The following is a 70757-nucleotide window of genomic DNA, read 5'->3' as shown; positions in this document are numbered from 1 at the left end:
CAAAGTGTTTTCACACAAATTTAGTAAACTAGTGATTCATAAACTAGTGATTCACACAAATTTCAAAGAATTCAAATTTTAACTATTCTAATTTGAAAACTAGTGGCACTAGCAAAGTTAATCACAAACTTGAGATTCACACAAATTTCAAAGAATTCAAATATTAACTATTCTAATTTGAAAACTAATGGCACTAGTAAAGTTAATCACAAACTTGTACATAGTAAATATAATACACAAAGTGTTTTCACACAAATAGTAAAGTTATTCATAAACTAGTGATTCACACAAATCTTAAAAAACTCAAATTTAAACTATTCAAATTTTAACTATTCAAAAACAAATTTTGTGACCTAAAAAAAAAAATAAAGCAAAAAAAAAGAAAATGAATAATGCAGAAAACAAAATAAAAAATCTGGAAAAAAAACTTATATTAACAATAAGTATTTTGTTATAAGTAGAAAAAAATAAAATAAATAAAGCAACAAAGAATAAATTATCTAAGTATTTTCTGTTTAGAACATTATAAGCAAAAAGAAACTTTAATAGCAAAAAGAATTATCATAAATATTTTGCTGTTAGTAAAAAACCAAAAAACTAGTAAGTATTTTGCTGTTAGTAAAAAACAAAAAACTGGATTTTTTTTTAAAAATGCCGCCTACTGGGCCACCACAGCCTGCATACGACTAGAAACCCGCTAGTTGGGCCAGGATGCAGGCCCACAGTAGGCCCAGTAGGCCCACAGGCACAGAGAGTGGATTTAGGCCCGTAAGCCTGCAGTAGAGAGGAGCTCGAAGTGGTCGGCTCCGCAGGGCTTATAAACCACTCCGAGCCCCTCTCGGCTAGCGAGGTGGGACTAAACATCCCAACGCACCGCGGCAGTTCCAGTACACGCCCTTTGGTCCCGGTTGGTGGCACCAACCGGGATGAAAGGGGTCCTTTCGTCCCGGTTCGTGGCACCAACCGGGACTAAAGGGTTCCTTTCGTCCCGGTTCGTGGCACCAACCGGGACTAAAGGACGCCGCTTCCCGCCCTTTGGGCTGCCGAAAAGTGGCCTTTGGTCCCGGTTCGTGGCACAAACCGGGACGAAAGGGGACATTAGTCCCGGTTTGTGCCACCAACCGGGACCAATGGCTTTGCTATATAAGCAAAGACTTGGGAAATTTTCACATTTCCCTCGCAGTTGCCCCCAACGATGCCGAGCACATCGACGCTGCCAGGCTGCCCCAACGCCGTCCGCCGCCCCTGCCGTCTCCCCGACCGCGTCGTCGCCGTCGCCGCCCCGTGCCCCCCTGCCTCCTCGCCGCCGACGCCGTGCCCCTCACCGTCGCCGTCCGCCGCCCCTGCCGTCGCCCCCGACCGTGCCGTCGCTGTCGCCGCCCCGTGCCCCCCTGCCTCCTCGTCGCCGTCGCCGCCCCGTGCCCCCCTGCCTCCTCGCCCCCGACCGTGCCGTCGCCGTGCCCCTCACCGTCGCCGTCGCCGCCCCCTGCCTCCTCATCGCCCCGTCGCCGCGCCCCTCACCGTCGCCGTCTCCGCGCCTCTCACCGTCGCCGTCGCCGCGCCCCTCACCGTCGCCCCCGTGTCCTGCCTCCTCGTCGATCGCCGCCCCGTCGCCGTCGCCGCGCCCCTCACCGTTGCGTAATTTCTTAATTTAGATGTGTAGTTAATTTAGATGCGTAATTTAGGATGTATAGTTAATTGAGTTGTTGTAGTTAATTTAGATGTGTAGTTTAGATGTATAGTTAATTGAGTTGTTGTAGTTAATTTAGGTGTATATATAGTTTAGATGCAAAAGTTAGAATTTTTTTCTGTTCATACATTGTTTTCTGTTCATATTATTGTTGCATATGCAAAAGTTTGTGTGTTCATATATATGCAAAGAATATGTCCATTTTTTCATAGAATTTTTATGAATTTTTTCTGTTGTAATTTTGTTCATAGAATTTTTATTTTGTTCATAGATTTTTTATGATTTTTTCTGTTGTTCATATATATGTATGATCAAAGTCATTTATGTATATGTTCATATTTTGAAGAAAAAGAAGGAGAGAAAAAAGGAAAATAAGAAGAGGAAGAAGGAGAAGAAGAAGAGGAGAGAAATAACAGGAGAAATAAATAAGAAGATGAAAAAGAAGAAGAAAAAAAGAAGAGAAGAAGAAGGAATAGAGGAGAAGAAGAAGAATTCTTCTTGTTCTCCTATATTATTCCTTCTTCTTCTCCTTTTTTTTCTTTTTTTTCTTCTCCTTTTCCTTTCTTCTTCTCCTCTTTTTTTCTTCTTCTTCCTCTACTTATTTTTTGTTATCGGGTATGTCGTTGTCGACATACCCCCCTCCCCGATAATTAACTTTTAGTAATTAGTACTACTTAGAAAGTGTTTAATGGAATTAGTTAGAACTAATAATGGAATTAGTTAGAACTAGGTAAACTTGTTTATTTTTAGTAAGTACTACATTATTCTATTTATAGTAAGTGCTTAGTAGTTGAACTAGTTGATTTAATAAAACTGGTTTATTTTACTATAGAAGTAGTTTATTTTTAGCAAGAAAATTAATAGAACTAGTTTATTTTGCGGTTTATTTTACTATAGAAGTAGTTTATTTTACTACTTTATTTTGTGATTTGATTTTTCTTATTGAATGCTCAAATTGGAGAGCACTATGCAAGGCATATGCATATGATTAGTTGAATAATAATGATCTAATTTAGTCTTTGAATTATGAACGTATAGGAAATGTCATCATCGGACGACGAAAGTCTTCCGGGGGAGTGCGACTGGTGCCACGACGATCGAGGTGAGTGCGACCGACCTCACCTGGACGATGGTCGGCGCTTCAGCATTAAGCTCGAGGAGACTTTCGAAGTTGAAACGGTACGCAACGACGACAAGTGTTTTTTTTCATAATTAAGCATGACTTCAACTATTTCAACGTGTAATTTTCATCTTTTACAATTCGAGTATAGTTTATCCCATGCCATGCAAGGCGCTATGTCTTGGAGAGGATGGATTTTGAAGACCATGAAAATTTTGAAACGAAGAAAATTCACCTAAGGACCCATCATGATGTGGATTTTGAAGTAAAGTTGTATAATGCTGAGAGCGTAACTCATTTTGGTTGCAAAAATTGGGAAGCATTTTGCAAATTGTATGGTTTTGATGAGGGTATGCTTGTCACCATGGATCTTGGTGATCCTGAAATAGAGCAAGACAATATGGACATTTGGGTCCTTGTTGATACTCCTCCAGTTCTACCGCTATGTGAGTTTTTCAAACATAGTTAATTATTAACTAATTTATATTGTTCATTTCAAAATAGTTGACAGCTTATTTCCATTGACAGCTTATTTTGAAGTATCAAAGAATGTGCAGAAGATGGTAGATAGAATTTACTACACCGATGGCTCTGAGTTAACTTACAAGGAGAAAACTCATCTGGTTGGATTTTGTAACGATCTTGAGAATTACAATATCTACAATCGAACTCCTCAACATTATGGTCAATACGTGCCACTAGTGCACGTGTTGAACTACGGTAACTACCATGGAGATACCCTGGTAAGTTTTTTTACTATTACGACATCCGTGCATCTTTTTGCATACTTCTAAAACTAGTACATCATTGCTAACTACGAAGTTATTACTATGTTTTTCAACAGCTTATCCCAGAGGATTGTGTGCCTCATTTGATGTATCAGAATGGCGGCAGCCTTCGTGTTTTGAACATATATCCAGGTCGTCCTACGAATCTCAACTGTCCATACCGGATTTCTAAAAGAAGTGGAGACATGACAATCAAAGGATGGGAAAAATGTATGGACAGTCGTAAGGAGCTTCTTGGAAGCAAAAGGAAGCGAGGCGCAAGAATTGGAGACAGGATGATCTCCATTCTTCATAATGGAGAGTCAGGGTCTATATTGTTTTATGCTATTTTACCTTAAGTGTGTTTAGGTCCTACCTGATACTGATGATCATGTGCTAAGAACAATTATGTAGGGTTGGGTTCGATGACTATGAGGATGATGATCGTATGACTTATTATTAATAACGAGTAGAAGTTGTATGATGATGCTTGATTAATTAGTAGGACTTGTTATTATATATGATGATGTATGATGCGAGCATGCATGAGTTATTATATATATATCTACGGGTGAAATGAACATAGCAGTAGCATAGGTAAACCAAGGATGAAGATATAAGAGAGGACACTTCTCTCTATTAGCTAGCTAATAACAACCTAAAAATAACCCCCTAAACCCCTAAAACAGCCACTTTTTTAAAAAAAAAAGAAAAACCTCAGCTCCAGCCAGATGCTAACGTGTGGAAGCCTATTGGTCCCGGTTTATGTCATCAACCGGGACCAAAGGCCCCCCTGCCTGGGCTGCCGGCACAGGCCACGTGGAGGCCCATCAGTCCCGGTTCAGGAACCGGGACTAAAGGCCCTTACGAACCGGGACTATAGGCCCTTTTTCTACCAGTGTAATTACAGAATTATTTTTAACACTCCCCCTAATCTATGCTTGATCATGTAGATCATCTTCACGATTGTCCGGAAAGCTCTATCATCTCACAAAAAATCTCCTTCAAAAGTTCTTCATAAAATCTTTGATGAGACCCTGAAACATATACTCACAAAGAAAGATAGCATAATGTGATGTCAATAAAATGAGGATATCTCAAGAAGAGACTCCCCCTTACACCCGCAAGTCCCTAAGTCTTCGCATACCAATTCCATGAACACATTTCTGGAATGTAGAATTTGGTAGAGACTTGGTAAATAAATCAGCAAGGTTGTCGCATGATTTAACTTGCAGAATACTTATTTCCCTGCTTTTCTGAAGATTATGGGAGAAAACCATTTAGGAGAAATATGCTTGGTGATATTACTATTGATGTATTATGTTTGCATCTGCGCAACACAGGCCGCATTATCTTCATAGATAATGGTAGGTGATTTTATCGAATCCATTCCACATGACTGTTGTATGTGGTTAATCATTCTGCGAAGCCATACACATTCACATGTTGCTTCCAATAATGAAATTATTTCAGAATGATTGGTAGATGTTGCCACCAGAGTCTGTTTCGAAGACTTCCATGATATAGAAGTGCCACCATGTAGGAACACGAAGCCGGTCTAAGATCTGGCATTATGGGGATAAGACAAATAGCCGGCATCTGCATATCCAATCACATCAGAGTCCTGATTTTTCAGGAACTGGAAAAATAGGCCAAGATCCTTTGTGCCTTGGAGATATCGAAAGATATTCTTCACTCCAGACCAATGACGTTTTGTGGGAGCTGCGCTATGTCTAGCAAGTAGATTCACTGCAAATGCAATATCAGGTCTTGTGCAATTTGCAAGATACATAAGCGCTCCAACAGCACTAAGGTATGGAATTTCAGGTCCCAACACCTCTTCTCCATCATCCTTTGGTCTGAACGGATCTTTCTCTACGTCTAGAGATCGAACCACCATGGGAGTTTTAGATGGATAGGATTTGTCCATATTGAATTTCTCCAATATTTTCTGGATATAGGCAAATTGGTGTACCATGATTCCTGAGGGAAGATGCTCAATTTGAATACCTAAGCAAAATTTAGTTTTACCCAAATCCTTCATCTCAAATTCCATCTTTAGATGATTGCGTGCTTCATCAATGTCTGGTGTGCTGCCGATGATGTTGAGATCATCAACATACACAGAAATGATGCAAAATCCTGTAGAGGACTTCTTGATGAAAACACATGGGAAATCAGCACTATTGGAGTAACCTTTCCGAAGAAGGAACTCACTGAGTCGGTTGTACCACATCCGTCCCGACTGCCTTAAGCCATATAGTGACTTATTCAGCTTTACACAATACATGTTGCGTTTTGCATTTTTATTCGGGACAGAGATTCCATCAGGAACCTTCATATATATGTCCGAATCTAGTGACCCATAAAGATATGCGGTCACGACGTCCCTCAACTGCATAGATAGACGATTTTGCACTGCCAAAGATATAAGATATCAGAAAGTGGTTGCACTCATTACTGGAGAATATGTTTCAGTGAAATCAACGCCAGGTTTCTGCGTGAAACCTTGTGCTACGAGCCTTGCTTTATATCTCACCACCTCATTGTTCTCATTCCGTTTCCGGAGAAAAACCCATTTGAATCCCACAGGGAAAACACCGGGAGGTGTTGGTATTGCTTCAGTGAATACCTTTTTTTTGTTAAGCGAGGCAATTTCTGCTTGGATTGCATCCTTCCATTTAGGCCAATCGGAGCGCTTTTGGCACTCAACGATAGACCTTGGATCATGATCAGTGAGAAGGGTATCTGCAATCTTTTCAGCAAAAAATATGTCGACAGTCGTAGTCTTACGGTCAAATGATTCTCCAAAATCAACATAGTTGATGGAAATTTCCTGCACCCCTAGTGACTCTTCATGATTTCCCAATACGATCGAGTCTGGGTGTTCCGATGTCCCAGTCAGTTTGTGCACACTGGAACTGGGTTGTGGAGGTTGCCCTTCCACTGGGTGTATACTACCCATCAGGTGTTTGTCAACGTTGAGTTGACCTGCATTTACTGACTCCGAGGTTTTTCTCCTCGATTTCCTTTGCTGCTTGCTAGAAGCATGCTCCGGGTCAGAGGCTGTACTACTCCCCCTCTTTTTAGGAATAGGGAGTTGAGTGGTTTTTATTGGTACCTCCACTCTTTCTGGCATGTTTCTGGCCGGGTTTAAGGATTTTGTAACAACTTTCAAATCAGTAAATGAATCTAGCTAATTATTTGCAAGATGTTGCAAATTAATGATCTTCCGAACTTGAAGTTCGGTCTCATGGGTACGTGGATCAGAGGATGAAATGGAATGAGCATTCCAATCAATTTCCGGGCATTCTTTCTGGTACTTGAAATCTCCCCCTAATGCCGGAAAATGTTCCTCATTAAATATGCAATCAGCGTGACGGGCTGTGAACAGATCCCCAGTCAGGGGTTCCAGGTACTTAATAATCGACGGCGATTTGTACCCCACATAGATCCCCAACTTCCTGTGTGGGCCCATAGATGTCCGCTGTGGTGGTGAGATCGGGATGTATGCAGCACACCCGAACTTACATAGACGGGAAATGCTTGGAGGATTTCCACGTACCAATTCCAGATGGGAAGAACTGTGATATGCAGTTGGCCTCAATTATATCAAGTCAGCAGCGTGTAAAACAACGTGACCCCAACAAGAGGTTGGCAAGTTGCAATTCGTCAACAAAGGTCTTGCAATGAGTTTGATCCTCTTAATCAATGCTTCAGCCAAACCATTTTGTGTATGGACATATGGAACAGAGTGCTGAACTTAAATCCCCAAAGCCATGCAATAATTATTGAAAGCACATGAGGAGAATTCTGCAGCATTGTCCATTCGAATTGATTTAATTCGACTTTCAGGATAATGAGCTTGCAACTTAATGACTTGCCTCATTATCTTGGCAAATGCATGGTTTCGTGTGGATAGAAGACACACATGTGACCATCGTGTAGATGCGTCAATCAGAACCATGAAATACCGGAAAGGTCCAGATAATGGTTGAATGAGACCACAAATGTCTCCTTCAATATGTTCAAGAAACTGAAGTGGTTCAACTTGTATTTTGAGGTGTGAGGGCCTCAAAATTAGCTTTCCCGTGGCACAAGATGTGCACACAAAATCAGAAGATTGAGGAAATTTTGACTCAAGCAAATTATGACCAATAGAATTGCTAGTAATTTTTCTCACCATCCCTATTCCAGGATGGCCTAGGCGGTCATGCCAGGTTTGGAATGCGTTAACATTCTGAAAAATTACTTTGTATGCAACATGTTCCACGGGTTTGATGTACGTATAGTACAAACCAGATGACAGAGAAGGAATTTTCTCATGTACCTTTTTGCCATATCCGTCATCTTTAGTAAAGAGTAGATACTCCTCTTTGTTGTCTTCATGGGTTTCAATATGAAAACCATTTTTACGGATATCTTGATAACTGATCAGGGTACGTGCAGAATCGGAATACAGTAAAGCATCCTCAATTGTCACATATGTACCACTTGGGAGGGTGAATATGGCACGTCCAGTACCAACAATCACAGTATCGCGTCCAACGGTAGTTAGAATATCTCCATTCGTCTTTTTCGGAGTTTGGAAATATTTCATCTCCCTCAGTATGGAGTTTGTGGCACCACTGTTCACAAGGCATAATTCCTCTTCCATCGGATTGTCCCCGTAGAAAACTATATAAAACAAAGAATTTTCAATAAGAAAACCTCATAGTAATATATAGAATACAATCTTTATTATATAAAATGTGCTGATACAATACAATATAAAGACAACAACAAACTTATGTTCTTATTACAATCATCACAAATGGACATAATTAAGTAGATCACTAGGAGATTGAGGGACTAGTCGAAGTCGCCAAACACGTTGTTTGCGGTGTACTCAATCAACGTGTTCTCCATTTCAGCAGTAGCCTCAGGCAGATAAGGATTCACGGCGTTGCTCGGTCCAGGAGGAACATCATGCGAACCACCAGCTCCTTTTGCGCTATCCGGATGAAGGTTGAAGTTGGCTTCAAACCTTTTCCCTTGAGGTGCTTTGCGTCCCTGAGATTGCTGGTACAGCATAACCAGATGCTTGGGCATTGTGCACTTTTCAGTAGAATGCGTGGAGCATCCACACTTGTTGCAAAGCTTGGATTTATCAAACCTGGGCTTTGAAGTGCCTTTTCCCTTGCCTGGGTATCTAGATCTCCTGTTCCCATTGCGCTTTCGCTTATGCTCGAAATTGGATTGTTTACCCCGAGGGGTACCATTAAACTTCTGTCTATTCGCAACATTCAGATGGACTTCAGGTAAAGGTTGTGCCCTAACTGGGCGCTGGGAGCCATTCTTAGCGAGTAGCTCATCATGCTTTTCAGCCTGAAGTAACATGTGAATAAGCTCGGAATAGACAGTGTAGTTACGAGCACGGTATTGCTGTTAGAGGATCCTATCTGAAGGGAGCATAGTAGACAAAGTTTTCTCTATCTTCTCCCCCTCAGTAGGTTCCTTCTCACAAAAGCGCAGTTTGGAACATATCTTATGAACATCATGATTGTACTCACCGATGGACTTGAAATCCTGAAGACGAAGATGAGTCCAATCATGGAGTGCTTCGGGCAGGACTACTGCCTTCTGCTGTTCATACCTCGTTTTGAGGGCCAGAAACAGAGTACTAGGAGATTCCTCCTGTAAATACTCAGACTTGAGATCTGGATGAATATGGTGCCTTATGATGAATAAGGCAGCATAGTTCTGCTGTTCTGTCAGCGGCATGGCCCCAACCGGTAGAGGAGTCTCCGGGGGTTGTATTGCACGCGCTATACCACGGGACGCAAGACTGATCTTGATGTCCATAGCCCATATAGGGTAATTGTGGCCATTGAGGGCAAGCTCCTCAAACTCTTTGGCAGTCATCTTCGCCTACATGGGAAACCAGAGATAATTAATTTACGGGTGGTAAATTAAAAACCATCATGGTTGTGTAATAAGAATGCAAAAATTTGATACTCAAGTATAAACTTGAAAAATTCTCAACCTCAATTGTGTGAACATAACACTTTGAAGATCACTTAGATCTCACAGTAATAGGCTACTTCACCATTACCTTGTGTATGCTACAATTCAGATATAAGGAATACACATTGGAGGTAATCGTTTGTCGAGAATGACAAAGCGTAGACCTCACAGTAAGAGAGGATAGTCTGCAAATGAGCAGTAGATCACAACTCATTCCCTTGTGATTCCAAATAAGATGAGGGAGAAGCATTCAAAAATTTGCAAGTTTGAAATGCGAGAGAATATCTCAATCGCAAAGACATGTTCGATAAAAATGAGATGTGATAAACACATGGAACATGTCATTCTTCCCAGATGAAATCTGGTACTTTATTTATATTATCAATACATTACATAATATAAACACACCTACTAATAATTACACAAGTCCTAACATAGAATGAATCTAGAACAGGACTAAAATGTAAGTAGTAATCAATCTATGTACTAAACAGTACTAAACATAGACTAAAATTGCACAAATACAATAATTAGTACTAATGATAAGAAAATAGAGAAACAAAATAAAAAATCCACACATCTGGCTGGCCCACCCGCCACAGCACTGCACAGGAGAGGAAGCAGCCACCGCGGACGCCTGGGCCTGGGCCTGCCCGGCCTTTAGCCGGCCCACGCGCCGCCGCACCGCATAAGACATAGGGGGAGCGGGCAGATCGGATAAGGGTCAGAATATCCGAACCCCGCACCACCACCTCTGCTCGATCCCACTATCACTCGGCAGCGCCGGCGGGAGGAGTGGCCGTCGCAGGCCCTCGCGATTCCGGTGGTCACCGGCGTAGCACCGACGACCCCTCCTCGTCCGAAGAAGAGTCGACGACGACGTGATCCGGGCGAGCGGTTCCTGGTGCGGTGCTGGCGAGTCCAAGGCTCGTCGGAGCCCATGAACCGGGGCGGCGGCTGGGGCGATGGTCGATGGCGGCGACGGCACGCCCGAAGAGACGGCCGAAGCGCCACGCAGCGCGGCTGCTCGAGCCCGCAGCCATCTCCTGCTGAGGCGTGGCGGTGGCGTCAGCGCCCTCCATGCCGGCTCCAAGGCGGACCACTCCAGAGGCACCGGTCGGCGCGGAGACGAAGGCGAGTGCCTCCTCCTCGTTCACGATGGCGCCCATCGGCACAGGGATAAATTCGGGCGGCGGCAGGCGTTGGCGTCGATGGCGCGAGCCACGCGGCTGGCGGAGGAGGTGGTGGGGGCGGAGACCCAGGGGGCGATCCAGGCGCAGTGGCGGCCCCGTTCATCATCGGGGCGCTCGGGCCGGCCACCATATGAGGGTCGAGCCCTATGGGCGCATGGCCACGGGCGCGGGGAGCATCACAGTGGGCGCGTCCAGGAGCACGGTGACCGTGTCCAGGGACATGGTGAGCACCGCGACAGGCGCATCCAGTGGCGCTACGGCCGAACCGTCGGATGGCTTGCATCCGGCGACGGAAACGGCGGTGGCTACCAATTCCATGGCGACGAAGGGCAATGAGGTGGTAGCGGCGACCGTCCTCGCGGATCAGACGGAGGAAGAAGGAGACGAGGCTTGTCATCTCACCGGCGGCGAGTGCTTCCTCTCTTCTCCTTTCTCAATTCCCTTTTACTCTCGCTGGTTGTTCTACGTGCGTGATAACGTGTTTGAATCAGAATGATCGAATCCTCTTGATCGATGGTTACAAGCCCCCTGTTATATGTCCCGAAGAGATACGACGATCCCTCGAGGAGGCGTCGGTTCCAGGAGATTGAACGGAGACGTCGGTTGCGGGACAGACCGCAACGATGGTTTGGGCAAGGGGAGATTTTCCCCTAATTACAGAATTATTTTTAACAGTTTTCTTTTCTTTTTCCTAATGCCACGTGGACTGGGCCGTGACTCCATCCGGCGCCGACCGACCAAAGCCGAGAGATACCGACTTAACCCTCCCTGTTATTAATACCAAATCTCTCAGCCTCGAATCGTGTCTTCCACCGCCGCGAAAACCAAACCCGACGTCCCCGTCGAATCCCCGACCTCCAAACCCTAGCACCCACCCAGTATCCATGGCGACGGAGACGGGCACCGCCGCCGCCGCAGCCGCGCCGCGCCTCCTCCTGGGCCCGCCGCTGGTCCGCGCGGCGCGCCCCTCGCCCAACGCCGCCGACGACGCCCCGGAGTCGCACCCGTTCCTCGACCTCCTCGACGCGGCCTTCAACGCGCCCTCCGCCGCCGAGGCCAAGGCGGCGCTGGCCCCGCGGCGGGCGCGCACGGAGAACTGCAACGCCACGTACGCCAACTCGGGCGACCCTTGCGTCGACTTCTTCTTCCACGTGGTCCCGTCCACGCCCGCCGCGCGCGTGCGCGATCTCCTCGCCGCCGCCTGGGCCCGCGACCCGCTCACGGCGCTCAGGCTCGCCTGCAACCTCCGCGGCGTGCGCGGCACCGGCAAGTCGGACCGGGAGGGCTTCTATGCCGCCGCGCTCTGGCTGCACGACCACCACCCGCGCACGCTCGCCTGCAACGTCGCCGCGCTCGCCGAGTTTGGGTATCTCAAGGACTTCCCCGAGCTGCTCTTCCGCCTCGTCCGCGGCCAGGACGTGCGCAGGCTCGCCAAGGAGGGCACCGCCGCCGACAAGGCGCGCAGGGAGGGCAAGCAGCTCGCCGAGCAGCGGGTCGGCCTCCGCGTCAGGCTCGCCGGCCGCAAGCGCGCCCGCGAGGCCGCTACCAGGTCCGTCGTCACGGAGGCGGCGGCCGTGGCGGAGCAGAAGACCGAGGCCATGGAGGTCGATCAGAAGAAGGCCTCCAAGCGGGGCGTGCCGAAGAAGGTCCGGACCATGGCCAAGCTCGCCGTGCAGTCGCTCGAGACCTACTACGGCGACCGCGCCTACCGCTTCCTGTTCGACGCCGTGGCCGACTTCTTCGCCGCCCTGCTCTCCTCCGACATGAAGCAGATGGCCCTCGGCGGCAAGAAGAGGAAGATCGGGCTGGCCGCCAAGTGGTGCCCCACGCCGGGCTCCTCCTTCGACCGCGCCACGCTGCTCTGCGAGGCCATCGCCTGCCGCCTCTTCCCGCGCGACTCCGACCCCGAGTACGCCGAGCTCTCGGACGAGCACTACAGCTACCGCGTCCTCCGCCGCCTCCGCCGCGAGGTGCTCGTGCCGATCCGCAAGGCCCTGGAGCTCCCGGAGGTCTACATGTGCGCGCAGCGGTGGGACGAGCTGCCCTACGCCCGCGTCGCCTCGGTGGCCATGCGCCGCTACAAGGCCCTCTTCCAGAAGCACGACGAGGAGCGCTTCGCCAAGTACCTCGAGGACGTGGAGGCCGGCAAGGCCAAGATCGCGGCGGGCGCGGTGCTGCCGCACGAGATCGCCGCGGCCGCCTACCGCGGCGAGGAGGACGAGGTGGCGGAGCTGCAGTGGCGCCGCATGGTGGACGACCTCCGCGCCAAGGGCTCCCTCCGCAACTGCATCTCCATCTGCGACGTGTCCGGGAGCATGGAGGGCACCCCCATGGAGGTGGCCATCGCGCTGGGCGTGCTCACCTCGGAGCTCAGCGAGGAGCCGTGGGCGGGCAAGGTGATCACGTTCCACACCAGGCCCTCCATCCACGTGATCAAGGGCGAGACGCTGCGCGACAAGATGCGGTTCGTCGCCAAGCTCGAGTGGCACGGGAGCACCAACTTCCAGGGCGTGTTCGACCGCATCCTCGCCACGGCCAGGGAGGCCCAGCTGCCGCCGGAGAAGATGGTCCGCACCGTCTTCGTCTACAGCGACATGGAGTTCGGCGAGGCGTGCGGGCGGGGCGTCTACAACGGCATGCCCTACGGCGAGGGGTCGTGGGACACGGACTACGCCGCCATCTGCCGCAAGTTCAGGGACGCCGGCTACGGCGACGCCGTGCCCCAGGTGGTGTTCTGGAACCTGCGCGACTCCAAGTCGACGCCCGTCACGTCCACCCAGCCCGGCGCCGCCATGGTCAGCGGCTTCTCCAAGAACGTGCTCAAGATCTTCCTGCAGAACGACGGCGTGGTCAACCCCGAGGCCATCATGACCCAGGCCATCGCCGGCGACGAGTACCACAAGCTTCAAATCTACGATTAGTTTGTTACATCGATCCCTTTGTTCGTTCGTGTCGATTCTCTAGTAGAGCTTCTTTTCTGAATTGTGAACTTGCTTCTCTGAATTCGGTGGTGAATGCAATGCAGTGATTCAGACTTAGCATGATGCTTTCGTTTCCGCCTGATGTGGCCACGTTAAATTGTGGCAGCCAATTGAGTTCCCAAAACACTCGGCCAAGGCTTTGCTGAGTTTAAAGTGGCCTTTGCCGAGCGCAACACTCGGCAAAAGCATTACCGAGTTTCAAATAAGGATACTCGGTGACAGGCGTCGAATGGAGACGGCGCAGTAGGTACTCGGAATCGTTCTTCGATATACACCTCATATGGAATTTTTTTTAATAAGAAGACAAAAATACCAGCGTTGACTTCGGGGCAAAAAAATTATTTATTATAGGACACATGTTTGACTGATATTTTTGGTCTTTTCTGAAAAGAAGTCAACAAGAATTTTCTTTTTTGTGAAATGTTTTTACTAATACAATGGAAGGTTTTCAGAAATTTTTAACCTTTTATTTAATTACTACATTTCTTTTCCATATAGGATGCATATAATAATATAGACCAAAAGTTTCTGTCCTATAGTGGTTGTATTATCTGTAAACAAAATTATACCGTGGCCAAGGTTTTTGAGTCGCCTAGCCAAGTCGAGTCGCCATGCCTCCGACTAGTGGCTCGCTGCGATTAGTCTGCGACTCGTCGTGATTAATCGTCCCAAGTCGCCCCAGGTGTTAAGAGGAGGAGGGAAGGGAATAGGTGTTGTTGCAGGCGGAGGAGGGGGAAGGCAGCTGCTTGGAGGATACCACTAGTAGAAAAAGAGTCTGTAGTCCCGGTTCAAGAACCGGGACTAAAGGGTCGGTACTAATGCCCTGACCCTTTAGTCCCGGTTCAAACCAGAACCGGGACTAAAGGCCCTCCACGTGGCCGGTCCACCTTTAGTCCCGGTTGGTAACACCAACCGGTACTAAAGGAAAGTTTCTGATGTTTTTTTGAATTTTTTTTATTTTCAAATTTCTGAATTATTTTAACCTTTAATCTCTAATCATCCCTCATCACTGCTCAATTTAATCTCTAATCATCCCTCATCATTTCAAATCATCTAACTTCCCAGACGGTCACCCATCCTCCCACTCCCCCAGCCTGAGCACGCTTAACTTCCGGGTTCTATTCTCCCTCGTTTCCAAGTCTGCACTCGTTGTTTTCCTGACAATAGTAAGATGTCAATCCTATTAACCCTCAGGAGTTTAGCTTGAGCATGAAGTCACACATTTCACTGTTTGAGTTTGAAACTATTGTTCTAAAAAACAATAATTTTTTAGTAACACTAATATTTCTTGAATAAGTAGTTTGATCATTGTTTGACCACAGTTTGACCATAGTTTGACCAGATTTGACCAAAATTCAAAAAAACTGAAATAATTATTTAATAACACTAATATTTTTGAATAATTATTTAGTAACACTAATACTTCTTGAATAAGTAGTTTGACCATAGTTTGACCACAGTTTGACCATAGTTTGACCAGATTTGACCAAAATTCAAAAAAACTGAAATAATTATTTAATAACACTAATATTCTTGAATAATTATTTAGTAACACTAATACTTCTTGAATAAGTAGTTTGACCAGATTTAATGAAAATTTAAAAAAACTGAAATTTGAGCATAACTTTTTTTTCCTTTTGGAATTTGAGGATTCTACAAATTTGCAAACAAGCCATAGGCGGTCTCCATCGGGTGTAACTTTTCGAGTAGATGATTTTTCATATAAAAAACTTTTTAATCCGAGTTCGTATGCAAAAATTATGCCCATTTTACAAATTCCGGAGAGATTTTGTACATAAAGTCGAAATTCATATTTGTAAATTTTCCCAACAACTAGACCACATATCACATGGGAAACTTATTTTATTTTATTTTTTGACATTTCCATCATTTTCTTTTGTTTTTTCTAAAACTGAAAAGGCGATCCACAGGGGGGGAGGGGGGAGAGTTTGAAAATGGGACCTTTAGTACCGGTTCGTGCCATGAACCGGTACTAATGCCTCAAAGCCCATTAGTCCTGGTTGGTGCCACGAACCGGGACTAAAGGGCCCAGGTGAACCGGGACTAATGCCTTAGCCGCACGAACCGGGATAAATGCACCCATTGGTCCCGGTTCTGAACTGAATCGGGACTAATGGGCTTACCTGGCCTGGACCAAAGCCCCCTTTTCTACTAGTGTACTTCAGCTCGGAGAAGGCGGCGATTCTGATGTGGGATGGGAGCACGCGTCTTGCTCCTCCTCTGTTTTGTGGCAGAGAGCTGGCCCAATAGGCCCATCATGTAACCCTAGCTTCCAAATAAAATCCAACCCGTCCATATGCTCTAATCTCGACCGTGCATCTACTCTCCCATGTGCCTTTCTCCTTCGCCTCGTTCGTGCTTCTCCTCGTACAGGTGGCGCACTCTCCAGCTTCGTCTCCTCCTCCCCCGCCTTGGACTCGGGCCTCCTCAACTTCCCAGTCTTTCCTCCCTTGGCCTTGCTGAATCAAGCCGCCCTGCTTCGAGGTCCTAGTCGCCCGACTAGCCTACCAGCCACGCGACTTGCTCCTCTAGCCAAGTCGCCTGTGCAAGCCAACCTCGCTCCAACGATTTGGCGATTAGTCGGCGACTTAAAAACCTTGACCGTGGCTGAAAAAAGGGAAACTAAAAAGAAACCAATTTTATTTATTTATTTGCGGGGGAAACTAATTTGAATGATTGGACGTGCCATTACAAGTGTATGCTCGTGTGTGCCGTGACATGATTCTTGCATGAATGATTCATCAGTGATCAGTGTATAGAACCAGCCGATCTCAAAAGAAAAGGAAAAACAGCCGACACGGGCCGAAGTGGCGAAAGGGCCTTTTTCTACTTCTAAAAGATCATGAGCCGGCAGGCCCGTTAGCTGGACCACATGATTTGGATCTTGGGCGTTGTTGTTTCAATGCCGGGGGCCGGAGAGGGAGTTCTCGCGGAAGAGGAGAGGGAGAGAGGCGGGTCTCCCAGTTTTTCTTCGAACCCTAGCTCAGCCTGACTCCCTGTTTCAGTGGTACAGGAGATGGCGAAAGGGAAGAGACGAACAGGGTTTCGGAGGTCATTTTGTTCGATTTAAGTACACTCCGAGGACTGTTTTATAAATGTACTAGCAGCACTCCTTGTAGATGGATCCTGTCCCTTCCTTTCCAATCTGACCACTCATGTGCAGCTGGTGCTCCTGGTGCACGAGTTGGCTCGTTGCACTGGATATGTTCTATATCGGCGGGGAGCTGCAGCGACAAGTCTAACACTCTTGCAGGGCGTGTGGTGGGTGCGCATTCCCCCTGTAGCCATATCCGAAACGTCGGGGGAGGAAGACGACCTGCGGTTGCGGGATCCAAAGTTGGCTTTGGCAAAATCGGGTGGCGCACGCTCGACCGGCCGAATGCTGGGCCGACCGGCGCCTAGCGTCGGCCATTTCATCAAAAACAACAAAAGACCGCTGATGCTGCATCGATACCGACATGAAACGATGTACAGAAAAAAAAAAGCAATGGCAGGCGGCTCGTGAACCGACGAACGAGCCGGCCAGCATCCGTCGCTGCAGGCTCCGCTGGTTTTTATAAAGCATCCTGTCAAATGTCGAACAGAATAGCATAAACGTTCGGTTATCTGCCAACCACTGAAAAGAAATCAAGCATACGGCGCCACTATACATCCACAACCAAGCAGTCCAACAGAACGTGTTGCTATCGGAGCGGTAATTCCCTTGATTATGACCAAGCGCTTGCTGCCATGGATCAGTGTCTTGGTCGTGCTGTCGACGCTGTGGCGCTCGTGCAGCCCGGCAGCTGGTGCCGACCCGACGGCCGGCTTCATCGCCGTCGAGGTCACGGGGGACCGGTTCAAGCTCCACAAGCCGTACGACCTACCGCAGGAGCAGCGCTACGAGCTCCGTGCCGATGGCGTGCGGCGGTTCTGGGTCTACTGCGACGACAAGCCCATCCGCGCCGGGAGCCCCACCAAGCCGCGCTCCGAGATCCTCCTCAATGTAGGTCGCATCAATCTCTCTAAACCAACCCTTCCCTCTCACTATGATTTCTGACAGATTAGCCATCGAGTTCTGTTAGTTTGACATGTCGTTTTTGGTTTCCCATTCCGGGGTGGAGCAGGTAACGTACAGCTCCGGGGTGTGGCAGTTCGAGGGGTACGGCTACGTGCGGGCCGGCACCACGGGAGTGTCCGTGATGCAGGTGTTCGGCGCGCCAGGCCCGCCGCGCAACACGACGCTGATGCTGCACGTCTACGGCGGACGGCTCGTGTACTACAACGATGAGACCAAGGTGGTCGACGACCACATCTACGACCGCTGGTTCAGGCTCAACGTGGTCCATGACGTCCAAGCGTCGGCCCTCACCGTGTTCATCGACGGCGACAAGAGGCTGGTCGTCCCAGGCTACGGCGGCGACCTCCACTACTTCAAGTTCGGGGTGTACACGCAGACAGATCCCTCGCACTACATGGAGTCGCGGTGGAGGGATGTCAAGGTCTACACCAAGACTCCCTACTGAAAAAATGTAGGAAATCAACCTGCGAGATTTCGGCATATAATTACTTGGGGACTGGAGTACATTTGATTGGCAAGTGGAAGAAAAGAATTTTGTATTAGTGTGATGAGGCAATGGATTAATGGATATGGTACATATGTCTCTATCTGCCATGAGAAATTAATGCAGTAAATGATGCGTGGATGTTTAGTAACTGATTTTGATCGTGCATGTTGCATGGATATTTAGTGCACGATTAATTTCGGAGGCGTCACAATTATATTGCAAAAAAATCAATCCACTGTTACATGCAACATGATGAAAATACCGACAAAGGCGAGAGTTCACCCACACTAAATCATATATATATATATTGGTTTACCTCATGTATCTTACAACTAGGGAAAAGGAAAAGGCAATTATGATAATGGTTTCTTCGAGTGAGGTTCGTGTGCACCAAGACAAGAAATGAAGAATGCCGGCCAATCCATCTCGAGGGGGACAAGCTGCCGGCGCTTGATTGTGCCAAAGTTGGTAAATTTCTTCATCGCCCCTGTCTCAAGATCTGTAGTGTACACGTTCCCGCAGTTGTCCTTGACGAACAACATGCCACCTTTCTCTTCCAAAAGTGTTAACATAAAAGTCTTGCTAGGTGGGTTTAGCTCAATAACCCGAGTGCGGAGCCACCTTATAGGAGCGGCATCCTCTTGCCGCGTCCATCTCTCCAGTTGGGAGCCTCTCCTTTGCACATGAAGAAACGAGAGTTGCCCGTCAACATCTACGGTAAGGAGAGTATGTTGTGGTTCGTCGTAATTGTGAGGTTTATACTTTGGAGCTTTGATGATCAAATCGACCGGGGTATCAATCTTAGTCAAGGAGGTCTTGAAGGTCCCGGCATCCACTTCAATTGTATGCAAGACCGGGTCATGCATTGTGAAGTAATGAGCGAGCCAGCTTGCCGTGCCACGCCATACAACGGCGCGGGGGTGCCTAAGCGGCAAGTAGTAACTACCGCTCTCCTTGCCAGGAAAACTTAGCTTACTCGGCCAACTCCATCTTAGCTTACCGGACGTGAACTTGTGGAGGTTGTGCGGCCGGTGATCCTTGTCAGTGCCAACGACGAGCACTTTGAAGAAGGACGAGTAGCCGGACGGCACCGAGGGTTGCTGCTCGCCACTCCTCGTACAGTCTGCGCCGGTTAGGATGGCATAGCCACTCTTATCGAAATCCCCATCACACTCTAACAGAGGGAGCTTGTCACATGCGCCGGAAAGCAAATTCCAGACGGCCAGGCGGACAGATGAGGCCAAGCAACCTTTGCCTTTGCTAGTAGGTGTATCCAGGCGTACGAACATTGTGCAGCGGGCCTCTTTTACGGCCTTCTGTGCCACTTGTTGCTGCTCTCAGGAAAAATGACTCTAGAGAGCGACGGTCAGAACCAAACACCGACCCCGGCGCGGGGACGAAGCGTGTCACAAAGGTCGGGTCGTCCTTGATGACGATTTTCTCCCAGAGGAACGACGCCGTCTCGTGGTCGGGCCAGCGGCTGCGGCGAACAAAGGAGGCCTTAAGTACGAGGCGGCACCAGTGGTTGCACGTCATGGCGCAACGGAAGAGATCAGCCACGTCGTCCACGTGCACGAGGATCTCGCGGACCGTGTCGTCCGGGAGCGATGCCGCGGACACCAACGCCGCCGTCCCTTTCATCTTCTCCCGTACCACGCGACTCCGCGAGTCTCTCGCGTACGAGGAGGATAACCAAGGTTTTGAAGGGCCTCAAGGTCCGGATCCTAATTGGAGTCACCGTCTAATTTATGTCCGTGGCGTGTTACAGTTCGAAGCCGGGATGTGTCCCCACCTAGGTGTCCCGGCTGTGCGCGGATCAGCCGGCTTGGTAGATATTTGGTCTTTCAAGTCTGAAAACCGGGTAAGTTTTGTCCGAAATCAGATATTGACCACTTTGACCGGGTTTAACAGCTGAATCCCGCCTGTCAAGATGACATGACAGAGGTTATGGCGCTGACTAACGTATGGTTAATTGGACAAGGGGTCCACCAGTGAGCAGTCTCCTTTGTCCTCTTTGACCAATTTCACAGGGCACTTTCTTTGCTGTTAATCTGCTCGTGAGGATGGAGCAAGCAAATTCGTCACCGGTCAACTGTTTAACCGTAGTCGCAGACAAGTCGGCGGCCCCGAACGGAGTAGTAGGAGAAGGGTCCGTCCACCGCATCTTTACCATGGTTGCAGCACCACCTTCTCCTCCCGGGGCTAAATTTCGTGTTTTGACCCTTTTGTGAAACAAAATCGAGATTTGACCCCAGTTTGAAAACATTTCGGAATCTGACCCTTTTGCTACCGCCAGACCCTCAGGTAGTAGAGTTGCACAGCCTACCGCCACAGGTTTCGGCGGTAGGTGTGCCTGACGGCCGTCAATCCGTTAACGGCTACTTACGTACCTACCGCCAACGCCCACGGCGGTAGCCCACACAAATCTAACGAAGGGAGCTTGTCACATGCGCCGGAAAGCAAATTGCAGACGGCCAGGCGGACAGATGAGGCCAAGCAACCTTTGCCTTTGCTAGTAGGTGTATCCAGGCGTACGAGGAGGAGGCCGTGGTGAACGACGAGGGGCACAACATTGTGCAGCGGGCCTCTTTTACGGCCTTCTGTGCCACTTGTTGCTGCTCTCGGCAAAAATGACTCTAGAGAGCAACGGTCAGAACCAAACACCGACCCCGGCGCGGGGACGAAGCGTGTCACAAAGGTCGGGTCGTCCTTGATGACGATTTTCTCCCAGAGGAAGAAACCGGGGAGGAACGACGCCGTCTCGTGGTCGGGCCAGCGGCTGCGGCGAACAAAGGAGGCCTTAAGTACGAGGCGGCACCAGTGGTTGCACGTCATGGCGCAACGGAAGAGATCAGCCACGTCGTCCACGTGCACGAGGATCTCGCGGACCGTGTCGTCCGGGAGCGATGCCGCGGACACCAACGCCGCTGTCCCTTTCATCTTCTCCCGTACCACGCGACTCCGCGAGTGTCTCGCGTACGAGGAGGATAACCAAGGTTTTGAAGGGCCTCAAGGTCCGGATCCTAATTGGAGTCACCGTCGAATTCATGCCCGTGGCGTGTTACAGTTCGAAGCTGGGATGTGTCCCCACCTAGGTGTCCCGGCTGTGCGCGGATCAGCCGGCTTGGTAGATATTTGGTCTTTCAAGTCTGAAAACCGGGTAAGTTTTGTCCGAAATCAGATATTGACCATTTTGACCGGGTTTAACAGCTGAGTCCCGCCTGTCAGGATGACATGACAGAGGTTATGGCGCTGACTAACATATGGTTAATTGGACAAGGGGTCCACCAGTGAGCAGTCTCCTTTGTCCTCTTTGACCAATTTCACAGGGCATTTTCTTTGTTGTTAATCTGCTCGTGAGGATGGAGCAAGCAAATTCGTCACCGGTCAACTGTTCAACTGTAGTCGCAGACAAGTCGGCGGCCCCAGATGGAGTAGTAGGAGAAGGGTCCGTCCACCGCAGTAATATAGGTTTACTGATAGGCCGTGAGTGCCTTATAGGTACTCCAGAAAAAGTGAGTGCCTTGGGTCAATTCAATATTCAGAACAATATGCTGTCACGGTATACTTAATTACAGAAACCAATTTGTTGTCAAGAATAATATGAACACCATTGTATTGCATTATTTTACACAGCCGCTATTTTTTTAATTAGTTACACAACCACCGTTCACCCGCAAAAGACATTGTTACCATGAAACAATGTGACCAAGATGACGATTCATCCAAAGCTTAGCAAGAAGAGCGAAAAAAAATCACAAACAGCTACAAGGCATACCCCTACGTTCTCTCGGACGCACAATGATAAGGTTTCATCTACCTTTTGTAGGTGCCGCCGCCGATTTCCCTTGTCTTGGGCGGCCTTACGGCCATGGAGGCGCGGTGGATTCAGTCTTTGCCATTGGGAGAGCTCTGTTTTTATGTGTTTTTTAAAGTTTAGTTAGGATTTGTGTCCTTTTTAGAAAGGCGAGGTAAAATATGTTTTTTCTCGCCTTTAGGCACTGTTGTAAACTCATTTCAATTTCATATTATTATTATATCTATTGTATTCTAACTTCACCATGGTTCATACCCCCCGATACAACCCATAGATTCATCAAAATAAGTGAACAACACATAGAAAATAGAATCTGTCAAAAACAGGACAGTCTGTAGTAATCTGAATATTTAGTATACTTATGTAGCAATCTGAAAAATTATACATTGTTTTCATGAGCATGAACACAAGTGTTGAAGGTCGACCCTCACTTCTCCAATGCACAACCTTCCAATCACTTCTCTTTTTAAAAACGTTTTTAGGCATAAGAGGCAAGTAATTTTTTTTTGGTATTTTCATTTTGTATTTTTTTTGTTATTCACACACAACTAAAGAAAATAAAAGGGAAAACAAAATCTACTTAGTGAAGAAAGCAAACAAGCATACACAACAATACCAACCCCACGCTATTGCTCCCCAGCAACGGCGCCAAAAAAAGAGCTTGATAATCCCCAAGTGCAGGGAATCATCGTAGCAATTTTCAAAGGTGGAAGTGATAAGTATGGAGTGTCGAACCCACAAGGAGCTAAAGGTAAGATCAATATTCTCTCAAGTCCTATCTGTCGCTGATACGAATCTACGTACACCAAACGTTTGCTTCCAACTAAAAACGAGAAATAAAACTACGTTATGGGCATGAAGAAGATAGATTTGCATGATATCGAAGAACTAATATATAAAAGTAGGTGTTGTTAGTATAAAGTTAGAATATATCACTATAAATTATAGATAGCGAGTGTGGAATAATGATGGGTCGGTGTGCAGAATTATCCTAGGCAATTGTTAACAAGATCGGTAATCATTATTGCTATTTTATATGAGGGAGAGGCATAAGCTAACATACTTTCTCTTCTTGGAACTCTAGCAAGCATCCGCAACTACTAAAGATCATTAAGGTAAAAACCAACCATAGCATTAAAGTATCAATTCCCCTTTATCTCATACGCAACAACCCCGTTACTCGAGTTTAAGCTTCTGTCACTCTAGCAACCCACTATAAGCGAATCATGAACGTATTGCAACACCCTACAGCGGGAATCCTTCACGTGTGTGCGGCATGGTAGGCACCATAGGACAACACCAAAATAATACATACAACTCAAACCAATCTATATCATCAATCAACCCAAAAAGATAAAAGAAATCTACTTAAAACATCATAGGATGTCAACACATCATTGAATCATAATATGTGGTTTAAAGTACCATGTCCAAGTAGGTGATTACAGCGGGGTGCGGGAGAGTGAACCGCGTAAAAGAGATGAGGATGGTGATGAATATGGTGATGTTGATGAAGACGATCACCGCGGTGATGGTTCCCCCGATGGCACTCCGACTCCACCGAGAGAGAGGGGGAGAGGTTCTCTCCCTTGTGCTTGCTCCTCCAGGGCCTCGCCCTAGATGGGGAGAGGTTCCCCCTCTGGTCCTAGGCCTCCATGGCGACGATGGCCCCCTCTGGGATCCTCCTCCATGGCCTTCGGTGATGATGGCCCCCTCCGGCATGGTGCCAGAGAGGGTTTAGATTGGTTTTTCGTGGCTGCAGAGGCTTACGACGGCGGAACTCTCGATCTCTCTTCTGTTTTAGGGTTTTTAGGATTTATAGGAGGGGTTGGCGTCGGTTTCACGTCAGGGGGCCTCACGAGGCGATCACAAGGTCGAAGGGCGCGCCCTAGGGGGGTGGGGGCGCCCTCCACCCTTGTGGTTAGCCCAGGACTATTCTTTCGTATCTTTTTCTTCCCGTATTTTTTATATTTTTCAGAAAAATTCTCCATTAATTTTCAGCTCGTTCCGAGAATTTTTATTTGTACAAAAAACAACACCACAATAGTTCTGCTGAAAACAACGTCAGTTCGGGTTAGTTCTAATCAAATCATACCAAAATCATATAGAATTGTTGCAAACATGGCATTAATACTTAATAAATTATAGATACGCCGGGGACATATCAAAGAGCCCGGAGAGGAACGATCGTGTAGAGTCCGGCCAGCGGAGGCGGTGAAGGAAGGAGGCCCCGAGTATAACACGGTGCAACGGAAGAGGTCGACGACGTTGTCCAGGCGCACGAGGACCTCACGGACGACGTCGTCCGGGAGCGAGGGCACGGTGGCCGCCGCCGTCCCTTCCATCTTCCCGGCTTCCCCCGTGTTGCGGCCGTGAGAGGTGCGATTGGACGAGGGCAGATCCTATTTGGCGCTTATGCGCCCGCGAGCAAACGGGCGCCTGAAGGGCGCGACTACTTGGGCTCGGCCCATTTTGCTTTCCAACCTTTTCTGTTAAAAGGCAAAAAAGGGAGCGATACGAGACATATTCGAACCTGTGAAATCCCCATCGAAGGTTGCCTGTTCTAGCCACCCCACCAACAAGGGCAGCTGTGCTAACATTCTAACCTATACGTCATTTATTCGTTCCATTTTCCATTTCTGTTTTTTTTTCATTTTTTCATTTTTCTTTGTCTTCTTTTCCCTTGCCCGATGAATTGTACGCAAATACATGAGCCTTTTTTTTTTCAAATTGATGAACTTTTTTGAATTCGATTAACTACTTTCAAATCGATGAACTTTTTAAAAAATCCATGAACTTTTTTGAATTTTGCTGAACCTTTTCAAATTTGTTGAAATTTTTTGGCCAATTTCCATGAACATTTTTTCAAAATCAATGAACTTTTTTTAAATTGATGAAATTGTTCAAAATAGACGAACTTTTTTTGGAATCAATGAACGTTTTTCAAATCTGATGAACTTTTTTTCAAATTCAATGAACTTTTTTTAAATTTGGTGAACTTTTTTTGAAAATCGATAAACTTTTTCGAAAAATCGATGAACCTATTTTAAAGAGATGATTTTTTTTTCAAATGGGTGAAGCCTTTTCTTTAAATCTGTAAACCAGTTTTGATTTCACCTTTTTATTTCGTAAGAAATAGGAAAATAAGGGGAAAAAACTGGGCTCCTAGTGAGTGGCCGATCCAGCAAAGCGAGCGATGAGCGACTGAAGCAGGAGCGACCGTTTTGTTTTCCCAAGCGAGTACGCGCTCGTGGGCTGGCCCATGCCAGTGATGCTGCAGGCGCCCGCTCGTTAACAGCCGCCTGCAGCGCTGACTAGGAGCTCCCTTGGACGAGTCTCGCTCGAGTGCGCTGCGCGAGGAACCGAACCAGCGTAGGCCGTGGCCTTTTACAACCCGGAGGCTCGGGTCGGGGTCCCCCAGTTGGACTCACCGTCGGATTCACAAAGCCGAATCCTAGACCCTCTCGGCCCGTGTGAACACAGCCTAACCAGGCTATCCAAACCAGGCCGAGCCTGCTAACCTGCTGGGCCTAGCCCATCCGGCCTCGGTGCCCGTTCGATTGGGAGCGTCGCCGAACGGAATATCCTATTTGACGCTCTTTGCGTCAAACTGCCGGCGCTTTGCACAGGCGAGCGACCGAGCAGCGACGTGATGGGCCGGCCCAGTTTTGCCGCGTACAATTGCAACTAGCCAACCGGTTTTGTCTCAAAAAAAAAAAGCCAACCGGTTTTGGGAACCTTCCGAAAGGTTCCCTGAACCGGTTTTTTGTTTCTTTTACTGGTTTTTCTGTTTTCTTTCATTTTTTGTTTTTGTTTCCTTTTCTTTTTTTTCATTTTCTGTTTCTTTTTTCTTTTTTCCTTTTGAAGGTTATTTTATCTTTTTTAAACTAAGTTCATATTGTTCTTCATTTAAAAATTTGTTCAGATTTTAAAAAAAATGTTCATTCTTAAAAAATCTATAGAAATTTCAAAAACAATTACCATTTCAAAATCCGTTCACAATTTCGGAAAATCTCATTTATAAAATTTGTTCACAATTTCAAAATATGTTCTCATTTAGAAAATATCACAGTTCTAGAAATTATTTCATGTTTAAAAAAATGTTCAAAATTTTTACAAAATCTTCGATATTTGTTCATTATTTCAGAAAATGTTCATTTTTCAAAAAATGTTTGTGATATCAACATTTTGTTCGCAATTTCAACGAATATTCCCATATTTAAAATTTTGTTCGTGTTTCCAGAAAAGCGTACAATACCAATTTTGTTCGCATTTTGAAGAAAGTTCCTGTTTTGCTTTTATTGGTGCTGAATTAAAAAATGTTCCTGTTTTCCATTTTTTTAAAACAAAAAACTGTCTGTGATCTCAAAAATGTTCGTCTTTTTCGTAATTTGTTTTTTTTCAGAAACATTTTTGAAAATTGTTCGGATTTTGGAATCTGCTTGGAGTTTGCAAGTTTTGTTCGTGTTTCATTTTGAAATCAGAATTACGAAACATCTTCACTTTTGCACAAAATGGCATACAAAAAAATGCGGCATTTTAAAACTGGTCGCAATTTTCAAGATATATTTTGAAAATGTTTTCCAAATGTCAACGCTGCTCTCTGTTCTTATATATTTCTGCACCTAAAGTTAAGTTTGTAGTGTGTGGCGTAGTGGTTAATGGCTCGCGGTTGGCGGTCCTGGGATCGATTCCTGGTAGTCGCTGTTGATTTTTAGCTCTTTTTGTCGCGCGCGAAAGGAAACGAAACAAGGATCGCGTTGGTGGGCCGGCCCAGTTATGCATCAAGCCTGTGCGTCGAGCTGCTGTTTGCGGGAGCCCTCGCCGAACAGCCTGCAAATCGAAATCAGTCGCACAATCCCTCTCCGCCTTCGTCATCCCCTCCGACCCGCCCGCCCCCCGATCCCGCCCCCCCCCCCCCCCAACCCCAGAGCGCCCCCCCCCCTCCCTCCCCGGCGCGGCGGCCGGCCGGCGAGCGAGCGAGCCAGCGATGGAGGACGAGGAGATGGAGAGGAAGGTGCAGCAGTACCTGCACCGCAAGGGCTTCCGCCTCACCGAGCTCGCGCTGCAGGAGGAGCGCAACCGCCTCTCCACCACCTCCCTCTCCGACGTCTCGCTCTCCAGGTGCGCCCGCCCGCCTCCGCGAATCCCCCTGAATCTCTACCCCCGCCGCCCCTTTCGGCGGCCGCAGCGGTCTCGAGCGTGAGAAATTGATACTACTTTGGCTTGGGCAATTGCAGACCTTCGACATGATTTGAGCCTTGAGCAGAGTTTATGGGGGCTAATCTAGAGTATCATGTCAAATATGCTCGAAAACTGCTCTAATTCCATGTTAATCTGAAAAATTTACTATGTCCCCCTTTGTTGGCAGGCCGGATAACGACCCAGCAAGATACTATGATGGCTACAACAAGCTAAGATCATGGGCATACAATTCTCTGGACCAATACAAGGTGTGCTACATTAAGTGTGGATTGTGATTCACGTTTACAGCTCTAGTAGTACATTTGAATGCACTTTGCTTTGCAGCATTCACAGATGTTTTGAGGCATGTAGCTGCTATATCCACACTGTTCAGTAATCTAGCATGCTACTCATGAGTTATCTTCATGTTTCTCTTATTGAAAATGAGCATGCCTGCTTGGTGCACCATGCTTCCAGGATCATGGCTGAATGCTTGCCTACTAGCTTTAGATGTCGCATTTATGAAATGGTCTTTGTTTTATGGCATGTCTTTACACTGCAGAGCTCCATCTAAAAAGCAAAAACCACTCACATAAGCATAATCACGTACTTTTCACATGATTGTAGTCACTGGAAATGGGATATTTGCTTGCGGTGGATGGACTACTTGCTATAATTTGATGTACCTATTACATGGAATGGCCTTTTTTATTTCCTTGTATTCAGCTATATATATTTCGTGCCTCTGAGTTATTTTTTTTATATTGTAGCATGAATTACTCCGTGTCCTTTATCCAGCGTTTATCCATTGCTTCATGGATCTAGTGTCAGAGGGGCATACACTAGAAGGTAATTATTTTTGTAGGCAAGAAGATATTGGTAGTTGGTGTACATTTCTGCGATAATATTTGTTTGCAGTTTATGCATCCACTTAGTTTATTTGAGGCATTTCTGTTGTTGATATCACCACACATGAATCTTGCAGCTCGGCAATTTTTCCTTAAATTTCGGGAAGATCATGAACTGATGCATTCAAGGGATCTCCAAAAGCTGGAAGGCACTCTTTCTCCTTTGCATTTGGAGGTTCGTCATTTAGCTCTCTTACATCCTTCAACTGTGAATGGAGATTTCATTTGTTTATTTGATTTTATCTACTCAGGATTCACAAAACATGCACTTATTGTTTTGCCTGCTATAATTTTCAGGAAATGGATCTGGCCCGATCTTTAAGGGAAAATAAATTCAGAATTAAATTATGTGAGGTAGTACTGCACCAAGTTCTTTTATATTTGCATTCCATCTCTTTGTTTCAACTACGATTGTATGGGTGGGTCACCTTTTGAGTTAAATCAATGCACATAGGTAAAATGTTCCACTGGATGCATATCTGTTGTTGTGACAATAGTTTTTGAAGTTGAGATGCTTTATTCTCGTGTACCCTTTTCCACCACTTACTTGGTAAGTGTTGTTATGACCAAGGGAAACAAACACAATCTAAGGTTTGTTACAAGCTTTTTCTTCCTGAATCCAAATGGGCAACTAGTTTCAAATAGGAGTAGATGATACGTCATCATGATACCATAATACATATACGGAATGCTAGTGTCAAATATGAGACACAAACCGCATATAGACCAATTTTTCACAGATGTTGCTGGCAAGGCACATTCCATGTGGTGATTTGTAGTTCAGTTGGCAACTCGTTGCATGATACATCATGATCTCACCTTTTTCCTTTGCTGCAATTTTGTTTTTCCTATAAAATTATGTCAACTGCTCTGTTTAGAGTTTCTACCTCGTGTTTCATTGCAGTATTCATATGAATTACTTCTCCAGTATCTCCAGAAAACACAAGCTCTCGTGATGCTTGGAATAATCAATGAAAGGATAATTTTTGAAGGTACAGTTCCCAGTCTGTCGAGATTATATCACACATTTTACTTACCCTTGCTTCTCACTTTTCCACCACATCCCTCTATCTATATTGGCAGTATCCGCTGGGCAGCCTTCATTGATCTCTGATGATGCGGATGTTGTTGCTCTGGTTGGAACCAGTAAGGACTTGGCAAAACAGATAAATCAGAAGGAAGTGCATTGGGGGGTATGTTATTCAGCACATCCGTGATCAATGTGTTTGTTTCCTATTATCTATTCTATCAAAACGGTTAACAATGCCGATCAAATAGGGACAAAACTCTAGTAGCACTGTTTTTGCCACTTCCCAAACGAACCTCTTCCATGAGTGCAATTTTTCAGTTTTCTATTTAAGTATTTACTAGTAAATTGTACGTGCTTTGCATGTCATTTAAATATGTGTGCAAAGTTCAATTCATGGATACACTGCTTGCTCCCTTCAAACATGGTACCTTCGCATGTAAATCTTGATCGAGTTCATTATTGTAGCCATTCTGTTTTGTATATATGTTGCCTAAAAAAAGGGGTTCAGTCCTGTATATAAAGCTTTACATGCTTAGTATTAGTATCTCGTACTACATTGAGCTTACTTTGCAACTTCTTGAAAATTTCCTACTTCTCCCTGACGCGATTAGTGCGCGCGTTGCAGACGCTCTGCCAGTGTGTGTACCTTGACCAGTTGCATGCATGAATGGATAACCTTAGGCAAGTGAAACTTTTCCTACATTGGTATATAGTGATGGTTCTAGAAATCAGTGGTATGTTCTGTTATGGCCGGTTTAGCTAGGCCCACCGGGCAATCTTAGTCCACAAGTTATCTTAGGTTAATTCTTATGCGAGTTATCTAGGTTATAAATATAGGCTGTAAGACTCTTTTTGGAATTAAGCAATAAGAATATTATTATCCCTATTGCCTGGCTCCCAGAGGAGCTGGAACCCTAGCCGCCGCCATCTCCCTCCGACGCGACGGTGCCCAGCCGCCGGCGCGCCCGATCATCGCCCCGTCCCACTCCATCCTTTCCTTACAACCTCCGGAGCAGGTCTGGTAGGACCCCTGGTTCTACCAATTTGGTATCCAGAGACTCGGGTTCGATCATGTCGTCATCAACACCCACGCCGCCGCTGCCCATCATCACCACCGCCCCGATGACCATTGCCGGGTCCCCAACGCCGCCGGCCCCGATCACCTCCGCGCCGCCGGCCCCCGTCACTTCCGCGCCGCCGACAACCTCCGTCTTCATGCCGGAGGAGATGACCAGCACCCTGCGGGACCTCGTGACAGCCGTCCAGGGCATCTCCCTGTACTTGGCCGGCCCGCACACCACCCCGCCGGCTGCGGCCCCCCGCCTACAGCCACCCGGCGATGCACTGGCTGATCCAGAACGCATCGGGCCCGAGCGGGACGCCCTTGCTGCCGTTCCAAGGGGGCTACACCGACGGGCCCCCGCCGCTGCTGCACCCGCCCTGGTACTCTGTACCCGTGGCGATCGCCGGGGCCCATCCGTCGCTCCAGCCGCCGCCCGCCCCAGCGCCGGTTCTCGCGGCGCCACCCGCGCCTCCCGCACCCGCCCTAGCGCCGCAGTGGCCGCACTGGCCCACGTCGGCCCCAGCTGCGCCAACCGCGCCGCCCGCGCCGGTCCAGCTCCCACCGCCGCCGCCCAGCTCCGGACTGGGCCAGTCCACACCGGGAGGACTTCCGATCCAGCAGGTCCGGTTTCCGCCGTCACCGTCCCCGACCCCGGCCTGGCTAACCGGGACGTCGCCACCGCCAGTTTACACAGAGGTCGGGGACCCACCGGTACCCACGATGTAGTCCGGGGCCTCGTCCGGCTCCGCGAGGGCCTACGACGGCCTCCCCACCGTTGACCGGGCGCCATCAGCCATCATCATCATTGCTCCGCACCGCCGAGCCTGTCGGCCATGGCGCGCCGACCCAGATGCCGCCACAGTTCGCCAAGATCGATTTCGCCACTTATGACGGCACTGAGGACCCGCTTAACTGGCTCAACCAGTGTGAGCAGTTTTTCCGTGGCCAGCGCACGCTCGCGTCGGAGCGCACTTGGCTAGCATCCTACCACCTCCGCGGTGCAGGCCAGCCCTACTACGCCCTCGAGCAGGACGAGGGCAGCATGCCCCCTTGGGAGCGCTTCCGCGAGCTCTGCCTCCTTCGCTTTGGGCCTCCGGTTCGCGGGAGCCGCCTGGCGGAGCTCGGCCGCCTTCCCTTCACCTCCACGGTGCAGGACTTCGCCGACCGTTTCCAGGCCTTGGCATGCCATGCGTCGGGCATGACGGCGCAGCAGCGGGCCGACCTCTTTGTCGGTGGACTTCCGGATCACATCCGCATGGACGTGGAGCTTCGGGGACCCTAGGATCTCCAGTCGGCCATGTACTACGCCCGCGCGTTCGAGCGCCGCGCGGTGGCCATCCAGCAGGAATCACCGTCCCGGACCACTGGGTCGCTACCTGGGCCGGATTCCACGCAGGGTCGGCCTGCGCAGGCTTCTGCAGCACCCCTCGCCGAGACCGCGGCGCGCCCGTTCCGCTGGCTCACCTCAGTCGAGCTACTCGAGCGTCGCCGCCAAGGGTTGTGCTTCAACTGCGACGAGCCCTACACGCCCGGCCATGCCTGCTCGCGACTCTTCTACCTGGAGGTTGCAGACTACATTCCGGAGGTCGCCGTCGCTGCCGACCTGGCCGCCCCAGCTGTCGAGAAGGTGTTTGACGCTGGTTGATTGCCTCGAGGAGTTCCGCAAGCGCTTCCCCACCTTACAGCTCGAGGACGAGCTGTTTGTGCAGGCGGGGAGAAGTGTTATGGCCGGTTTAGCTAGGCCCACCGGGCAATCTTAGTCCACAAGTTATCTTAGGTTAATTCTTATGCAAGTTATCTAGGTTATAAATATAGGCTGTAAGACTCTTTTTGGAATTAAGCAATAAGAATATTATTATCCCTATTGCCCGGCTCCCAGAGGAGCCGGAACCCTAGCCGCCGCCGCCATCTCCCTCCGACGCGATGGCGCCCAGCCGCCGGCGCGCCCGATCATCGCCCCATCCCACTCCATCCTTTCCCTACAACCTCCGGAGCAGGTCCGGTAGGACCCCTGGTTCTACCATGTTCACTGGTACTGTAGCTCGTACTGTAGCTGCGAATCCCACAATTTTCAGCCCTCTGATTGACTCTATCAACGGCTCACATTGCTTTTTGGTTTTGAGATCCAAACATTTAAAACTCGTACACTATAGAGTAGTATAGATATAGATATAGATTCTTCGTTATCCTTAGGCATGTGTTATTGTTAAAATTAAATATATAGTATGCAGTTGCTTGAAGATTCAGTTGAGGAGCGCATGGAGAAAGCACTCTCAGATTCTGATAGAGCTGAAGCAGAAAGCAAGGATGCAGATGCAGAAGATAATAACAAGGCAAGAAAGTCTCCCATAGTATGGGACCCTTGTTATATTATGTTTGTTTTATGCTCTCTGCCATTGAAACCTGGACATTCCTTTTTTGTCAGCACTCAGCAGCATGTTTTTGTTCTTCTCTTCTTCTGTTGTTATCTTAAGAACAGGAATGCTGCTGTTCATTGCTTGGTTCCACTATCCATATACCCTTGTTTGTTATTTACGTTGGATCTTTCATTATTTCTTATTGTTTTTGCTACAGAAAAAATCCTCAGAAGGTGGAAAGCAGGGCGGTCCTCTTAACAAAAAGCTCAAAAAGGATAAGCTTGTAGGCGCAACAGGAAAAAATACGAAATCCGAAACAAGCATGATTTCTGCAGCACCTCGTGTGAAACCAGGGCTAACCCTTCCAGCGACGTAAACATTTATTCTCTTATCTACAGTTCTAAATAATTTCTCAACTGTATTCTTTGAAAATAGATACCATCCCTATAACTGATAAACTGAATGTGGATCCATACTCCAGACATGTCTGTGTCATTTGCTTGAGCCTGACTTGGAACCTAAAATAAAGGCTGAGATGTTTTATGGGGGGTCTGTTGGAAAAGTTATCTTACAAGTTTCAGGAGGACAAAATATTGTTCTTTTTCCATTTTGCTGAACATACTCACTTGTCTACTTTTTTATCTGTCAAGTGTCAGCCTTGCGTTTATGATCCTGAAAAATTACTTGTTTTCTTCAGGCCTGTTGAAGTTGAACAATCAATTCTTGAGGACCTGCGGAACCGTGCACAATTGAATAACTTGGCATTGCCATCTGTTAGCTTCTACACATTCCTTAATACACATAACGGGTAAGCTTAGCTGTAATTTAGTATCAACTGTTTCAGTGTGCATACTTTGGTTTGAAAACATTATCCTGTGGAGTGCAGATTAAACTGCTCATCGATATCAAACGATGGGTCTTTGATAGTTGGTGGGTTCTCAGACTCATCAGTGAAGGTTAGTCCCTTTAGGTGATAGTTTGTTTCTCATGTGATCACTACATTAACTGGCAAAACTTCCTTTTTTACTAGGTTTGGGATATGGCAAAGATTGGTCAACCAGCCAAAACATGTTAGTCGTTCTACACTACATATTGCTGATGTTTTTGTTCCACTGTGATATGGTGAAATGCTTCTGTAACTGCGCACCTGATTTCGGTCATGGTTGTTTTTTGTTCTAAGGATCCTAGTTTATTTCATTTAGTTTAAGTTATAACCTTGAAGTTTAAGGTGGTGTTGCAGCACTGATGCATGGTCAATGCAATGAATGTCTTCTGGACCTATTGTTGGACATGCTAGAATATTTTACTGGCTTTGCAGTATTTGACTGGAACCTGTCCAGAACTTCAGAATAACCATAGAACATTAATTTTCCTAACATAGTAGCGTTTTCATTTCTATCTTGATGGTATTTGCTGATTGGTCAAATTTGGACTCTCAGCTAGTTCACAAGGAGAGAATGGATCTTCACAGGACGAGCGCTTGTCATCGACATCTGAGGGGAAAAGACCGTATACATTATTCCAAGGTCATTCTGGACCAGTTTATTCCGCTGCCTTTAGTCCATTTGGAGATTTTCTCCTGTCATCATCTTCAGATTCAACAAGTAAAGCATCACTTACATTATGCTTATTTTGTACCATTCATTTGCTTGTTCATTTATTTAATCAAACTAACCGTTCATCTATTTTCTATATATTTGTTACAGTTCGGCTATGGAGTACCAAGTTGAATGCCAATCTTGTTTGTTACAAAGGACACAATTACCCGGTTTGGGATGTCCAAGTATGTGAGCAAATCCTTTCTCCGTGTCATTGTTGTGAAAACAACATTTGAGTTCTTTCTTCATGGGGTGTCTTGATTGCCTAGTTCAGGCCAAAACATTTGATTAGTTAGTTGATTATTCAGTAGTTTTTATTTGAATGATGCTCAGATCTGTTATTACAATCAGTGTCGATGCCGTACAATCAATCAGTTGTTCAGTAGTTTTTAATAAACTCTTCTGAAGTTCTAATGTGGCCTGATTTCAGTAGTTTCTAAGAAACTCTTCTGAAGTTCTAATAGTGGCCTCATTTCAGTAGTTTTAAATGAATTCTTCTGAAGTTCTAATAATAGTGGTCTCATTTCAGTAGTTTTTAATGAACACTTCTGGAGTTCTTTTTTGAGAGAAAACTTTTCTGGAGTTCTAATAGTGGCCTCATTGTTACAAAAGATGTCCTTGCCCTAGTCTTGATCTTGGCGAGACGAGTGCGAAACTGCAAATACTTGTGGTACATATTCCTAGTTCGCTCTTCATTTTTGAACACTTCTGATGATGGGATTTGGAATAGGTCCGTTGGGCTTAATATTCTTTTGAATAGCTTATGATCGGCACATATGTTTGTGTTGCATAGCTTTCTAATTCTGTTCTATTGAATAGACATCATTGTGCGTTGTATTGCTGACATATATTTATGTTTTTGTGGCAGTTCAGTCCAGTCGGCCATTATTTTGCCAGTGCCTCGCATGACAGGACTGCTCGAATATGGTCAATGGATAAAATCCAACCTTTGCGGATAATGGCTGGGCATCTTGCTGATGTTGATGTAAGTGTGCTTCTAGCTCAGATCTTGTAGTGATTTGAGAATTGATAGTCTGCATTCTGACTGATGTTCTCTTCTGCATATTACTTATCTGACAGTGTGTGCAATGGCATGTAAACTGTAACTACATTGCCACCGGCTCTAGTGACAAAACTGTAAGGCTATGGGATGTTCAAACTGGTGAATGTATACGGATGTTTATTGGTCATAGGAGTATGGTCTTGTCCCTGGCAATGTCTCCTGATGGCCGATACATGGCCTCCGGAGATGAAGATGGGACCATCATGATGTGGGATCTCTCTACTGGTCGCTGCGTTTCACCACTAGCAGGACACAACTCTTGTGTGTGGTCACTTGCTTTCAGGTAATCACATTATACATTGTTTTGCTTGCTTAGTATCCCATGTGTCCTTGTTACTGATGGCAATCAAACAATAGCTGCCGTACCAAATAAATATGCGTAGAGAGTATTAGTTTATGGTAGGGCTTGACAAAGTGGGTTAGATTTACCTATAAATGAGCAATGGGTTCACTAATCATTTTGGCCATCCTTTTTTAGAGTACTTAACTGGATGGTTGCGTAATTCTGTCTTCAAATGACCACGTCATGTATCTTGAACGCTCGTATGTGGTTATTTTTTCTTGAGTATACATTGACGGTCCATGTTTAAGAAATTTTAAACATATTGTATCTGCTTATTATGCGCTTTAAAGAAATTATAGTCTTTGGAGATTATCTTATGGGTCTATTGTTTAAAAAAAATTCTGTAAAAAATGTCTTCCACGTATCCACTATTTTCAGTAGATGTAAGCTGCAACATATTATATTGAATATCACTGATAGTTCTTCTGTTTTGAAATGTACATTTTTTTTCTTTCAGTGATGAGTCACCCTGTGCTGTTGTATCTAGTTACATATGATTTTAGTTTTTGGAGAAGTACAATTACTTAATTGCGTGGTAATCTGCTATACCAAAGAATCATCTTAGTTAAACAATTCTTCCTTTGTTTATAGCTGCGAGGGAGCATTGCTTGCATCTGGATCAGCTGATTGCACTGTTAAACTCTGGGATGTCGCGTCCAGCACAAAGGCCCTGAAGATGGATGACACGTAAGTTGATTGGCTTGCTTGTAAAAGGCTGCTTTGGTTTGCCTTACTCTAGTTTTTAAATATCCTTTCTTTTTGTGAAACAGCAAGGCTGGTTCTACGAACCGACTGAGGCTGCTGAAAGCTCTCCCTACAAAATCGACTCCTGTTTATAACTTGCGGGTGAGAAACCGCTGTCATCAGTTAACATATGGTAGTTACCGTGTGCAGTGAAAACAAACTAACTGCTTTTCTCCATTGCAGTTTTCTCGGAGGAATCTATTGTTTGCGTCTGGCGCTCTCTCGCTATAGGCTCCTAAGCTTGCTGTATATGCACTCTGGAATACAATTCACATTTTTTTCATTTTTGACCTTAAGTAGCAAAGTAGATGTTTACTTGGCTGACTCGTGTTGTAGAGCTTATTACATTGTCCTTGCTGATCTCAGTGAACCCTATGATTAACTAGGTTGTTAAAATGTAGCCTGTGAGCATTGCGACTCATTGAAACATGTGTATCACTGTTGTAACATTAGCTAATTTTAAAATATGTAAAAGGTAGTAGTCACAAATAGGAAACATGAACACTTGGTTGATGCAAGAAGTCAATGGTCCAGGAGCTTCTAGGATCTACTTGAGGGTTGTTTTCACATAATCTTGGTGTAGGGTCCGAATGAGCTGCCATTTGATATTTTGATATAGTTATTATGCGACTTGTGAGAGAAAAAAGCACTACCTGTCTGTCTTGAGTTGAGCGATAAAGGCAATACCTATCTCTTAAACTATTATTGACGTTGAATTGGAAGAAGCTTGTGTTATTTTGTATCCTACTATCTGCCGACATCTGGACCAGAGCGCTGCTATCACAAGTAAATGTTGATTTCTTAACGATGTTGCCAAACCCAAATGGAGAACAGTTGCGCACCCTGCATTTTGTCGACATGCCGCGCGGAAGGTTTCTCTCTGCCTGGCTGCGGCGCAATATGGCCTGTCCAGCTGAAACAGCGACGCAAAGTAGGTGGGAGATGAAATAAATTTTGACTTGGCCGCTGCGTTGGATGTCAAAGCTGAAATAATGCAGTGACAATGGCTGATGCGACCTGACGACCGTGTGGATGCGGGGGGCGCTGCGCAAGTGCTCTTAAACCCCTGGGGCCTGAGCTAGCCATCTAGCCGAGCATCCTACTTTCGCCTTACTCACACACCACCACCCGGGGAAACCCAAAGCTAGAAGAGGTCGTCGTCCTGCCGTGCGCTCCATCAAAGGTTCGCAACTATATCTCTCGTCCTGATTTTTATTTATTTATTTCACGAGTTGTTCTCTTGTCCTGATATACTAGTAGTTCTATCGAGTAATCATCTTTTCTTGGGATGTAATCCTCGGTAAAAGGAAGCACCTAGTCGCCAAGTTTACATGTATCAGTCGATTCTCACAGCCTAGTACTATTCATCTTGTTCCCCTCCCAGTCGACCCGCTCTCTAGCCCCTGCTTAACTACCTACCGGCTATCGCCGCTGTGCACCACCCTGCCCTCTCTGAGCAGCCTCTCCTGTCGTGTCACAACTGTTCTAACCATCCCTCTAAGCCCCACCCTTTTCATGCGCCTGCGAGCACCCGTCAACCCTTTTCTATGCTCCACATGGCACCGGCAATGATGCGGCTAAGCAACCGATGCTTAGCAAATCCGCAAAAAATATCTCTTTTGGGTTGAGTCTTCTTGTCAGGCTTGTTATCTTATGTATTGTTTTGCTGTTTTCTCACATATTTTTAAAAATTAGAGGTATAATCCTTTTTTTCGTGAAGTTTCAGATATTAGTTTCGTCATGCTCAGACTAGCACTTTGCTTCAAAGTACTACGAGTTAGGGGGTATTTGGTTGGGCTTAACTTCAGCTTTTGCATTTTGGCTTGTAAGCCAACAAAAATTCACCTATTTTACGGGCTTTTCGCTTATACCATCATGTGCAAAACCCAAACAACATTGCCACGTACGCGTAGGACACTTCCCATCCAATATTTGTACGATATCCCACATCACACCGTTCATGCGCAAGGCTAAGCTGCAACTGGCCGTTGGATTAGCCACCGTACCACTATGGCACCACAACAAGTCTTATATGAAATGCTTCCGATAACCAAAAGCCTGAAATTGGTGCTTAGACTTGGTCTTTCGTCCTTATTTTACTAGTAGTTTTTATCAAATAATCATCAGTTTTTGACTTGTTATCCTCGAAAAGAGGGAGCACTCATCCGTCAGTTGCTTGAAAAAGTATTTATGGATAAGTTATGTTATTCCTTCGTGTGTGGCTACTGTTCATCTTTCCCCCCTCCCATTCTACCCGCTCTCTAGCCCATGCATACCTGCCTACCGCCGCCGTTCCGGCCACCCCCCTAAGCCCCACACTTCTGCTGTGCTGGCAAGCACCCTTGCAGCCGTCAATCCTCTTCATATCTTCTGCTGGTGATGACGTGGCTAGACAACATACGCTTAGCAAATCCGCAAAAAAGTAATCTCTTTTGATTTGTGTCTTCTGGTTAGGCTTGTTACCATACGTACTGCCTTTTAGTTTTTTCTTCACACATTTTCAGAAATAGAGCTATGCTTTTTTTCATGAAGTTTTAAATATTAGGTTCATACGTAATTATGTACCCATGTTTGGACTTGCACTTTGCAACGAAGTACTATGAGTTAGTGGGTATTTGGCTACGTTTAACTTTGGCTTTTGCATTTTGGCTTATAGGCAAGAAGGACACCTAGGATGGTATTAAGCAAAATAAAATATACCTATGATTGTATAATCCAAAAGTCCATAAATAGGTGTTTTCCCGGGCTTTTAAGCCAAGTGCAAAAGCCAAAGTTAAGCCCAACCGAACACCCCTTAGTGTGCTTATCTTCTCCGGTGAGCATATAATACAAATATGTTTACAAAAATAAAATGCTAATTTATGACCACTTTCCATTTTTATCCTTGCAACCCCATTGGTGAAAAAATGGTCTATCTGTATTGGAAGTTACTGAGTAAAAGTGACGTAGTATGCACTAATGTAGGTTTGTAATTTTTTGGAGCTTATGTTGAAAATGCATGTCTGGCCTTTTGCAGGAAACATAAACCTCATGGGTCTCGCCATGCTTGTTCTACCAGTGCTCTTAGGGTTGTTTTATGGAGCAAGTGACATTAATTGCTCAACAGTTCATGGTAACACCACAGATCACCGTTCACTTCTTGATTTCAAAGGGGCCATCAGAGCGGACCCAAGAGGAGCCTTGCGCTCTTGGAATGAGAACATCCACTACTGTATGTGGTCGGGCATCAAGTGCAGCACAATGCACCCAGAACGTGTTACAGTGCTAAACCTTGCCAACATGAGCTTGACAGGCCAAATCACACCCTCTCTAGGAAATCTAACCTTCCTTTGGGAACTTACACTATCCAACAATCTCTTCTCTGGCCAGTTGCCCTCTCTCAATCGTCTTATAAGATTAGAAATCCTTTACTTACAGAACAACTTGTTGCAGGGGAACATTCCGAATGCACTTACAAATTGTTCCAAACTCCTTTTACTAGACCTCTCTTCTAACATGCTAGTGGGTTCGATTCCTGGAAATATAGGTTCCCTCTACAATCTAAAGGGAATTGACCTTTCCAATAATAGCCTCACAGGAAACATTCCACCAACCTTCGGCAACAACACTTACTTAGAAGAGCTACGACTTACCCACAATCAACTCAAAGGAAGCATTCCTGAAGATCTTGGGAAATTGCCGAATATGGGGAAGAACCGGGCGGTGTTTCTCGGTCAGAATAGGCTATCGGGTAGAGTTCCAACAACATTGTTTAATCTATCCAAGCTTATAATACTGAACCTAAGTATGAATAAGCTAAGGGGCACATTACCATACAATATCGGTAATCTATCTGCCGCGCTTCAATGGCTAATTTTGGGTGCAAACAACTTGTCTGGGACAGTGCCACCGAGCATTGGGGCCCTAAAGAACCTAACAGTTTTAGATCTTGGAGGAAACAACTTCGTTGGACCAATACCATATTCCGTCGGGAGTCTGCCAAAGTTATGGAAGCTTGATCTTTCCAATAATCATTTTGATAGTTGGTAGCACACCGACACTACTGACTGCTAATGACTTATTCATGGTGGCCGAATGAGCCAGGGATGCAGTTTGCTGTGCGAGTGCAACGACCCGACGAGAGCTCTGCACCTTCCCGTTCTTGCATGGCTGTGTCACACTTTCTGTCAACGGGCGTGGTTGCTCTGTCTAGACTACAGTTTTCTATTGCTTGTTTTCCTTAGCGGTTTCCTATATTTTCAGCGGATCCATCCCCATGTATGTAGGGTTTGTGGATGTACGCACCTCATTTGTATTTCTGTCACCTAGATGAATTGAAAAAAATGCTTCTGTTTGGGGAAAAAACAATGTGGCTGCTCCCGGAAATGGTTGTATTGAGGGAGATGATTGGTGGCGCTGAGCCTTTGAAGGGCATAAATGATAAGTTCATGGTGCTAACAACGGGGCAAAGTCTCATCCATTGGTGAACCCCAGAAAAGAAAAATCCAACAGCAAGACAGAAAAGACCTGCGGAGGATAATCTTAGGGGCAGTCAAATAAGGTTTGTGGTGTTGGCCCGCTGTGGAGTTGCTCCCGGCCTATAACTTCTAGGTTGTTGTCAGAGCATCTTCAACAGCCGCACAACGCACCGCGCGCTAAAAGTCAGAATACAGCGCCGGATTAGCCAGCTTTTGCACGCGGCAGTGCGCTGGCATCAGCGGCCGCCGCAAATTAAAGCACGTCCGAGCCGCTCCAACAAGTGGACTATATTTCATCTGTTTTTTCTACTACAATTTGATAATTGATAAAATGCGTAGATAGTTTTCTCCTACGGTAGATAGTTCATAGTTCGTCCGACTCGGACTCTGCCTGCTTCTATGATACAAAATAAAACAAAAAACTAGTACTACTCATCTGACTCGGACTCTCTCTCGGTGATGTCCTCGTCCGACGTCTGTGCGTAGGCGTCAAGAAACCGCTCGTCGCCGGAGTCTCAGGAGGACGCATCTCCTAGCGCGATGTTGTATTTAGTTACCGCGCTCCGCGTTCGCTTGTCCTCGCGATGGGCGGCTCGCTCCTCCCTCCTCTTGGCCCTCTTCGCCCTCCTCTCGGCGAATAACTGTTCCTCGTTGGTGTCTTGCGGAAAGCGATGGCTCCACAGCGCCATGGCTTGCTCGTCCATCTTGGCCAGCCTGAGACGACGCTCCCGCCTCCGGTGCTTGCGACGATCCTCGTCGGTGAGAAGCCGCGGGAAAGGCGTCAACTCTTGTGCCCGCTCCCGCGTCGCCACATCAGCGAAGTTCATGTCCTGACGGGACCGCAGGAGGCGCCACACCGCAGCGTCGTACGCGCGGGCGCCCTCTTGGGCGGTGTCGAAGGTTTCGACGCGGAGGCGCATGCCGCCGCCCGACCGAATCTCGACGGAGTAGGTGCCGAGCGGACGCACGCGGACGCCACGGTAGCCCGAAGCTCCCCGGCGGCGAGGCCGCATGGTGGCATGGTGGTGGCGTGTCGGCGGCAGAGGGCGGCAGAGGGCGATGGAGAGATGGAGAGAGCGGCAGAGGGTGGATGCGAGGCATATGCAACGCAGCTAACCAAACACCCCCACAGTGAATCAAGAAGCTCTTCTCGTACGCGACTAATTTTCCTCCATACAAAGTGAGTGCTTGTTCAGACTGGTAGGGATGAGAGAGGATTGATGGGGATTTAATCCACTGCAAGTAAAAAGTCCCCTAAATCCGCTCCAATCCCCTTGGGAGGGGATTAACTCAAGAAGGTCTAGGTGTGTCTTAGGTGGTGTTTATTTCTCTAGTCCTAAGACTTTTTCTAGTCCCAACTAAAAAGTTTCTAGTCCTAAAAAACCCCTCCCTATTTGTTTCCAGAGACTAAAAAGTCCCTAGTCTCTTCCTAGAGGTTATTAAATGACCATGTTGCCCCTAGTATATAGAAAAATAACAATCAAACAACACCATGGGGTGGCGGGCCAATAGGTGCATGGAGGGGCATTGTTGGAAAAGTCTCAAAAAGTCTCAAAAAGACTCTCCTTGAGAGTCTTCTTCATTTAGTCCCAAATGCCTAGTTTAGTCACTAAAAAGTCCCCCCAGTCCCTGGAAACAAACACCCCCTTAGTTCCAAACTGATTTTCTTGTCCCTTGGGTCTTTCGATTCATCATTTTGTACCCTATCTATTGAGATACATCACATCTGCAGCATCTTAATGCGCTTCGTGACTAAGATATATAACTTCTTCAGATTTCCATCAGTTAAATTTGAGAGCGACGCACTCCATGTCGACACTTGTCATGGACGGCAGCAGGAAAACATACATGGACCAATACATGAAGTGCAAGCAAGGGCACAACTAGAGATCTACATTGATGGCACATGTCTTGTATCATCCAATCCAGGGTTCAACGACTCAGATGAAGCACTTATACATCACAACATGTGATCTTCTCTTGTCGAATGTCATTTCCGATTACCTTAAACTCTCGTTCAGGGTTCCTATCAGAAGGATATAAAAATAAAAAACTAAAAGCTTAAAAGTTTCATTGCAAGAAGTTCACGTGCTCCTCCTAGCATAGTTCAAAATTCATGTGTGAGACATCAGTCATTCATTAATATGTTGAAAAACAACGTTGTTTTGCCATTTTAAAAACTGCTCTCAGACGGCAACGAATTTGTAACACATATGTCTACATGACAAACTTGCTGCTATTCATAAGCTTTCCACTGGTTATATTATGTGCCACATTTCGATGAACGATTTAAAATTCTCATGTATACCAATTAAAACATGTTTTTATGTATTAAAAAAATTCTTATCTGTTGAAAGAAGTTCATAGTGAAAACAACGAGAAGTTAAAGTACTGCAAGGAATGCATTTCACGTGAGAATAAACGTATAGAAAAGTAAAAGCTTAAAAAGTTTGTAGAAAGAAGTTCAAGTGCTCCGTCCGGAAAAGTTCAAAATTTTTTGCAAGAGAGGTTCACCTTGTATTTTCGTGTTCGAAAACACAAAAATGAAATTGTTTTTTTTTTTGCGTTTTAAAGTTATGGAGGCTGAATCTTTCCGGTAATCATTTTGACGGCTGGTAGTGCATGGGCGCTGCCTGATGGCTAACAGCTTGCTGCGGAGTGTCTGGCCAAGCCAATGATGTCGCGTGTTGTGCAACAACCCGATGGGAACCTGTGTATCTCCCCTGTTCCTGCACAGCTGCATCTTCTGTCGGCATGTGCGGTTCTCTCTGTAGTGCAGTTTCTGTCTGCATTTTTTGTGGTTGCTCTGTACTGCAGTTTACCTTTTCTGGATTGGTAGCACTGTCTATTTCAGCGGGTTTGTTCCCATGTTCGTGTGTGGCACATACGGTTTGGCTGTGTGCACCTATTTTTGTATCTGTATCATATACGTACATCGCCAGTAATCAGAAAAAGAGAGAGAGAGAGGTACGGGACGACGATCGCGGGTATTCGGGGGCGATCCAACGAACCCAAAAGGCAAGGCCTGCGCTTTCCCTACCCTTCTTCACATCTTTCCTCTGATGGATCAGTCCCTTTCATATACGATGGCCGCCGTCGATCCATCCCACAGGCACAGCCGAACGCTGCTTTGTTCTTCTCCGGCCGGCCGGTACGTACGGTGCTGCAAGTACGTCGTACGTACGTGGTTCCTTTCCTTCTTAATTTGGTATCGTCAGAATTTGTTCTCATCTCTTCCAGGGCTTCTCGGCTCGTGATCGATGGCCTGGCCGCCGGAGATTGAAGGCCGACCCGTACGAGGGTGAGCACACGGAGGAGGAGGATGGCATCTGCAGACTGCAACACATGCTTCTTCAGACTTCCATCCGGTGAAGTTGAGCGCGACAGACTCAATGTCGACACTCGCCGTCCCGCCGCTGACGGCGGGGGCAGGAGACCGTCTTGCCGGGCTCAAACAGCAACACAAGTGCCGGGACACGAGTCAAGGTCTCTGCTGCACTGGACTACTGGAGATGCAGCCCAAGCGTGTGGATGTGACGGATGCTGCACAAGTGTTCTTAAGCCCCTAATCGGCCTCCCCATCCGGCGAGATATGACTCGATTCCTCCTCTCCTACCAACTCACCTCGCTCGTGGCGTGCACTAGGACCTCAGGGCTTCCTTCTTCTCGATCCATCCCCACCTACGCATGACGTCCTTCCCCTTCGCCCGCCCCTCGAGTGGATGTTAGGAAGTAGGTATTTGTTTTTGATGGTCTTCTTGTTCACTGGATGGTAATCAACACAAAGTCAGTCCGTTCCATTCTTTTTCTTCACAAAAAGAACACCACAACCCCACGGAGAAGTACTAGGCCGGATGAGACCCATTCTTTCTTGCTCATCAAGTTGCTTCTTCAGCTCCTTCAACTCTTCAGGTCCGAGCTTGTAAGGACGTTTGCACACAAGTTCCGTGCCAGGCTCAAGTTCAATAACGAATTCAACTGGCCGGTGCGGAGGCATTCCTGGGAGCTCTTCTGGAAAAACGTCTTGATATTCGCAAACGACTGGAATTTGAGAGATGGCATCCAATTCACCCTCCGCATTGAGAGAAAACAGACGGATAGTATTATCCCGAGCGGCAAAGACAATTACATCCTCAGACGAATGAGTCAATTGAATCTGTCTGGCTGCACAATCAAGCTGAGCCTTGTGCTTAGAAAGCCAATCCATCCCGAGAATAAGATCAATATCCGATTTACCAAGAATCATTGGAGAAGTTAGAAACTTGAAATCACCCATCATGATAGAAACATCCGGAACTATTGAAGTAGCCCTCATAGACTTAGCCGGAGAAACCATTCCCATAGGTTTACCCAACATTTGTGAAACGAAGTCATGCTTGGAAACAAATGATCTTGACATGAAACAATGCGATGCACCAGAGTCAAAAAAAACTTTTGCTGGAAAAGAGTTAACTGGAAAGTTACCCATGATCACATCTGACGAGTCCTCTGCCTGAGCTGCATTCATCAAATTCACCTTGGCATGCTTGGGGTTATGCTTGACCACAGCTGTACTTGCCGATCTGACAGGAGGAGGAGGAGGAAGACGCCTCTGGTTGAAACACTTGTTGGCATAGTGACCCTTCTGTTGGCACTTGTTGCACGTGACCTCTGAAAGCGGACGGTGATACGGAGCACTCGATCTTGGAGCTTGAGACGAAGCCTTGTTCTGAAAGCCTGGGTTGGGTGGGTGGGAAGGACCACTGCCACCTTTGCTCTTCTGCTGATACGGCTGACGGAACGGAGGAGGAGGAAGCCAAAACTTCTGCTGCTTGGCCACTTGAGTAGAGGAAGAAGGAGTAACATCTCTGGCTCGCTTCCTGGAAGCATCACACCTCAACTGAGCAGCCTCTTATTTCAGTGCCACGTTGTAGAACTCATTGTATCTCAAGGGCTCAAAGAGAACAAGAGCGAGCTGAATATCTTCTTTGAGACCACCCCTGAACTGATATATCATGCTCTTCTTATCAGGCACGTCCTGCTTGGCAAAGCGGGCAAGCTTCTGGAACAATTTGTTGTAGTCATAGACAGACAAAGAGCCTTGCTTCAGATTGCGGAATTCCTCACGCTTGCTTTCAACCACGCTCTGCGGAATGTGATGAGCTCGGAAATCTCGACGGAAATCATCCCAAGTGATAACACGTCCACCTCTGGAATCCTTGTACTGCTGAAACCATTCTGCACCTTGATCTTTGAGTTGGAAGGAAGCGAACTTGACAAAGTCCTCAGGCCTGACGTTGCTGCACTCGAAATGCTTACACAGATCCACAAGCCAATCGTCAGCATCGGTTGCCTCAACACAATTACTGAAAGTCTTTGGCCCGTTAGCAAGGAACTGGTTGAGTGTAGCAAAGTGACTCTGATTGCTGCCTTGATTCCCTTGACTGCCTTGATTGCGCTCTTGGAGAATTTGCATGATCAGCTGAGTGTTTGCATTGGTTGCGGCCATCACAGCTTGCCATGCCTCTGGAGGAGGTGGAGGCGGTGGCGGATCTGGATTCGGAGTCGTGCGCGTTGGAGGAGCCATCCTGAAGAGGTTGACCACCATTAGCACATTGACAGATAAATATTGAAGCTGAATCCAACGGAATGAAAATTGCAACATATAGTCTTCACATCCGAACAAAATGAACGAATGCATTCCTCTTCAAATGGACACGTATCCATAAATTGAGAAGCCACGTAGAATTAAGGTAGAGAAATAAATCAATAAGGTACGGATCAAGAACGAATAATCGGTAAGAAATCCCAATCTCAAACCAATATCCGTGGAAGAAGAACTAGAGCTACTAGAATTCCCACCTATGAAACTCCCGAACCTTTCCGGTTATGCAATCAGGTGTTGGGGATACAGGGGAAGCATAATATCTCACCCAAACTAGCAAATCCTACATCCAGCTGTATCCATCCTTCAACACATAACCAAGAAAACTTCGGAAACCATCTACCTCAACCTTCGAAAAGCATCCGTTATACAAGTTATGGCGATACTCCCGATCTCCCGCCCCAGTACTGGGTGGCGTCGAGGTTATCTCACCAACGAACTGCATAAAATAGATTTTCGATGTCGGCGAACATATCTCAAGTACTCCAGAATTGCAACGATAAAATTATGATGACAACACCTCAGAGCTCAACTCCCCGGGACACTTCCACTAAACCCCTGACAGGAGGCACCAAGACAGTATTCTCATCATAAGCCATCGGAACAAATCCAAGATACTCGCGTGATCCTAAATTTTTTTAGTGAAATTTGAGAAGAGAAGAGTCAAAACTCTACGTCAGGATGCCTTACCAGAGCGATGAGGAGACTGGGAAGTAAAAAGAATTCCTAAGCTCTCCGATATATAATTCCTAAGGACTCAAAACATTTTTTCTAAACACAACTCGGCTGCTAAGACGATCAAGCAATGGGGCTCCTAAGGTCGGGGAAGGCTCTGATTACCAACTTGTAACGCCCTCGATGCGGCTATAGCTCCCACGTGTCGAGGCACGACTTAGAGACATAACCGCATTGAAAGCAGTGTCGCAAGTCAGGCAATCATTACAACATCCCATGTAATACATAATAAAAGGGGGGAGATAACATAGTTGGCTTACACTCGCCACGTCACATCAGAGTACATAAATAACATCCATCAAACAAACACTCATGGCCCGACTACGGCGCCAAAATGGAAAATAACCCAACATGCGACAAGGCCCTGAATCAAACCCCAACTAGGCACCACCACTGATCATCGGGAAAGGAAACATAATAACGCTGAGAGTCCTCGTCGAACTCCCACTTGAGCTCGTACTCGTCACCTGGAGCGAAATCACCTGGACCTGCATCTGGAATTATAGTATCTGTGAGCCACAGGGACTCAGCAATCTCGCACCCTCGCGATCAAGACTATTTAAGCTTATAGGAATGGATAAGGCAAATATAGGTGGAGCTGCAGCAAGCGACTAGCATATGTGGTGGCTAACTTATACGCAAAAGAGAGCGAGAAGAGGAGGCAAAGCGCGAGCGAGAAACTAGAGGAACAGCCTGCGCAAGTATAACTCCAACACCGTGTCCACTTCCCGGACTCCGCCGAGAAGAGGCCATCATGGCAACACACACGGTTGATTCATTTTAATTAATTTAGGTTTAAGTTATCTACAACCGGACATTAACAAATTCCCATCTGCCCATAACCGCGGGCACGGCTTTCGAAAGTTCAATCCCTGCAGGGGAGTCCCAACTTAGCCCATGACAAGCTCTCACGGTCAATGAAGGAATAGATCTCCTCCCAAGACGTTCCGATCAGACTCGGTATCTCGGTAACTCAAGACACTTCGACAGGTTAAAACAAGACCAGCAACACCACCCGCTGTGCCGACAAATCCTGATAGGAGCTGCACATATCTCGTTCTCAGGGCACACCGGATAAGCTAAGCGTACGGGAGCCAACGTAACCCAAGTTGCCGAGGGACGGTCCCGCACGGTGCTCTAGTTTGGACCAACACTCAGAGGAGCACTGGCCCGGGGGGGTTAAAATAAGATGACCCTTGAGTCTGCAGAACCCAAGGGAAAGAAAAGGCTAGGTGGCAAATGGTAAAACCAATGTTGGGCATTGCTGGAAAAGCTTTAATCAAGGCGAACTATCAAGGGGTTCCCATTATAACCCAACCGCGTAAGGAACGCAAAATCCGGGAACATAACACCGATATGACGGAAACTAGGGCGGCAAGAGTGGAACAAAACACTAGGCGAGAGGCCGAGCCTTCCACCCTTTACCAAGTATATAGATGCTTTAAGATAGCATAGCAATATAATGATATCCCAACAAGTAAATAAATGTTCCAACAAGGAACGACTCCAATCTTCACCTGCAACTAGCAACGATAACAGGGGCTGAGCGAAGCGGTAACATAGCCAATCAACGGTTTGCTAGGACAAGGTGGGTTAGAGGTTTGACATGGCAATTGGGAGGCTGACAAGCAAATGGTAGGAATCGTAACATTGGCATAGCAAGAGCGAGCAAACTAGCATAGCAAAGATAGTAGTGATTCCGAGGGTATGATCATCTTGCCTGCATAGTTGTCAGAGTTGACTGGATCCTCACAAGCAAACTCAACGGGCTCCTCGGTAGCGAACTCGTCTCCCGGCTCTACCCAACAAAACAAACAAGCAACAAGGATACAATCAACCACGTGCAAGACCAAGCAATAAGATGAAACGATGATATGCTAAGCGGGATGCGATGCGGGATGCAAAATGCAAGATATGACAGGAAATGCATGAACCTGGCCTTAACTTGGAATTCCAAGGGTGCCACTGGATAGAGGGGATGAAATCGCTTGAAAACGATATAAAGATCATTGGAATCGGAGTTACGGTTTGAAAATGGCAAGCGTTTTAAGATAATAACGCCGGTCTGCGATTTACAGCAAGTAGGCATCTAAATGCAATGAAATGAACATGCTACAGCCACCAAACATGTCAACAAAATACATGGCAGGGATGCCCACAAGATGCTTAACAAAAGACTAGCACTGAGCTACGGCCAATTCATCCATTATGAGGTTCAAACAAGCATGGCAAAAACGCAAGTGCAAAACAGATTCCAGACTTAGTGAAATTAACACTAGTCTGAAATTTCAGATCACGAAGCCCTCTTCGGAGCAGCAAAACAACATGATACAAGACCTGAACATGACAAGTAAGAACATGGCATGGAGCTACTCAACAAGTTTAACAAAAGTCCCAAAGTGACCTGGGGCCAAAAGGGATCACAAAATATATTAACGGGCACACGAACATAGCTAAAACACAATCAGTTTTCAGACTTGGTGAAAACTGAGACATGCTGAAATATAACTCACGAAGGCATGAAAACGAGCTCGATGCACTCACTACGGTGCAAGTCATGGAAAGGCAAGCATATAGCCATTAAGAAGGCACAAAATACAAGCTAGACATGGCAAGAACAATGGCATAGCATGCACGGATCAACTACAACAACGCCGGCAAAATCGCAAACGAGTTGACGATCTGCCCAGATTCACCATGAAGCAAAAGTAGAGCTCGATTGACTCAAGCTATGGTGCTCCATAATTGCAAACAAAGATATGGATGGATAGAGAATAACATGAATAACAAGAATCCCTTACTGATCATCCTCAAAAGAGGCACGGATCACTAGGAAACAAGCTGAACATATGGCATCATGAATTAAAATATCCCAGACTTAGTGAAAACAACGAAGTCCCTGAAAACAGATTTACCGGGTGCCTCACTTTGCAAGCTTGCACAAGTCACCACACACACCCTAAAAATGCATGGGTTGCACCTCTGGAAAGAAGACAAAATGCTTAACAAAACATATGAAGGACTCACAGGCATAGCATGCACACATTAATCATGGCAAAAATGACAAAAGTCTAAGATGAACTAGCAGATCTGACAATTAACTCACGAAGCCTCCTTCTAACAGCATTTTGTGCTTCAAGATGAACTCAAATGAAAATGATGCAATGGAATGAAATGATGTACTCGTCGAGCCGAACATTTTGATATATTATATGCCCAAATCGGAGCTACGGATGCAAAGTTACGGGGCCTCGAACATGAGCATATGAGCTAAAAATCTAGGGGCTTAGTGAAAAAAAAACTACCCCAGATCTAGGGTTTGACCGGCGGGCACGCGAACCGAGGCGAGATCCGAGCTCGCCGGAGCCTTGCCGGACTTGACGCGGCGCGCCGGCAGGAGGAGGAGGAGATGGCCGGGGAGGTGAGGGGCGCGGCCGGCCGGCGGAGTGGGCGGCGCGGCCGGAGGAGGAGGCGGCGCCGGCGAGTGCGGCGGTGGCCGTGGCGGGCTCGCCCGTCGGAGTTGGAGCGGGGCGGCGGCGATGCGCGTCGGCGGCGGGCGGCGATGGCGGCGTCGGGCGGCGCGGGAGGCAGGCGGCGGCGGAGCAGACGGGCTCGCGGGGGCCCGGTTTGGGCCTCCCGGGCCGGCTCGCGGGTGGCGGCGCGGCGAAGTGGGCGCGGCGGCTCGGCGAATGGGGAGGAGCCACGTGGCGCTGGCGGTCAGGTCGGACACGTCCGGCTCGCGCGGACGTTGTCCGGCGGCGGCGGGGAGGGATGGATCTAGGTTTTGGACGGGGAAGAAGATCCGAATTTGGAGGGGGGGTATATATAGGCATAAGTGGAGCTAGGAGAGTCCAAATGAGGTGCGGTCTTCGGCCACGCGATCGTGATCGAACGCTCTAGGACATGGAGCAGAGTTTGGTGGGTTTTGGGCCAAATTTGAGGGGTGTTGGACTGCAACACGCACGAGGCCTTTTCGGTCCCTCGGTTAACCGTTGGAGTATCAAACGAAGTCCAAAAGATACGAAACTTGACAGGCAGTCTACCGGTAGTAAACCAAGGCCGCATGGCAAGTATCGGTCCAATCCGGAAATGTTTAATCCCCACACACGACAGAAAGCTAGAAATGGCCTCCGGATGAGAATGAAGCGCCGGAATGCAAAATGGACAACGGGGAAAAAGCTCGGATGAATGAGACAAACACGTATGCAAATGCAATGCACCTGATGACATGATATGAGATGCATGCAAAAGAAAATAACACACGGAGACAAAGACCCGAACCCGAGAAATAAATATAACTTAACGCCGGAAACGACAAGAGTTGGAGTACAAATTGGGAAAGTTACATCTGGGGCGTTACATCAGGGCTTCCTTCTTCTCGATCCATCCCCGCCTACGCATGACGTCCTTCCCCTTCGCCCGCCCCTCGAGCCCTCCACCAACGGCTGCCGTCGTGGTTGTCGTACATCTTCCTCCCTCGCCGATGAGCAGCATGCACCCGGGTACCTCTCCTTCCCTCTCTCTCTCTCCTCGCCCAAGTCCTAAGTCGCACGCACACCCCACACGCGGATGGACGACCATTTCCAACATATATAGAGATAAAGATGCTCTTAGAAGCCATGCCAAAGAGAACGAGAAGGATGTCGTGGTGCCACGGATGAGTGATGTGGCGCAAGTCAGGCCATTGCTGGGTGGCCGGTGGGTATCCCTATGGCATTTAATGACATGATGATGATGCACCAGACACACACTAATATAAAACAAGGGTCCATATTTTTTTTGATCAAAATAGAAAAAAAATACATATAGAGAAGGGAGGGAAACACATAGAGAAATAGGAAAATATATATAAAAATAGAAAATACATATTATTAGCAGAATAGCGCATACTCAAGCAATCCAGACCCATCTCTTCAATGCAAGATGCATGGTATCCGGTGCGCCAAGTTGGACAGAGTAGAAAGTTACGGACTCGGGGTGCCGTTATGCAGCCAAATGTGACCGTGGACCTTGGGCACGGAGTCGTGAAACCAGAATTGGACTAAGATGGCGATGTCGCTCCGGGGGTGATGTTGTACTCGCATTGGTTAGCAAACTCCGTCTTCAGAACACCCCGGCCCAATGCCTTGCAGTATTTAGGATGGATGTTCTTCGTCTCGACATGAACAATGCATGAGCCAGGGATGATATCAGGCACAACACGGACGGCATCGATGTTTGCTGCCATTGGAACGATCTTCGGTTGTTTTCTATGTATAGTGAAAATGGGACGAACAACAACCGCGGGAGGTCAAAACCTTTTTGGTTTCACACTATTTTTTCACATTTTGTGTTGAGCATTATTGTTTTCATATTTTGTGTCTAGAATCAGTGGCACTGTCCACATTCAAGACGCCACAAAACATAAGGAAGCAACATGGCTGCTGAATGTTCCAGTTTCTGCTCTTAATTAAATAGTGGAGGCGATACACAAGCCAACGCCAGTAAATAAGATAGATAGTAGTACTGACAGTTGGCTGGTAGGGACGCCGCTGCTATTTCCGTGTGCCAGTGACAAAGCACTTGTGATGTTGGCTCTGCGGCCGCGCGCCACTATTTTTCAATATGTGAACGGCATGGGGACAGTCCAACGCCAGTACTATTTACATCCGTTAAGGTCCACAAACGACTTAGAACATCTTCAGCCGTGCTCCTACACTACAACAAAAACCCACATACACCAACACATATTTACCAACGGAACTAGGATAAGTGTTGTTTGATTCAATCTCCCACCTCCCCACTTAGCGTTTTCCTGAGAAAAAAAACTCCTCCACACTCGGCACTAACCTCCCCATTCCCTGAGAAAAAACTAAGCTCACCTTGCCCACCTCTACCTTATCCAAAAAGTCATTTTTTCCTATCCCATCTCTCCCCCCGATTCCTCTCTCACCCGAGATCCGTGGCGACGACGCCGCTGCCGTGATCTTTGATTCGGCCTAGCTCCAGTGCTCTCCTGCGCCGTTAGAGCAACTCCAACGGGCCAACCCAAACGAACGGTGTTTTTGTCCGTTTGGGTCGGTCGCCCGCCCGCCGTCCACCCTCCTTTAGTTTTGGGTCGGCAGTGCGCCCAACGGGCCGACCCATTTTCATGACCGTCGCCCTGATTTTGACGCTCCAGCACGCGGGAAAGGTTCGCGCGCTGGTTTTGGCGCTCCAGCGCGCGGGAAAGGTTCGCACACGCGCGCCGCGGCCGGCGCTCGCTATAAAAGAAGGCGCTCGCTTCACACTCTGTCGGCCGCCCACTCTCGCCGCCTCTGCGCCACCATGTCGATCCGCCGCCTACGCGCTTCGGATTTTCGCGGAGTCCGCGAGCGCCGCTCCGGCGCCTTCTCCGCCGAGATATGGTTTCGCGAGAAACGTCTCGCCCTCGACACCTTCGACACCGCAGAGGAGGCGGCCCGCGCGCACGACGCGGCGGCGTGGCGCCTCCCGAGGCCTCGCCGGGATATGAATTTTCCCAACGTGTCGAGCCAGCGGGCGCAGGATCTGGCGCCTCTCTCGCGGCTTTTCACCGACGAGGATCGTCGTGTCCATCGGAGGCGGCAGCGTCGCCTCGCCATCGCAGAGAAGGACGTGGAAGCCTTGGTGCTGTGGCATGGTGGCTACCCGCAGGACATCGTCGACGAGCGCCCGTTCTACAAGCAATTGAGATCGGAGAGGGACGCGAGGAGGAGGGAGCGAGCCGCCTGTCTGGAGGACAAGCGTTCGCGGAAGCAGGCAGCTCAATTGAAATTGAAGCTACGAGAAACGGCGGGTTGGGACTTTGAAGACGAGGCGTATGCTGACGCCTACATTCAGACATCGGAGGAGGATATTACCGAGTCGGAGTCAAAAATCGACGAGTAGTGGTCTTCTCTTTTTATCTGTGTACGCTAGAATTATCTATGTATCCATTTTTATCTGAAAAAATGGCCGGCGGCGTCGGCACGTAGCAGGCGGGCGAGGGTGTGAATCCAATGTGCCACCGACCAGCGGGCCCGGTGAGGAAAGAGATCGAGCGCGCGCGCGTCCGTCTCGTGTCCGCGCCGACGCAAATCTGGCTCAAAAATGGGCCTGGAATGGGTCGTCCGCGGACGAAAAACGGATGCGCGTCCGTTTGGGTCGACGCGTTGGGCTGCCACTTTTGTCCGCACCGACCCAAACAGACGCGGGCGGACGAAATGGGTCGCCCCATTGTAGTTGCTCTTACTCACTGGCCCCAGCGCCCTGGCTCCCTCCGCCGTCGTGACATCCTGCACACCCATGTGCCCCTGCAGGCTGCAGCAACCCTAACACCGACGCGTCTCCTTCTCCTCTGGTTTTTGCCGGTTCACCAACACATGCGTCTTCGCGCATGCAGCTGCTGCCACGGGCTCGACGGTGCTGCTCCGCCTCTACCTCAACTGCGACGCCGATGGTTCAGTGAGTCACCCCTCATCTCTGCTCTTATCTCTCTGGTCCTTTCTGGCAGAGGCGGAGGACGGGAAAAAATTAAGGTGTGGCAACTGTCAACTAGACAAAATTGATGCCCCCTAAAAAATTGATGCAAAAACATAATAGTCAATTCACACTGCACTAAAGCTTTTATTGACATCTAGAAGACACATGCAGTGGCAGGGCTAGGTCGCGACGGAGTTAGGGATGGACGGACGGGCGACGGCAGCGGCGGCGGCGTTTTCGGGCACAAATCACCGGTGGCGGAGGCGGGCAGTCATCAGCGTAGCAGACTCAAATCGGTGGGTCGGCGGCGGCTACAACTGCGCGGCCGGCGGCGGGGTCGGGTATGGGCCGAGGGCGACGGCGGCGCGTTTCAGGGCAAAAATCACCGACGGGCGGATTGGCGGAAGTGAAATGAAGGCGGTTGGCGCGCTGCCATCAGTTTTACATTTCCTAGAGGTGGAGATGCAAATTTGCACCGCGAGATGTCATCTCCGTGAGGCGAATATATAATTTGTTTTGCATCAACACCATCTGTTGGGGAGGTGTTTTTGGGCCTTAGAGATATTTGTTTTTGCATATACATCTTCACTTGAAGATGCTCTTAAACCTAACATTTGGTCGGGTCATGTTGGTAGTCAAAAAAATATAAGTTGCACGCATCAACAAAATTTTATCCGTTCTGTTTTTGGATCGCCTAGTCACAAGTTCCATCAAGAGTGAGCCGTGGAGAGAATCGATCTGATCGTTGTGCAGCGGAAGCGAGCTGGTTCGCGTACGTCTACATAGTGAGATGGGCATGTGCTGGGCAATACATCAATCAAGCTGCCTGCTTGTGTGCTTCCAATCTAACTTATGTGCTTCATCTAGCTTTGTTTGGGTGAATTGATCCAGCGTGGTCTAAAACTAACAAGCAGTATATGTTTAGATATTTACATGAAGAAAAGTATATGCTTATATGTATAAAAATTTGGTGTCAAATCAAGGTGTGGCGGCTGCCACACCTTGCCTACTGGGCTCCTCCGCCAGTGCTTTCTGGCGTGGCTACCTAAAGTTTTGCCGTCGTGGCGTTGTAGATCACGGCTGGATACAACAACCGCAACCACTCTCAACATGATGGCTTCCATTACTCTGTTTGGGATTTGGTGCCCCAGATTCTCAAACGTTCCACTTGTGCATGGGTGACAATTAGGTACGAGATTGGACAGCATGTTTGTCCCATTCCTATTCAACTGGTCAGTGCATATTTATACCGCTGTACTTCCCGAAAATTGACACATGAGAGAGGGAGAGGCGGAGACAAGGCCGCCTGAGGCGACCGGAATCTCACCGCCGTCACCCCGATCCTCACCGCATCGCTGCGCTAGGGGGTCACACCTGATCCGTTCGCGATCTCCTAATACACATGCGGCGGCGCTGTCGGAGAGAAAGGAGGGGTCTACGGGATCGGGAGGTGACCGTGATGATCCGCGGCGTCAGATCGGGCGGGAGGAGCGGCGGTGGATGCAATGGCGAGCTTCGTTCTCCATCGGGATGGATCCGGGCGTCTGGATCGAAGGGCGGCTTCGATTCACCCCTCATTCTAGATGGATGGTTCTTCTCGATCTGGACAACGACGTCCTCGCCGGCGATTATCTTCCAGACGGAGACATGATTGAGGTAGGTCTTCAATTCAAACTTGATGAATATGACGTAGTTGTTGGCGAGTGTGTGCAGATAGACATCAGAGATGATTGATCTGACGGAGCCGATCCAGGCACGACCAGGAGGACGTTTTTGGGCGCTTCTGGAGAGCGATGATGAAGATCAAGCGGAGTGTCATGCCCCCACCAGAGTCATGGCCTCGTCGGGTGTCGGTCCGTTGCCGTTGCCGGAGCCCATGAGTAAGATCGTTCGACGTCGTTCAAAATTTGAAAACTCCAAGCCGGCCATGAAGCCATGGATCGGACCGATCCCTAAGGTAATGAGAGAACCGGTGACCTTGTCACAATTCTTGCCGGAAAATTGGACTATGGTTACGCGAAAGATGAAGAAAGGAAAGTTTAGCCGGCCACCGCCGCCGCCAAGATCGCCGGTGGCGAGATCGGCGAGCACTGTTCGAGCGGCCAGACGGGCTCGTTTGAATACGTTATTGGGTCATGGACCTGGTTTGGATGTTGTGCCAGATGGAACGATGGTCGTGGGTCTTTCAGGTTCGGGCGAGGCCCAGCTGGAGGCCCAAGCCTCGTTTCATCCCAAACAGGCGGACGTGCATGTTGCATCGCTGCCAGTCACGCAATCCATCGAGACTAGGCACTAGTGCAGAACCGGGCATAGTCTTGTTTTAAGTCAAAATTTATATTTTAAACAAATATTCATTTGGTATTGTGAATGTTAATTTTCTAGATGAAAGTCCATATTTCAACCCTAAACTGTGACAAATGTGTAAGAATCAATCCTGAATTTGAAACCGTCTAAATTACAACCCTATTGTCAAAATCGGTCAAGTTTCAACCATGTCCTCTCCTCAAAGCGGTTTTTTCCAACTTGAAGTTGTTTGACCAGTTTACTACCCAGTCAGCGGCCAAATCAGCCAGTATTTACTGAATAAAGTATTTTTGCCTATATTTTTGAATTTGTTTAACAAAAAGGTTTGAAACTTCCCCAGATTGATCATCATGGTAGTGTTGATTTTACAGAACTGTTGCAAAATTTTTTGGAAACTTCCATTTATGGTCAAATTTCGACATAAAATAGGTTGAATATGTATTTTCCTTGTGTTTTTTATTTTTTCAGTGAAACAGTTTGAAACTTTCGAGAATGATTAGCATGACGTTGTTCATTTTGTAGAAACTTTTGAATGCTTTCTGGACACGTTCATTTTTTGCGCAAATTCTGACCAAAAAAAGGGCTGAAGGTGTAGTTTTTTTGTTCTTCTTGGCGAAAAGCTTTGAAACATTTACCAAATGGATCAGCATGGTTATTTTCATTCTACATAAAGTTTTCGTGGACATTTGATTCTTTGTTAAACTTTCACCAAAAAGGGGCTGAGTATGTATTTTGCTAGTATTTTTCAATTTGTTTGGCGAAAATTTGGAAACATTACAAGAATGATTACCGTGATAGTGTTTATTTTTCAAAAAAAAAGAAGAAATCCAAACACTTCCATTCTTGCGACGTGGCAGCTGACTAGGAGGCTGAGGCCTTGTACAATGGTGGGTGCTTATGCCAGGTGCTTAAGGAAAAAAGACTAGCATTGAGTCGCAAATAAACATGGTCTCGCAATGCGGAGGTGCTAGTCCGAGATGCTTCGGTTGCTTTAACATAGGCGTAGCGCCTAGCCTGGCACCCGTTCTCTCCAACGCTGGGATGCTACACGCGTTTTCTCAAATCTTTTTTAATAAAGCCACAATCACGTCGAAAGAAAACTGCATGAATGACGAAAACTCAAAACGGTGCTCGAGCTTATCTGCTCCTGAAATCACAGCCGTAGAGCAAACTTGGGATGTGTGATCACTACTGTATTTGGCAGTGTATTTTGATTGTATTTTGATTTTCGGTGTCTAACATGTCAAAACATTGATACACTAGTAGAAAAAGGGCCTTCAGTCCCGGTTCATAAGGGCCACGTGGAGCTCCACCTTTAGTCCCGATTGGTTACACCAACCGGGACTAAAGGAAATTTTATGATTTTTTTTTGAAATTTTTTTTTGAATTTTTTTTGATTTTCAAATTTCTAAATTATTTGAACCTCTAGTCTGTAATCACCACCCTCATCACTTCTCAATTTATCCTCTAATCACCCCTCATCATTCTAAATCATCTAACTTTCCGAACGGTCACCCATCCTCCCACACTCCCCCAGCCTGAGCATGCTTAACTTCCGGGTTCTATTCTCCCTCGCTCCAAGTCTGCACTTGTTGTTTTCCTAACAATACTAAGATGTCAATCCTATTAACCTTCAGGAATTTTGCTTGAGCATGAAGTGACACATTTCATAGTTTTATTTTGAAACTATTGTTTTAAAAAACAATAATTATTTAGTAACACTAATATTTCTTGAATAATTAGTTTGACCATTGTTTGACCACAGTTTGACCAGATTTGACCAAAATTGAAATAACTGAAATAATATTTAGTAACACTAATATTCTAGAATAATTAGTTTAACCATTGTTTGACCACAGTTTGCCCACTGTTTGAATTTTTTTCGATTTTTTTCACTCTAGATCTTAAAATCCCCATAAATTTTTTCTATTAGGTTTTTGAGGATTTTGAAAATGTTTAACGAGGTTCCAACTATTAAATTCGGATGTAACTTTTCGAATAGATGATTTTTCATATAAAAAACTTTTTCATCCGAGTTAGTATGCAAAAGTTATGCCCATTTTTACAAATTTCAGAGAGATTTTGCAAATAAAGTCAAAATTCACATTTGCAAATTTTCCCAACAACTAGACCATATATCACATGGGAAACTTATTTTCTTTTATTTTTTTTAACATTTCCATCATTTTCTTTTATTTTTTTAAAAACTGAAAAGGCGATCAGGGGGGTAGAGTTTGAAAATGGGACCTTTAGTACCGGTTCGTGGCACGAATCGGGACTAAAGGTCTCAACCCCATTAGTCCTGGTTGGTGCCTCAAACCGGGATTAAAGGTCTAATCTTTAGTCCCGGTTTGAGGCACGAAGCGGGACCAATGGTTGTGGGCCAGGAGCGAGGCCCATTGGTCCCGGTTCATCCCACCAACCGGGACCAAAAGGTCCAGATAAACCGGGACCAATGGCCCACGTGACCCGACTGGCCCCCTGAGCTCACGAACCGGGACCAATGCTTCCATTGGTCCCGGTTCTGAACTGAACCGGAACTAATGGGCTGATCCGCCTGAACCAAAGCCTTATTTTCTACTAATGAATGAGCCCACTGGACTGAACATAGCAGTGACCTCAATGGTTCTGGCCGCATTTATTATGTAGTCAGACTTAATCACACCCTTCGTTGGCTCCTTTGCCAACACACTCTCGTTCGCTATGGACAAGGAGTTCTATAGGAGGGGCACTGCCGAGGCAGCCTGTAATGAATAAACAGCTAATCAGTTCGCTCAGGACTACATCAATATTTCTGGATTGATTGTCCTAATATTCCAACCATTGCTTGACACTCAGCCACACAAAGGGCTGAAAACCATAAGCAATTTTTTTGACGGGAAAAGGCATAAGCATTTTTTCACAACCATAGATGAGCGATAGCTGCTGTTGTATATTAAAGCATCAAATCAAATAAAATTCTAGCCATTTAGCCCCATAATTTTTTTCCAACTACAAAAGTGAATCAGCGTGAGAACGAGCAACAGTTCGTCACCTGTTCGTTCATTCTTGAGCTTCAGGATTCACCCCAGTGGACTGCGCGGACTGCGTCGGCGTGTTCTTCCTTCGTCTGGCCTGGGCAGTTCTACTCCTCCGCTATGTTCGGATCCCCTCAGACCCGCGGCAGCACGGCAAGGGGCACTGGATCTGGATGCTGCAGATGGTCGCCAAACTCCTATGAAGGTGAAACCTGGACTAGGAGCAACTCGAAAATTACGGTAGATCACCGCGGAAAAAAATCAACAAGAAACTATGTCGTTGGCCTCCATGGACTCACCGTTGATAGAATCAGCAGTCGTCGCAAATCGGTCTCCCAGCGAGCTACGAACAAAGCGTCAACGAGGAAGCCTCCACCAGAAGAGTTAATTGCACAGAAGTACCACAATTCGGGCATCACATGCAGATTGGTACCATGATTGCTAATTTTTGCGTGTCAGTACCAACATTGGTCTAAGTTTTTGCAAATTAGGCTAAAACGCGTATTTATACGTATTGACGCCCGATCCGACAACTCGGGCCCACCCGTCAGGTGCCACGCTGGCCAATCGGCGTGTGCCCGCGCGCTGACTAGGACGAGCCGGTGCGCTGCTGCTCTCCAACCTGGTCCGGTCGCACCAGCTCCAGCCCGGCCGCACCATTCCCCTCCCCTCCTCCTCCTCGCTCGTTTCCTCCGTCGCCGCCGCCCGCGTCCCGACTGCCGGCCGCCGCACCGCCCCGCCGACGCCATGGTTTTGGAGGACGAAAGCAGCGACTACGGCGCGGGCGTCCACGGCGGCGGTGAGATGCCGTTCTGGCCTCCTAGCGGAACGGCTGGCGTCGACTGGGATGGCGGCGACGACTCCAGCTCCACATACTCGACCGACGACGAGGAGTCGATGTTACTCACAATGGAGCAGCGGTTGCGGTTGGCGCATCAGTGGGTGGCGAACCCTAGCAGCAGCCATGAGTTGACGCATGGACTTGGCGGCGTGCTGTAAGTACCCTTGTCCTCTTCCTCCTCTGATTTATCCAATTGGGCATTTTTAGGGTTTGTTCATCTTCTGCTTTATCCAGTTGGGGATTAGGTTTTATCCAATTGAAGTGACTAGTATAGGAAAATTAAACTAACCTAGTAACATAGTGTATTGCACTCTCAAATTAGTTCAATGACAGTAAAAATTTGGGATTATTGTGGCTCTCCAAATTGTTCTGTACTGTCTGGTACTGTTACTTTAAATTGTTTTGTACTGTACTGTTGCTCTCCAAATTTTGCTATTGTGCTCAATTAGTAAATAATAGACTTACAGGTTACTTTAAATTGCACTGTACTGTACTGTTGCTCTGCAAATTAAGAGTAATTATAATGAATACATGAAATTTAATTTGTTCTGTAGTTTGGATGAAGACATTTGGGAAGTAAGGATCCATTTTGATGCAAGAGAGCCATTGGAGATGAAGCTGTGTGGTTCAGATATTACTTATCTGAATTTGGTTGCAGTGATGGAAACCCAAGGATTTAATGCATATGATTGTTTGTTTCACATTGAAAATCCATCTTTAGGAGAGAAAGGGCTGGATTTGGTAGACAGTCATGCAGAATTACAGATGATAAAGAGGAAGATCCAGGACAAATTGGTGCTTAATTTGCTAGTCAGGGCTTGTCCACCCCCTGATACTGTTTTTGAGAGGCAGCATTTAGAAAAACCAGACTTGTCCACTGTGGTGTACCAAGAGCCTATTGTTTATGATCTTAGTGAGCCTCCTATCTTAGCTGTTGATAAGGAAGGAGTAGTCTTTGACAGTCAATGTATCACACATCACCCTGCTGGTCCTGCTGGTGTTTGCACACAAGAAAGCAAAAATGCAACAGACAAGTTGAAAGCAGTTTTGGAAGAAGAAGAAGAGGGATATCAAGGATTTCAGGCTTATGAGGACAGTGATGCCTCTGATGAGGATGGTCAAATTGGAAGTGACCCTAATTACATTGTTGATGATGAAGATGTAGAGGTGGAAGAGGGAAAGAGACAGAGAGAGCTAGAAGCACAAGAGGAAGAATCGGATGATGATCAATCAGAAGAGGAAGAAATGCTGCATTATGAGGGTGACACTGAAGTTGAGGACCCATTTGAGGTAGAACAAGATAGGACTTTTGAACAAGAAGAAGAAACTATAGCTGAACCTGTAAAGAAGAAGCAGAAGCTGCTAGTTAGAAGAGGCCCAACCACTAGGTCACATTGTAGTGAGCTACCAGAGGTTGAACCTGATTTCAGACCATCATCAGATGAAGAAGAGAAGGGGTTGTTGAGGGAGAGTGATGATGATGGTTTTGAGCCACTCTCTTTTGTCCTACCAAATAAAAGGAAGAGTAGGGCAAAGAAAAGGCCTGCTAGGAAGTGGTATAATGAGAAATTGGAGCAACCACATGAGCAACTGTGTTTGAAGTTGTGTTTTAGGGATCAGCATCAATTCAGAGATGCTTTGTTGAATTTGCACATCACCCAGGCCAGGAATTTCAGGTATCACAGGAATTCAGATCAGAGGATAATTGTTGAGTGTACAGATAAACAATGCCACTTCTTAATGGTGGCAGCAGTTATAAAAGGGGAGAAAACCTTTGTAATTAAGAAGATGAGACTAGAACACACTTGCCCTAGTACCACAGACACCACCAGGGTTAGTGCTAAGTGGCTAGCACAGAAATATGAGCATCTCTTTAGATCTGATATAACTACTGGTATTCAGACTATAATTGATGCATGCAATGAAAAATATGGTGTAGATGTGCCCAAGTGCATGGCATATAGGGCAAAGAACATAGCTATTGAAGCTGTGTTAGGAGATCACAAGAAGCAATATCCTAGGCTTAAAGACTATGCTCAGACTGTCATGGACACAAACCCTGGGAGCAGAGTAATAGTCACTACTGTTACTCCAACACCAACTGCAAGAATACCCCACCCAGGCCCAAGATTCCATGCCATGTTCTTTTTCATGAATGGAGCAAGGGAGGGGTTTCTCAATGGGTGTAGGCCATTCATTGGTTAGTTCCTAAACCTTGTGCACCATTTACATATTGTAGAGTACTACATTTTGTTTCTCACTTGAATGTATTTAATGTTTGGAAATGTTGATTATGCAGGTGTTGATGGGTGCTTCATTAAGCTCACTACAGGTGCTCAACTCCTTGCTGCCACTGGTAGAGATGGCAACAACAACATATATCCACTGGCATTTGGCATAGTTGGACAAGAGGACAGAGCTAGTTGGTGTTGGTTTCTACACCAACTGAAAATTTGCCTAGGGGGAGAAGTGTGCAAGTTTGGACCTTATACTATAATGTCAGATAGACAAAAGGTATGTGTTTTGCAGAAGTGTTTACATTAGTTTAGAGTTTCATTATGTTTTGCACAAGTGTTTATAGTAGATTAGAATGCATATTTAATTCATTGGTGCATATTTCTTTAGGATGTAGCTTAGACTTGTTATATTGTTTGTGTCAGGGGTTACTGTATGCAGTGAATGCTGTGTTTCCAAATTGCAACCAAAGGTTCTGCCTTAGACATATATATGCAAATTTCCAAAATGCTGGCTTTAGGGGTGAAGATCTTAAGAAGTGCATGGATAATGCTAGCTATGCCTACAATGAACACAAATTTAATATTGCAATGAATGATCTTAGAGATGAAAGTGAGGAAGCTTGGGAGTGGCTTACTGCAATACCAAAAAAGACATGGGCAAGGCATGCATTTGACACAAACTGCAAGACTGACTTGGTAGTGAACAACTTGTCTGAGGTGTTCAACAAGTACATTCTAGATGTTAGGAGAAAACCTATAAGGACAATGTGTGATGGGATAAAAGATAAGCAGATGGTGAGGTGGCACATGAAGAGAGAGAGTGTTAAGGAAGCAAGATGGGAGATAACACCTCATTACAGTGAGAAGCTAGAGGCTGAGAAGGAGAGGGCCAGATACTGCAAGCCAATACAGGCAGGGGTCAACTTATGGCAAGTTACAAGTGGGCAACAAAGACATGCTGTCAACCTGGAACTTCAGACATGTGGATGCAGGAAGTGGGACCTTAGTCGCATACCTTGCAACCATGCCATCTCTGCAATAAACAAGGCTAAAAGGAAACCAGAGGATTATGTCAGCAAATTCTTCAAGAAAGATTTTTATGCTGCAGCTTATGAACCAATGATCTTTCCTGTGCCTGGTGAGCATGATTGGACAAGGACCCCTGGTCCAGACATAGAACCACCTGCATTCAAAATCAAGAGAGGAATAAGGAAAGAAAAGAGGATCAAGGGCAAATTTGAAGTACCAAAGCCAAAAGAAACTTCAAGAATGGGGACCATAACATGTGGCAATTGTGGTCTCCAAGGGCATAGGTACACAAACTGTCTTAAACAGTTGACGCCTGAGCTAGCTTTGAGGAAGAATAAGCATGTGGTAATAATTTTTCACCTTGAAATATACTAATGTTTTCTTTCTTGTACATTTCTTTCTAGCATTATTAATTGTTTCCTTTTCTTTGCAAGGCTACTCCAAGTACCTCACAGCCAAGAGCTGCTAGTCCTTCTACTGCACCAACAGCAAGACAGCCAAGACCTGCTGCTTCTGCTCCTACACCACCATCATCTGGAAGAAGAGGAGCTGGTGTTACTTCTACTACAACACCACCATCTGGAAGAGGAAGGGGAGCTGGCAGAGGAGCTGGTGCTACTTCTACTACACCACCACCATCTGGAAGAGGAGCTGGCAGAGGCAGAGGAAGAGCTGGAAGAGGTGCTCCCAGGCAATATGCTGGCATTCCTACTGATGGCACACACACTGGATGGATGTCCTACTTCAATGCTAGCATGGGAGGAGGAGGAGCCATGTAATGTGAAATACTATGGTGTTATTTTGGTTGAACTTGATGCTTGAGATGGAGTACTGGTGGAGTACTCTAGTAATGTTGAACTTGATGCTTGTAATGTTGAACTTGAGGTGGAGTACTGGATATGTAGAACTTGCTACTGGATATGTGGTTGAACTTTAGGTGATTATCTGAATGTTGAACTTTAGGTGGTTATCTAAATGTTCACCTTTAGGTGGTTTTCTGAATGTTGAACTTTAGGTAGTTTTCTGAATGTTGAACTTTAGGCAGTTACTTGTGACAAATTAGTACCAATACTGCTGCTATCTGTTGCATGTCAGCATGGTGAAATTGCCCACATTCTGGAGTGAGCTCATTGGGGATCTGCGTGATGAATTATGGAGGCTTAATGAAGCACGGTGACTCGGGGTCGAGGAAGCCACCTAAGCCTAACCATTAGGGTTTACGGTGACTCGGGGTCGACGGAGCCACCTAAGCCTAACCATTAGGGTTTACGGTGACTCGGGGTCGACGGAGCCACCTAAGCCTAACCATTAGGGTTTACGGTGACTCGGGGTCGACGGAGCCACCTAAGCCTAACCATTAGGGTTTACGGTGACTCGGGGTCGACGGAGCCACCTAAGCCTAACCATTAGGGTTTACGGTGACTCGGGGTCGACGGAGCCACCTAAGCCTAACCATTAGGGTTTACGGTGACTCGGGGTCGACGGAGCCACCTAAGCCTAACCATTAGGGTTTACGGTGACTCGGGGTCGAGGAAGCCACCTAAGCCTAACCATTAGGGTTTACGGTGACTCGGGGTCGACGGAGCCACATAAGCCTAACCATTAGGGTTTACGGTGATTCGGGGTCGACGGAGCCACCTAAGCCTAACCATTAGGGTTTACGGTGACTCGGGGTCACGGAGCCACCTAAGCCTAACCATTAGGGTTTACGGTGACTCGGGGTCGACGGAGCCACCTAAGCCTAACCATTAGGGTTTACGGTGACTCGGGGTCGACGGAGCCACCTAAGCCTAACCATTAGGGTTTACGGTGACTCGGGGTCGACGGAGCCACCTAAGCCTAACCATTAGGGTTTACGGTGACTCGGGGTCGACGGAGCCACCTAAGCCTAACCATTAGGGTTTACGGTGACTCGGGGTCGACGGAGCCACCTAAGCCTAACCATTAGGGTTTACGGTGACTCGGGGTCGACGGAGCCACCTAAGCCTAACCATTAGGGTTTACGATGACTCGGGGTCGACAGAGCCACCTAAGCCTAACCATTAGGGTTTCCAATGCATGATATAACATAACCATCTAATAATCCAGTGCTAACATAACCATCAAATAGTCTTCCAATGCTAACATAATCATAAAAACCTAGTGCATGAGAAATTATAATCTGAAGTCTAGCAAACATAACACAGAATATTTGATCCAGCTAACATAACACACATAACACACAATACTTACTACAGTTCAACATATTATAAAGTACACAACCATTGTTCACAATACATAGTGGAGTTTAGATGCATAGTTCATCCTTTTCTCACAAAAGGATGAAAAGCATATCTACTACATACATACACAGCCATAGTTCATCTTAGAGAAGTTCACATTTAGTAGAGCCATACACTACACAACCATCATGCCCACAAGGTCAGCATTGCCCACTACTCTCATATTCATTTTCTTCACTTCTCTAAGATGGCCTGGATCCCCTTGATCTTCTCCTTCAGCTTCTCCTCTGCCTTAATCAACCCAGCAATCTGAAGCTCTAGCTTCCCCTTCTCTTCACCATGCTTTTCCTTTCCCTTGAGCAAATCAGCAACCTGAAACTTCAACTCTAGCTTATCTTGGGTGAGCTTCTCCTCAGACTTTGTGAGCTCTGCATTCTTCAACTCCAAGTTCATCTTAGCTTCAGTAAGCAATTGCTTATCAGTAATATGCTTCAACTTCAGGTTCTGGATGACTGTAGCTTGAGCTCTTGTCAGGTTCAGTAGCACATCATAATTCTGCTTAAACTTCTCAAACTCTGCATCTTTCTTTGCCATCTTTGCATTCATATCAGCCACCAGTTCACTTCTGCATTCATGCTGATATGTAATGGCAGACTGCAGATGTCTGAAATCCACCACCCTATCCTCCTGGAAGCTCATAAGCTGATGCACATCTTGGACTAGCTTGTCATAGTTGGCCTCCAGGTTGTTCTTCTCTTCTGTCAGATGGTGGATAGTGAAAGAACTTTCAAGATTGTCATTCACCCTAGCACTTTTGGCATCTTCAACCATTGCCCATAGCTTCAACAATGCATTCTGCATTGTTGGGGGCCACTGGTGATCAACCCATTCAACAAAGCCACAATTGCTACCTTCCTGCAAAAACAACAACAACAACAAAACAGTTCATACATCAAGTAATTACACAAAATCACTGCAGTTGCCAAAAAGAATGTCTAAATTTAGCATCAGACCACTACATTGAACAAGAGGAGCAGCCACTTGAGTAGCTGACTGACTAGTTTAGTTACTGTACTGTTCATATCAAGGAGTGTTCAAATATTTGTAATCTACTCTACTACCACTATTAACATAAAATACTATGTTAGCACCAGACCACTACATTTAACAAGAGGAGCAGCCACTTGAGTAAGAAAAAATATACTCATGCTTGACCTAAATTACTATTAACATAAATTACTATGCCATTGTACTCCAGCAAAATATACTCATGCTTGACCTAAATAAGCTACTCTAACCACTATGAACCAAAATGTTGACAGCAAGCAGAGTACTCCAGCAAACAGAGTTCAATATGGCACTGACCAAGTAAGAAAAAAAATCAGTATGCCTACAATCCTACAATCCATACCGGCTGTGCACATGCTAAAAACCTCCTGCCTGTGTCTGTTCCTTCAAAGGCAACAAGCCTCTCAGATGCCATGCCGTGCTTCTCACATGGAGACATCACATCCAGCTCAAGCCCCTTGTAATCTGGATCTTCAATGCTGAAAGGGACCTGCAGAAGCTCGCACAAAGACAATGGCCAAATCAAAACCTAGCGATATCAACCAAATCAAGAAATCCCAAATCTGAAACCCTAACCCTAACCCTATACTGACCTCGCTGAGACCGTCTGTGGAGGAAGAAGACTGCATGTACGGGAGGCTAGAATGGTCGTCGCTGCTTTCGTCCTCTAAAACCATGGCGTCGGCGGGGCGGTGCGGCGGCCGGCAGTCGGGACGCGGGCGGCGGCGACGGAGGAAACGAGTGAGGAGGAGGAGGGGAGGGGAATGGTGCGGCCGGGCTGGAGCTGGTGCGACCGGACCAGGTTGGAGAGCAGCAGCGCACCGGCTCGTCCTAGTCAGCGCGCGGGCACACGCCGATTGGCCAACGTGGCACCTGACGGGTGGGCCCGAGCTGTCGGATCGGGCGTCAATACGTATAAATACGCGTTTTAGCCTAATTTGCAAAAACTTAGACCAGTGTTGGTACTGACACGCAAAAATTAGCAATCATGGTACCAATCTGCATGTGATGCCCGAATTGTGGTACTTCTGTGCAATTAACTCCCACCAGAACCATCTACAGCCTTAATTTAATTTAGACGACCAGTTTCTAATCTACTTCTCATAACAAACTGGTCCATAGCTCAGTTTGTAATCCACGTTCTGTCCCAGGCTCAGAACAGAACAGCGCCCGAGGCGGGCACCCATGCCATGTACGAACTGGGTCCATGCCGACCACTGTACACGACCGTATATCGCGTGTATTCCATTTTTTGGACAAACCAGGTCTGACGCATCTGCCACACTTTACCCTATCCCAATCCACTCATCAACGACTAAGATATCAGGTGCATATGAGCTCGAGCACCGAATCGCTTCTTTCCATGAATGACCCCTTCTGGAAGGAGATATTTGTTACTCCCGGAGTTGACTAACTAACAAATTTCTTTTTGTAACAATCAGATGAATTTATTATTGATACATGGCACATGCAGTTCCTCTCTTCTGCTACAGCATAATAACTTTTTTTATGTCGTCACTTCAGGGATCTAGATGAATGGAGAACTAGACATAAATGATTCTGATCCTAGCTAGTTTGATGTCCCTCTCGAAAGAGTTGGTCAGCTGCTCACGTGAAGAGGCTCTGCTGCATGCTCACATGGAGGCACTGTTTTTTTTTTCCGATGGAGGCACTGGTGTGAAGCACCCCCGTGACTTGCATCGGAAGCAAACGTTTGCTCCCCCCCCCCCCCCCCCCCCCCCCCCCCCCCCCCCCCCCCCCCCCCCCCCCCCTCCCCCCCCCCCTAAGCACCCGTGCAGTCCAATTTTAGGACAAAACCAGGTTTTTTTTTCTGGCACCTGTTTAAGCACCTACCATTGCACATAGCCTGACTGAGCGGTACCTGATCAAACTACTCCAACTCAATAAAAACTGATTTGAAGAGAGGGCATGTTTGAAACTTGACCGGTTTTGATAGCCTAGGGTTGTAATTAACTTAGACAATTTCAAAGTTCAGTTTTGATTCTTAGACATTTGTGGGAGTTCAGAATTGAAATATGGACACTTGTCTTCTACAAACATCATCAAAATTTTACAAATACTGAAGGTTGATGTTTGTCTTAAAACAAAACTAATCCATAATGTTTTTTCCTTTTGCGAAAGGAAGAAAAAAAATACATATGGGCAAACACAAACCCACGCACGTAGTTACAACTCTCTTTCGTTTTACGATCCAACCTATGGTTGGATGGCTAGATGGATAGTGGTATCCCCAGCCCACCAGTGTTCAAGTCCTGATACTCGCATTATTACTGGATTTATTTCAGGATTTCCGGCGATGCATTTTCAGTGGGAGAAGACGTTCCCATCGACGACGAGGCACCTACGGTAATTTCATAAATTTTAAGATGACATGCCGGTTCAGTTTTTCGGAGGTGCTCATAAAAGATAAGGTGTGCGTGTGTGCGTTCATAGGGGTGTGTATGTGCATATGTATGAGCGTTTGCGTCTGTATTGATGTTAAAAAAAACTCTCTTTCGTTTTCTTTTGTTTTTTGCGGGGAACACGTACTTCCAACTTTTTTTTGAGGGAAACGTAGTTACAACTTACAACAGCTAGCAGAAGTTGTTTAGCTCAAACTCGATGCCGTACAGAAGGGATTATTTTTAGAGAAAAAGTCGGAGCCGAGTCCAAAAGGTTTTCTCGTATCGTGCCGCGCACTTATATAATCGATCGACGCGTCAACCTCTAGACCAAGCCAATCGACCCACTGGATCGACTAGACGACGACTGATTGTGCGCGCCCTATGTCGTGGGCGGATCTGCCGGCGGACCTTCTACGCGACATCTACGGTCGTCTCCACACCGCGTCCGACGTGGTCCGCTTCCACGCCATGTGCAGGCCATGGCGCACCGGGCTTGACCATAAAAAAATCCTCTTGCCATGGCTGGTCGCGCCCTCCGGCGCGGACGACTCCATGGAAGACCAGCGCTGCCGCTGCGTCTTCTCCAAGACCAGCTACAGCGCGCCTGGCATCTGCGTCCGGGACAGGAGGGTCGCCCGCACCGACGGCACGGCGGCGTGGGTGCTCAGCGCCCACAAGGACCTCCGCCTCGTCAACCCTCTGACCGCCGACTCCCTGCCTTTCCCCGGCGAACGTCTGGACCACAAGTGGCTGGACCACAGACACCGCATCATCTCCGGCGACGGCACCGTCCTTCTATACGACTTCACTCCGAGCCAGCCAGAGGAATGTTATCCGCCGCCCCACAGATTCCAGGCATCCTTCCGAGGCCACGACGAGGACGACGGCGAGTGGCGCCACGTATC

The 70757-nt window shown here is 47.0% G+C and overlaps 5 protein-coding genes across 9 annotated transcripts; 4 read left to right on the top strand and 1 right to left on the bottom strand.

Moving 5' to 3' along the window:
- Positions 1-11600: 11600 nt before the first annotated feature.
- On the top strand, positions 11601-13704 carry LOC125524291. The gene has a single exon (XM_048689370.1). It carries the CDS (start codon positions 11661-11663, stop codon positions 13695-13697), a length of 2037 nt encoding a protein of 678 aa, XP_048545327.1. The 5' UTR covers positions 11601-11660; the 3' UTR covers positions 13698-13704.
- Positions 13705-17487: 3783 nt separating this feature from the next.
- On the top strand, positions 17488-18283 carry LOC125520380 (citrate-binding protein-like). Its single transcript, XM_048685303.1, has 2 exons — positions 17488-17763; positions 17885-18283. The coding sequence occupies exons 1-2, from the start codon at positions 17488-17490 to the stop codon at positions 18281-18283; spliced, it is 675 nt and encodes a 224-aa protein (XP_048541260.1).
- Positions 18284-27040: 8757 nt separating this feature from the next.
- Positions 27041-37137, top strand: LOC125525377 (transcription initiation factor TFIID subunit 5-like). Of its 4 annotated transcripts, none has more exons than XM_048690379.1 (19): positions 27041-27266; positions 27514-27595; positions 28097-28175; positions 28312-28409; positions 28532-28588; positions 29163-29226; positions 29318-29427; positions 32559-32660; positions 32902-33056; positions 33382-33492; positions 33571-33640; positions 33715-33754; positions 34124-34288; positions 34391-34467; positions 35151-35267; positions 35363-35628; positions 36280-36375; positions 36459-36534; positions 36616-37137. In XM_048690379.1, the coding sequence occupies exons 1-19, from the start codon at positions 27133-27135 to the stop codon at positions 36661-36663; spliced, it is 1947 nt and encodes a 648-aa protein (XP_048546336.1). In that variant the 5' UTR covers positions 27041-27132; the 3' UTR covers positions 36664-37137. The 4 variants fall into 4 exon arrangements, with proteins under 4 accessions (XP_048546336.1, XP_048546335.1, XP_048546337.1 ...); XM_048690378.1 differs by having other exon boundaries at positions 29139-29226; XM_048690381.1 differs by having other exon boundaries at positions 27107-27266; positions 27383-27595; positions 29139-29226.
- Positions 37138-37460: 323 nt separating this feature from the next.
- Positions 37461-40779, top strand: LOC125525378 (putative receptor-like protein kinase At3g47110). 2 transcript variants are annotated; one of them, XM_048690382.1, is made up of 2 exons: positions 37461-37615; positions 39449-40779. In XM_048690382.1, exon 2 carries the CDS (start codon positions 39463-39465, stop codon positions 40459-40461), a length of 999 nt encoding a protein of 332 aa, XP_048546339.1. In that variant the 5' UTR covers positions 37461-37615; positions 39449-39462; the 3' UTR covers positions 40462-40779. The 2 variants fall into 2 exon arrangements, with proteins under 2 accessions (XP_048546339.1, XP_048546340.1); XM_048690383.1 differs by lacking the exon at positions 37461-37615 and adding an exon at positions 37627-39396.
- Positions 40780-66613: 25834 nt separating this feature from the next.
- Positions 66614-68124, bottom strand: LOC125519385. The gene is made up of 3 exons (XM_048684209.1): positions 68041-68124; positions 67791-67976; positions 66614-67294 (listed from the first exon to the last, which is right to left on the bottom strand). Exons 1-3 carry the CDS (start codon positions 68122-68124, stop codon positions 66614-66616), a joined length of 951 nt encoding a protein of 316 aa, XP_048540166.1.
- Between the last annotated feature and the right edge of the window lie 2633 nt (positions 68125-70757).

This window comes from Triticum urartu, chromosome 7, assembly GCF_003073215.2.
Source record: "Triticum urartu cultivar G1812 chromosome 7, Tu2.1, whole genome shotgun sequence".
In the NCBI taxonomy this organism is placed as follows: domain Eukaryota; kingdom Viridiplantae; phylum Streptophyta; class Magnoliopsida; order Poales; family Poaceae; genus Triticum; species Triticum urartu.
Note: the sequence above shows the minus strand (reverse complement) of the source record. Positions and strands in the feature narration are given on the sequence as shown.

Coding starts and splice junctions, on each gene's coding strand:
- LOC125524291 (XM_048689370.1), top strand. CDS start 11,661: ATGGCGACGGAGACGGGCACCGCCGCCGCCGCAGCCGCGCCGCGCCTC.
- LOC125520380 (XM_048685303.1), top strand. CDS start 17,488: ATGACCAAGCGCTTGCTGCCATGGATCAGTGTCTTGGTCGTGCTGTCG. Junction 17,764..17,884: donor GCTCCGAGATCCTCCTCAAT/GTAGGTCGCATC, acceptor GGGGTGGAGCAG/GTAACGTACAGCTCCGGGGT.
- LOC125525377 (XM_048690378.1), top strand. CDS start 27,133: ATGGAGGACGAGGAGATGGAGAGGAAGGTGCAGCAGTACCTGCACCGC. Junction 33,057..33,381: donor GGGCTAACCCTTCCAGCGAC/GTAAACATTTAT, acceptor TGTTTTCTTCAG/GCCTGTTGAAGTTGAACAAT. Junction 34,289..34,390: donor ATCATCTTCAGATTCAACAA/GTAAAGCATCAC, acceptor TATTTGTTACAG/TTCGGCTATGGAGTACCAAG.
- LOC125525378 (XM_048690383.1), top strand. CDS start 39,294: ATGACCACTTTCCATTTTTATCCTTGCAACCCCATTGGTGAAAAAATG. Junction 39,397..39,448: donor CGTAGTATGCACTAATGTAG/GTTTGTAATTTT, acceptor GGCCTTTTGCAG/GAAACATAAACCTCATGGGT.
- LOC125519385 (XM_048684209.1), bottom strand. CDS start 68,124: ATGGTTTTAGAGGACGAAAGCAGCGACGACCATTCTAGCCTCCCGTAC. Junction 67,977..68,040: donor CCACAGACGGTCTCAGCGAG/GTCAGTATAGGG, acceptor TGATATCGCTAG/GTTTTGATTTGGCCATTGTC. Junction 67,295..67,790: donor TTTTAGCATGTGCACAGCCG/GTATGGATTGTA, acceptor TTGTTTTTGCAG/GAAGGTAGCAATTGTGGCTT.